Genomic DNA, 63,243 nt, shown 5'->3' on the forward strand with positions numbered 1-63,243 from the left:
CCAAAGACAGACTAAAGAAAACCAGCACTGCACCTACATTTTTAAAATGGGGAAACAAGGTTTAAAAAGATCTGGAGTAATCCTTCCAAGGTGAATGATTCCATACATCAAGACTGTGTTGAACTGAAACTATTTTCTAACCTCCAGTTCAGGTCTCCAGGTGATGTTGCCTCTAACATGCAAGAGAAAACTAAGTATCTTAACTCTTTATGATTTCTGTACCATGCAATAGCCTCTTTTGGATATGGTTCCTTGGGAGTATTCAGAATGGCTGCTTCTGAAAATAGCACTTCTCTACACAGGCTGGAGGCACCAAGGACATTTCCTTGCCTCCCACACCCTTTTGTCAAGCATACCAGGAAGAAGACTTCATAAGGATAAGAATGGAGTGGATTTATGTGGAAACAGCTGTGAATACAAGGATTTAAAGGCTGTCTTCACTCTCTCTTTTTGTGAAAAATGGGCACATTAACAACAGCAGCTGCAGTAGCACTTTCAGAGGGAAGGTGTGGGAATGAGGAAATGGCAGCAGCAGCTGCAGTTTGGCCATGCCTCCTGTCATGTGCTGCACCATATGTACAACTACATATGAAGTAAAGGATAAAGCCAATTTTTGTTCTGCAAAACGGTTGAAAACTCTAATGTCTCTGCTCACAGCTTGATTTTAACAGTAAGTGGAGTCCAGAAGATTTCCTACACTGTATGTAGGCAGAAACATGAAGTGTGAGATAAGACCTTGCAGTGTATGCAGCAACTTATTTCTGTTTTCTCACAACACTCAGGCTTGACTGAAATGTCCTTGATTAGCACTTGCTGATGAGTGGGTTGACCAAAATGGCCACCTGGATGCAGATTTTCATTCTCTGCTCTGCACTTGCTTCATCTTATGCACTTAATTTGGATTAAATACCTTGTTCTGATTGTTCCTATTGCAAATGAAGTAACCTGTCACCACAATGCCATCCTGTCTGGCAGCTTAGAAAAAGAGAATGTTCATGTATGAAAGACACAACTCCTAATGTCTGTTGCACAAACAATAGTGGTGTTTGGCTTCATTGCCATGCAGCAATTCCAGCAGCACTTAAGAATGAAACATTTAGAGACAGCCATCTCCCTCCAAAGACAACTGGTAGGAAGACAGGTATGTACTTCTGCCAAGCCTTCTGCCCAAATCAACAGAAAAATCTGTGCCTGTTCTGATCCTGCCTGGAGCTACCCTGTGAATAATCTGTCTTACCTTTATCAGCTGGGAGGGCAGCAGCAGGAACAGACAGCACTTCCAGCCATAAAGCCACTGGGGCCAGCTGGTGGCTCTCATGGGACAGGGAAACGCTGTTCTGAGACTAAAGGGAATAAAAAAGCACTGGAAAGTGTCACTGCTGGGCAGTTAGGATACCTGCTCTTACAGAAGGGCTATTTAAGGAAAAGGGCATCACAGCCTTCAGAGATCAGAACCTATCCTGACCTCAGCTGGGATAGAGTTAATGTTCTTCCTAGTAGCAGTTGCAAAACTGTATTTGGATTTGGTGTGAGAATAATGTTGATAACACACTCAGATTTTGGTTACTGCAATGTATGTTTTCATTAAATCAAGGAACTTTTCAGCTCCACATGCCCAGCTAGCAAGAAGGCTGTAGAGAAGCAAGAAACTGGGAGGTCAATAGCCAGGACAGATGATCCAAACTGGCCAAAGGAATGTTCCATACCATATGACATCATACTCAGTATATAATCAGGAGATCATTCAGTCATTTTTCAGTTGTTTTGTTTTTTTCCCCAGTACCTGTGCAAAAAAAGTATTATTTGTGTGATTTCTTTGGTTTCAGCCCTCAAACCACAGCTGGAGCACCCAGATGGCTGCAGAGCTGCATGTGAGGAGTCAAAAGACTTGCTTCATCCCACACCCTTTGTGTTTCTTCTGGTGGGAGGTTTATCTGGAACAAGATAGCTGTGAGTCAAACATGGTTCAATGCGAGTCAGTTCTCCTGGTTTTGTCTCACCAGTGCAATCTGCAGTTACATGACAATAATTTCCATTGGCTAGCAGGAGATATTAAAGATTGTTAATTAATAATTCAATAATAATATAAAACTGCCACCTGAATCTGCTCCCAGAGAGAGCAGTTCTAGCTGCTGCTTCAGCTTTACCCTCTGCTGGCCATAGCCACAGGACTTTAAGTAATTATTTCACCTTGGACAATTGAGTTTTCTGCAGTTTTTCCTCCAGCACATTTCACAGTAGACAAACTACTATGTTTTGTTTCTCTATGTAGAAGTCAACTGTATTTCAAAGAGGGGAGAGGGGGGATTAATTTTTTAATGAATAAGAGAGATGCACCTGTGATTTATTGTATGAAAAGTTATAAAGTAGAGGCTGAACTGATCTGCTGAGAGATGTTTTCACTGCCTTGTGAAGCAGGAAGACAGCAGGTACCCGTTGGTAAGGGGAGAGAGAGCAATGATGCCTTTCAAAATGAGAGAAATGTGTTCCCTGCATTCTCAGCTGGTCAGAGAGCCTGGACTCAGAGAAATTTAAGCTACCTAAGGCTAGCACAAGGTCTGTGAAGGATTAAGGGCTTTTTCCATGCATGACAAAGAGAGCCAAACCACCAAGAAGCAGTACAGTAAATGAACATCCCAAGAAAGCATTTCTGTGCCTCTGTAACCCTCTGACCACCCTCCTTGTTCGTACTGCACCAGCCAGGTATGGCTGAAAGCTCCTCTGGCTTGGTGATAGCATTGTACATGTGCTTGAGAAAATGTAAACCCAAACTCTGCCTTGGAAACCTGTCATCTGGCTGTAGTTCTGTGATGGCTTGGGTGTTCCCCAACCCCCCTCACTTTAGAAATCACCCAGACTAGACTCAGCTGGCTCTGGAAATTGAATGAAGCTTTATATTGACAGCTTAGCAGAATATACAAGCAGATATTTACAGTATATATACAGTTATATACAGAAATATACAAGGTAAAAGGTAATACAGAAACACAGCAGCCCTCCCAGAAACCTGAGTCCCCAGGAGGGGCTCCCAACCACCCTTCCACCTTCTCCCACCCCTCTCTACCTTACCCCAGACGTTGCCTTGTGCCCAAGGAAGATTGGAGGGTTGGCCAGGGGGGTTAGGAAGCAGGTGGATTAATCAGAGAGACGGCAGGTTAGGTTAGAGAGGAAAAATACAGCCCAAAGTCCAGACAGAGAGCAACTGCCTTATCTATGTTTGTGTTCTTGTTCTTATACATCTCAGCAAACCTATGAGTGAGGTAGACATCACCATTGTTTTCCTTTCACAGCCTGTAATCTAGTTCCTCTCACCAAAACACTCTAGCTAGCTTCATACTAGCACAAGTTCTGTTGCCTCACCACAGCCCAGGTGAGTGCTGGCAGCAGGTTCACTGTGCAAGCCTTGGCCTGGTCTCAACATTACTGTTACAGTTTCATCTGTAATCCTTCATAGACCAACAGTTTTCCACCAGCCCTCTGCTGAGGTCCTGTTGCTAACAGCAGTTGCCTGTAAAGCATCAGTAGATAATTCTGGGCAGGTTTGGTGAGAGAAATTACTCCAAGCCAGGTGTTTGGATTGAGGATGATGATCATAAGTGTTCATTCAACTCAGCTGGCACTCATAGGCAGCAACAGAACACTTCTTCATTTCCACCTCAGTGGTAGGAGGTGTTGTATGAGGTTTTTGGTTGCTCTTGCTTGTTTTGAAAGAGGATCTAAAGAGGGGAATAACCTTCAGATGGTTCTGGCCTGCATAGACAAGTTAGGAGGTGGAAGGAGAGGTGTCTGTGAAGAAAAGAGGTATGTGTGACAGGGCGAGGCTCAAGTAGAGGTAGAAGTGAGGTGAAAGGCTTTTGGAGTATCTGCTCCCAGTGTAGATGCTGTCACTGTCCTCTCCCTAGGCACTGGTCCAGCTGCCTGCTCCAGAGCACTCTTGAGTGAGATGCTTGTCCTGAGGCTTTGATACTGATTTAAAAACTAATCTCAACCAACAGTGCTTTCTGCATTGTGTAGGAGGATGCAAGAAAGCCAGATAGAAGGAAACAGTAATAATGAGAGGAGCTTCATCTGAAAATGTAAAAAGAGTTCCTCGTTTCCTTGTGAAAAGGAGAAGAAAGGGAACGGAGAGGTGGCCTTTAAAGGGTCAAATCAGATCTGCCTTTTTTGTGAAAAGTGGACCTAATTCATAACTCTCTGGTAAACCTGACAAAATATTCTTAGTATTTAAAAACAGCCAAATTGTTGTTTCTTTTCTCAGTCAGTGATGGCAAATAAGAGTGATGGTATTGGAGTCCTTCAAAGCACATTTTAAGTGATTAAGAGAGATGCTTAGAGAGCTTTGTGTGTCCAGTGCAGTTGTCCACCCAGCAGAGAGGTGATCATCTGCTACAGCAAATGGCCAGAGGAAACATCACTGAGTGCCTCTGGAGAGAAGAGAGATTTTCTCTTCCATCAATCTAAAGGTTATGTGAATGAACTGGGGGCTACAGAAAATGAGTCAGCAAGAGCAGAAGGGGAGCCTTCTCTGGCCACCAGGCCTTGCAAACTCAGCTGTAGATGTGTGGTTGTGTCTGCCTATGAATGTGCTTTATAGCAATAGATGTGCTTGGAGGAGTCCAACTGCCACGTTACTTTGTAAATGTTTGTGCTGTAAACCTCCACACAGTTGGCTCTGGGGAACACTCTGTGCAGAGCAGGGTGGAGCCTCTAGCAGTGGCACAAAGTGCTTTCAAAGAGGACTTTCACACCCCACACCCCCCCCCGCCTTTCTTTGTTCCCATGCTTTTCAAAAGAGTTAAGCCAGCAGGCTAAGGTAGTTGAGCAGGGCACGTGTGAGAGGTGCAAACAGGTGGAGCAGCTGGGGGGCCCAGCCTATAAAGCTGGAGGAGAGTGAAGGTGCTGCGAGCAGGATGGCTTCAGCTGAGAAGAGGCAGCTACGTGGGAAGAGACGTGGTGCTGGGCAGCACATGGAGGGTAAGGGAGGAAGGGAGTACCCAGTCACAGAGCTCTGTTGGAGGTGGGGATGAGTGTACAGTGACTTAACGAACACAGGGAGGGCTAGGGTAGAGGGCTGGCTCTCCCCACAGCTTTCTAGTCTGGTTTGATGTCTTGTGTACAAATACCTCTTTGAAAACTTTTGCTTTACAGAGTGTTGTTTTTGTTTTTAATGTTGCATGAAGGAGCAGTGAATCAAGTTATCGTTTTGGTAGAAGACAGTGGCTTCATCTTTGGTTTTGCACAGAAGCTGCCTTTGAGAGCTTAGCCCAGACTTTGTGAGGGATTGCCCAGCATTTCTAGCATAAAGGGAGTTGCCATGTCTGAGCTCTTTACCTGACAGAAGATTTTCTCTAATGTGTTCTTCTACCCTCTGCCTGTTGTAGTAGAAGCTCAGGAAATGAAGGATTCTGTTAAAAGCCCAGACTACACAGAAAGACTGGCACATAAATACATGGTAACTTTTAATTGCTGCTTCTCTATTTCCCTATTAAAGTATCCTTTAGAAAATGCTAGGTGCTTTGCCATTAGCCTGATAATGCTGCAAGTTATGCTGGAAAAAGAGCACATGAAGAACAGGTGTGAACAAATTAATTCAAGTGGTGCCACCTGCAGAGAAAGAAAAAGGGAGGGGGAAACTATTCCACTTCATTGCTACCATCTGGGGAATAAGAAGGGATGTTTGTTTGTCAGGGCTTTGCAGCAAAAGCCTCAGAAAAAATGAGAATGTAGTTTTAATAATTGGTCTGCAGTTATTTCTGAGAGGGGGACCCACCAAAACCAAAGGAACAAACAAAACCTTAGTGCAATGCAAACCCCATTTTGTACATCTATTTACAGAGCTGGGGTAACTGTTCCTAGCATAGGCAAGGCAGGTTCTAGATAGCTTTCCATGGTGTTTTTCTGGTGTGGGGGGGAGATCCCTATTTTTTTTCCCTTATATTTCACTGGCCCAACCTTAAGTAGTGCAACAAATACAAGATATCTGGAGGGACAAGCCAACTTTAGAAGTGAAAGCTCTGGAGAAATGCAGCATCAACAGTCTGTACTAGAACTTCATCTTCAAACTGAAGCTGTGGTAACTTTTATTTCCAGTAAGCATTTCTTTCCCTTCCTCCTCTGCAGTGGAAATGCACAGTAGAGTCAAGTACGGAGGAGTCTGAGTCTGAATCCAGCGTGGAGGTAAGAACTGACTCTTGTTGGTGAAGCACTTTGATAGTAATGGCTATCCTGATGGGTATCCAACTCTTCCTTCAGTCTCAGTAGGAAGAGTCTAAGAGTTGCTGCTGTTGTTGGTTTTGTGACTTTAAATGGAAAGAGGGGAAAAAATACCCAAACCCAACACTATTCTGTCCATCAGCTGTTTCTCAGAACTGTTATTAATTTTGTTAAAAAACTGATCCAGGGGAAATGAGGTAGGAAAGCCCTGCTGGTTTAGGTAGACAAATGCAGCCCTCCAGAGAAGGGCAACGAAGCTGGTGAGGGGCCTGGAGCACAAATCCTATGAGGAGAGGTTGAGGGAGCTGGGCCTGTTTAGCCTGGAGAAGAGGAGGCTCAGGGGTGATCTTATTACTGTCTACAACTACCTGAAGGGGCATTGTAGCCAGGTGGGGGGTGGCCTCTTCTCCCAGGCAACCAGCAATAGAACAAGGGGACACAGTCTCAAGTTGTGCCAGGGTAGGTATAGGCTGGATATTAGGAAGAAGTTCTTCACAGAGAGAGTGATTGGCATTGGAATGGGCTGCCCAGGGAGGTGGTGGAGGCACCGTCCCTGGAGGTGTTCAAGAAAAGCCTGGCTGAGGCACTTAGTGCCATGGTCTAGTTGACTGGCTAGGGCTGGGTGCTAGGTTGGAGTGGATGATCTTGGAGGTCTCTTCCAACCTGGCTGATTCTATGATTCTATAAGCACTTTCCTGCTAAGTGTTTAAGGCTGCACTGGCTTGTTTCCTGGTGGTTGCATTTCAGCCGCCCTAGTCCAGTGGGATTTTTGCAGCTCTGGGCAGAAAATCTCCACCTTCTGGCTGTCCATTTTGAATGAGATTGAGAGCAGCTCTGTTGTTGCAGCAATTATTTGTGAACATTTGGTAACTTCCTGAACACTGCTCTGTCAAACCAGTATGTTTAATGTTGATGAGGAAAGCCTTGATTCTACAGTGGGGAACTAAATACTTAATTTCTGGGTAAAACTCTTCAGAGTTGATGCTCGCTCTTGGTCCATGTGAATTGCTGTGCCCTGTGGCTTAGAGAAGTTGTCTAGCAGGAATCTGCCACCACCTTACCTTCCAGGGAGCACAGGGCAAAGTTGTGGTTTACTTCTAAAAGACAACCTCCCAAAAACTCCTTTGTTAGTTTTTTTTCCCACAGACTCAGACTATAAGCACTGCTTCAGGGTGATAAGGTTCTTAAATGTAAATTCATAAACAATGTTATCTAGATGTGGGCAAGTCCATGTGTTACAGTGTTACAGCACTGATACTGAGACTAGTTGAAAGAACTCAGTTTCACTGTGTTCATTAGAACACTCTCCAAGGCAGCAAATTCGTAATCCTGACCTGCATCAGGAACAGTGTGGCCAGCAGGGCAAGGGAGGTTACTCCTCCCCTGTACTCAGCACTGGTCAGGCCACACCTTGAGTGCTGTGTCCAGTTCTGGGCTCCTCAATTCAAGAGAGATGTTGAGATGCTGGAATGTGTCCAGAGACAGGCAATGAAGCTAGTGAAGGGCTTGGAACACAGCCCTATGAAGCGAGGCTGAGGGAGTTGGGGGTGTTTAGGCTGTAGAGGAGGCTCAGGGGTGACCTCACTGCTGTCTACAACTACCTGAAGGGACATTGTAGCCAGGTGGGGGGTGGCCTCTTCTCCCAGGCAACCAGCAACAGAACAAGGGGACACAGTCTCAAGTTGTGCTGGGGGAGATACAGGCTGGATGTTAGGAGGAAGTTCTTCACAGAGAGAGTGATTGGCATTGGAATGGGCTGCCAGGGGAGGTGGTGGAGGCACCGTCCCTAGTGGTATTAAAAAAAAAGCCTGGATGAGGCACTCAGTGCCATGGTCTAGTTGACTGGATAGGGCTGGGGGATAGGTTGGACTGGATGACCTTGCAAGTCTCTTCCAACCTGGTTGATTCTATGAATTTCAGGTCATCTTTGTGTAAAAGAACAAAAAGGACCAGAGTGGGAGGGAAGCTCTCTAAACTCTAGATTATACCTTGTCTTGGCTTAGTTGAATGCTGATTTGAGTGAGTTTGGTGTTAAGGTACTGATTTACTCGTTGTTCTCTTTATAAGCAGTGTTTGAACTGTAGTATGACTTGAACATATTTTACTTCAGTCCCTCTATTTTAGGCTAACTTTACCAGGCCTTTAAAAGTTAGACAGAGATACACTTTTTAATGTCTTAGCAAGAGGACTATCTGGCTTCCTTTTCTCTAGGAATTTTAGCTTCTCTGGTTTTACTTCAACCACTGATTCATATAAAGGTGCTTTATAAATTTAACTTCTTTTAAATAGGTCACGCCTAAATCACTTTCTGGTGGACTCAAGAATGCAAGGGGCTCTGGGCATCTGCAGGTAGGTTTGACTATTATGCAGCAGCCTTCTTCTCACTGTAGCACTCGAAAAATAAAAATACAGGTGGGCATGTGTAGGTATAATGTAGGAAAACTTCCATAAGATGTAAGTCTGTGGCTCATGCTCAGAGGGATTTAAAGCCTGCTGTATGATGCCTCTTACGTGTTTTTAATGGACAAATAAGCATCCACCATATTTAGAGGTACTTTTGTTTAAGTTTTTAGATCCCTATGATGGTGATTCAGAAGATGAATCCATTCACTCTGACTGTAGCTTGAATACTGTAAATAGGACCAAAGTTGCTCCACAGGCCAACAGTGTCCCAAAAGCCATGGCTTTGGAAGATGCTTATGCAGTAAATGACTGCAAAGTATCCCTGGAACCTCCTAGCCAACAAAAGGATTTCCCAAGAAGCCAGTTGCAATCATCTGAACTACTGAGAGCCACAGAAGCGTTTACCTCCATGTGGCCGAGACACGACCCCTCCTTATTTGTGAGCATTAACCCTTCATCCTCTGCAGATCTCCTTGCAAGCCCAGGTAACAGTGCTCTACAACCCATACTAACAGGTGACTGTAATGGCACAATGGCCAAACAGCCTCTAATTAAAAGAAAACAAGGGATTCCCATTCCAGAAAGTGCTAGTAAAAAACTGAAAGGCAAGAAATTCTGTGCAACTTAATCTGAGGGACAGACATTTGGACAAAGTGATTGTTCTGAAGAGTGAACCCGGCAAGAGATTCCTTTTGCAGATGGTACCTGAGCTGAGCAAGCTTTACATAAATTAGGTCAAGCCTGTTACAAATGCAGCTACCCTAGGTACTGGAAGCTTTGAAATTCACATACAAAGGTGGAATCAACTGAACAAGCTTGTGTGGCAATTTAAGTGAAAATTAGCTAAAGTGTGCCCGCAGAATCACAGCTGCGCTTCATGGGTGGGTGCTGCTTTGGTGTCTAGGGTCTCTTGAAGCACCAGGGTAATTCCTGTATCTAGTACCTGGAGGTACCTGCTCAGTTTCATTGTAATTTCAAAGGAGGGGGTTTCAAACGAGTGTGGAGGGAAGGACTGCATGTTTGCAATTACTTATAGCTACAGTTTACCTCCTGCCTGCTGCATGGTACTGTTTAGCCCTTCCTAAGTCTGACCTACCACATGAGAGGAAGGCACTAGCTGTGTGGTGCATGATCTTACCAGTTTGCCTACAGCCAACTGGACTGCAGAAAGTTGAATTGACTATAACTGAAGGCAATCTAGTTTTTGTCTTTTTTTTTTCCCCAAGAGGGAGACCTGTGCCTTTAACATATCTGTTCCTACCTGCTTCAGGCATAGTGTTAGTATACCTGCCAGTTAGAATTCACAATGTTATGTTGACCACATTAGCTGAAAAGACTCTTCTTTAGTGAGAACAACCACTTACAGTTTCAGACTAGATGTCAATTAGAGTCTGGGTAGCCCATGTGGAAGAGGACCTACTACCTACCAAAGTATGCTATGTTGGTACCAAGTACCTGTGAAAAGTGTTCATATTGTATGACTGGCAGAGATTTCTCATTTGCAATGTTTTTCATAAGGTGGAAAGCCACTCAAACTATTGTTTCACTCCCAGCTGTGGACATTTACTTTATGGAAGCAACTTTGCTCTCATCCTTACCCACAGCCTGGAGATGTGGAGGTGGCTTTTAGTGTTCTTATCAGGTTGATTTCCAAGGTGATTAAGATTTAGAGAATTTTGCCTTAAGCCACAAGCTACGTTGCTTGCTCTCTGACTTTACCCAGCAGCTAAGAATGCTACAGTGAACACTGTGATGTTAACTGCAGGAAAAAAACCTTATTCTAGCTACAGATTTGTGGGTACTGCAACCAGGCCTCTCCTCTAGTCTCTAGAACTAAGGCTTCTGAAAAGCTTGAAGAGGATACTGTGATTCAGCCCTGTATCATGCAAGGCATACACACCCTTTCAAATTCTAGTTGTCTGCTGAATGATCTTCAGCCACCCCATCTGAGGCTAAATAAAAACTCAACAACTGCCTTCTGAACTGCAGCCAAGAACCCTGAGGTAATCTAGTGAGGATTTTGCTTAAGTAGGTTATTTAACATGGAATACTGGAATAAACTGTAAGGGAACATTAGGGGAGAAATAAGCCACAGGAGCCAGTACATACTCAGACACTGTCTGCTTATTCAACACAAGGCTCTCAACAATGGACTGACCTCTGACTGGAAGACACAGGTTTGGGAAGCTCTAGCTAACTCCAAGCATATCTGAGACTCTCTTGACCTCATCATTGGTATGTGCTAATAGGTAGAACTGGTTTAACTGATGATTTTTATAGCTGCAGGCCCAGGTGCTGACCTATGCACAAAATGTAATGCCAAAAGAAACCTGCATGTTCACTTGCACTAGTGAACAGGCAGAGCCTGTACACAGCCAAGCTAATACTTCACACCTGCTGTTCAGAACAGATTGCTAGCAAGAGGTCTGCTTCCTTACTGTAGGTAGTATTTGCAATGAACCCAGAGGAGCCACAATATGAATTCCAGATACTAACAGCCTAGTGATGAAAGAAAAGTAAGTCATAGGAGCTGAAGCAGAACAAGAGCATTATGTTACAGTTGAGTGATCTTGGAGGGTGCATGTAGCTCCCATCTCTGTGCCTCACAACTTCCCTCAAGCACAGGCAGTAGACAGATTAAATGATGCACTGGTCTGGGATGCACTCTTTGTAGTGTAATAAAACTAGCCAAGATAGTTCAGCTTGCAGTGATTAAGTTTACAAACCAGTATGGAAGAGTTACACAGCAATTGTGTTTCAGTAGCTTATTTCAGCTGATGCCTGCTAGCATGTGAAGCAGGCTAAAAGAAGTTTTCCTACCAGCACAAGGCTGTGCTGTATCACTGCTTAACAGAGGAAAAATAGGAAAGCTGATGGAGAATTGAAGTCACTGCTATCAATGAAATCACTAAAAGGAAGCTCCCAAAAATGTGTGGTTTGAGAGTGAAAAGCTACACATTTGCATTTTTTTATGCATGTTTGAACACCTGACATCAGCCAGTTAAGAGGATGGTGAGAAGGGCAGAAATGCTTACCTGATAGAAATACACAAACCATTAAAGCAACTCAAGCACTAGCAGGAATTCTCATCTTCTCTAATGTGTTAACAGTTGGTCACATGTGAATCCCTGAAATAATACTGTAACTCCTTATTTAAGCCTGGGAGGAGAGTAACGAGACATGAACTCAAATGCAGCCTAAGAGGAAGGCCTGTGATCAGGACAAGAAAGCTTGTTTAGGATACTCTACCTTCTGAATGCTTCTCAGAAGATGTGTAAATGTACATTACTTCAAGCAAGGACAAGCTCACTGCAAATAATTCACACAATAGCATCAGATTATCACATCAGATAATGTTAAGCTTTGTGTCTTACTGCACTGAAGACTTCCATTCCAAGGTTCCTGTAACTGGCTGGTAGTTGAACCAGCTGCAGAGGGAGTATGTGACGGTCAGCAATATGCTTCAATACCAGTTTATTGTTATGCTCTGAAAAGATCACAGGTACAGGTTTTCCAGACCAAGACAAAACCAAAACCATTACAAAAATCACAAGAATTAGAATTCCAGAAATAAAGTCTTGCTATAGCTTTTATTTCATATATCATCATCCATCAAGTACCACATCCACCACTAACCACCTAAAAATTCTCATTCAATTTTCCTTCAAAGAAATCTAGCCTCTCAGCTTTCCAGTGCCCTACCCTCTCTTCCTAATCAACTTAGCATAAATCCACCTGACAAGCTAAGCAGGTTACAGAAGTACAAGTGAATGCTACATAGAAGTCTGACAATGACTACAGTGTGACTGAGTTGAAACAAAGTTTTTTCACTCAGTGCAGAGAACCGCAACGCCACGTTCATAGAAGCTACGGGGGTCTTCCTTGGTAGCGATTTCAAAGTCAACCGTGAAAATCAGATCAGCACGAGTAAAGTTCAGGTAAACTGGCAAAGTAACCTGGAAAAACGTGAGCATAAAAGAAGAGTTACATAAGGGTAGCTGAAGAGTGTAAGAAGTTTCTACAATACTATATGGTATTTATGAGATTGGAATTTAGTCTCAGATAGCATTTGAAATGCAAGGCAAAATCCAAAGCCTAATAAATGCACCTAACACACAGCCTTCATCATAGGTATAAAGTTCAGTTTGGCCTCAACATTTCTGGTTGCCTCTCCTTATTCAGCTACAAAGGCAAGACTTAGTTAATGCTAGGTCTGCTTGCTGCTAGCCTGGAATTTAGACCTTGACACTGCAAATAGTGGGAAAAGACAATTTGCTGTGTGGTGCTTGACAGAGGTACCCATGGAGATTCAGGGGAAAAAGTAAATTGCTTGTTACAAAAGCTTTTACAAGATATTTTTATCAATACTTACAACATTTGCTTTTTTATCAGCATTTGTCTGCTTGATCCAGCGAAGCTGTGTAATGGGCAGCACAGTTGAAATGGCATTGGAAAGTGACAGTTTGTTGTTACTGCAAGTAGCACCCTGAAGCTTCAAGCCTGTAAAGTGAAATGGACCTTAGGGTTCAAAGAGCTTTCATATACCCAGGCAATGATTATCATTTAAGGGTGGTCTATGTCCAGTAAATGAAGCAAGTATCTCTTACTGCAAAATAAAGAGGTTGTAGCAGATCCCTATCTAGTACTGCTGAAATATGTACTTGCCTGAGCCATGAGATTTATTAGTACTGTAAGTATTTCCCTACTAATATCAAACCTATCTTTAAACAACCACAGTAACTGTGGTTAAGTTAAACTTTTGCAATGACACCATCTTTTTCATTTAATATAGCTCATTTAATAGAAGCTTTCAGAGCAAGGACTCCTTTCTGACAGATTTACCTGTGACTCCAAAACTGCAGGCATCCAGTACTGCATTCTGTGTAGTTGTAACATTGACCTCAAGACAGAGCTCTTCAAGGGACCAACTGTTTGCTTGGGCAACATACTGTCTTGTAGCAGTAATATATGCCTCTGGTACAAACAGGCCACCAAGGCACACATGGATGTTCTATTGGAGGGGGGAAAAGATTGGAAAAAAAAAATTATCAGCTACAGTATTAATTAGCAATTCTCATAACTATTAGTTCAGCAATCTATTTAATTTCTTTCTGTTGTTACTGTAACACTGTGTAACTGCTTTTTTTGCTCTAAGGCTATATTTTCTGTCATTCTACGATACCTGTTTCCCTTTCATCAGTCTGAACAATTGGCCTGCTAAGCTAAGCCTCACCAGATGGAGATCAGGAGATACTCAACAAGCACCTTTCAAAGAACTGAAGTTTTATTTGCCTTTATATAAAGACTCCAAGAAGTAGTTATACCACTCCACCAATAACCTCTAGAAGAAAGCTAACACAAGATACCTTTAATTCCTTTGCTCCACCAGAAGCAGCCGCCTGGGAAATGTTCTGCAGCTGTTTAATGCGCTCACTGAAGTCAGACACCCACTGAATTACTGTCATCCCAGCTGGCACTGTGTAATGAGACCAGCTACGAGGCAAAATACCTGTGAAAAAATGTGATGAGAATTAAGTTCTGTTTGCATTAGCACGTTGGAATTACACACTATGTTGACACTTCACTTTCAAGGGCCATATAAAACTTGGAACCAGGACACCAGCCTCCATCTTAAAAGACTCCTCAGTACGTGAAAGCATTTTCAAAGATTACAAAGCAAATGGCCTCAGGCCTACTATGAATTTAAAATGCTACACAGCTACAGAAACCCTCCAACAGCAAATTGAATTACAGCTGTATGTGGTAGCAATCAATCTTCAAGTTAGCAGGAAGATTTCAGTTCTGTAGAAAAAACTGAAGAGGTCAAGTATCTGCAGTTCAGGAAATGGTTTTGTTTAAAGCAGACAGCAAATCTTAGTAGAAGCACAATGCCTGTGAGAGTTCCACATTTATATACAATCTTGAAACAGAAGTTTAGAGAAGGTGAATATTTTCCAGATTTTATGAGAGCAATATTACTTTGCAGTATAAGTTACTCTGCTCCACTGTAATTTAGACACTGAAAGAATTCACTAAGACTTCAGCTTAGGAATTAAACTGTCCAAAAAAGCCTAATATTAGCTACCTCAACTTGAAATCTCAAACAAAACCAATTGAAATTTTATCACAGAATGGTTTGGGTTGGAAGAGACATGAAAGATCATCTAGTTCCAACGCCCTAAAGGACATCTTTCCCTAGACCAGGTTGCTCAAAGCCCCTCCAATCTGGCCTTAAACACTTCCAGGGAGGGGTATCCACAACCTCTCTGGACGACTCAAAAGTATCGTCTGTGTCAAACAAAGTCAATCCCAATTTTCCTGTACTTTTTAAGCTGCTGAGCATGTCAGTCTGTAAGCTGGAGAGGGCAGGAGGCAAGGAGAGCAGCAGGAGGTGCTAATGTGAATTACCATACCTTTCACTAGCTCATTTATAAGCGTACGCAGGTAGTTGGTTTGCTTCTTTTTCCCTTCGCACACTTGAACCACATCTGCAAGGTCCTGGCGAACATCCTGAAGCAGCTTAGCTCCCATTTTCACCTCTCTCTCAAAGAATCGGAACAAGGGATCCTGATGGTCAAAACATTGAAAAGAAGTTGCAGATCAGAGTTCTTGCTGGAGAGCTGCTGAAAAAGCAGCCTCAAAATCCTTCATGGTCTGACACTGGGATTACAAGCACTAAACACGAAGATGCAGTCTTTGGTGTAGAAAGTCATTGCAGAGACTGTTCTACAACCAATCTGCTCTCCCTTGGAGAAGCAGCAAGGAAGCAGAACTCTCAGTTGAGCAGCTACTGCAGGCCACCTACAGCAGCTCTCTCCAATCAGCTCCAGATTTCTTTTAATCAGCAACAAAAGATTCTCACCCTACGATCCCAGAGTAAGTCTTCTGAAGCAGTTAAGTTAGGCAACCATGAGCACATTCAATTATGACACTTAGATTCCTGAGTGAGACTGTAAGGTACTGTTGTCCAGCACTCAAAAGTTTCCTCCAGTCCTTGCAATTTCTGTTTCCAGTTAGCAGAAGCAGCTGCTTTACCTCCCCTCATTGACTATCACTAAATTTTAGCAGTAATTAACATGCACTGGATGTATAGGCAGTCACTGCAGATCTGGAGGCACCTCAATAGTCTGAAATGCTCCCAGACAAACATTTCTTGAGGACAGGGCTGGCCTAGACAGCATGCTACAAGTACAAAAGGGAGCACTTATTTCTTGCTATCTGATTGTTAGAAGCTTCAGAATTCGCACCCTTGATAGACAGTTTGCCATTGTACTTCTTCAAATAATCTCCAGAAGATACATACTAACTTTTAATAGCATTTCAAGAACTTCAATGGGGCATTACAGATCTTATGGCAGTCAGAACTGGCATCCATACAGGTTCTGTTGTGTTTAATTGGTACTTGCAAATCACAGTGCACATGTTCCAATGCAGCAGGTGTGCACTTCCTATGCCCACGTGAAATACTTAGTTCCTACCTTAATGTTCTCCACAGTCCTCTTCAGATGGTTTAGAGTTTGTGGGATAAGGTGAAGCCAGTTAGAGGCTGTGGTATGTAGTGTTCTCATCCAGGCTGGGCGACCATCTGATGTAGAATCAGTTCTTGTCTTCTTCTCAGTTTCTGCATAAGCTAAATCATCCTCATCCTCTAGCATCTGCATTTTCAGCATTTTGCTGATCATATCAATACCTAAAGCAGAAATGTGCTGTTAATCAGCAAAGTGACGAAAACATCCTACTACATCCAGGAACTAGGACTTGCCTTTTTTTCCCCTTCTCTATACCTTAAGATTCAGAATTGCGTAGCTGTAGGTGGCTCCAGAGCTGACAATAAAGCTTTCCAGACTCAAGATGGAAGCCTAACATCTGGAAGGCTCAATGCAACTATTTTTTAATTCATAAATTGCTGGTCAGTGTTTGAACTACTCAAGTGTCTCAGCTAAACTGACTGTGTTGAGGGAGGAAGGAAATGCTGTTAGCTCTTCAACAATTTATATCTCTTTTGCTTTGGTTCAAATGGTGGCCTGGATAGCCTGTGCAAGACAGTTAAGATTTCTGGTTTTACCTTGTGTGGTGAGAAGAACTTTCTCTGCATTATTTGGTAGGCCCAGCCATGATGGTGTTTGTGTATCTGGTAGCATCTCAACCCACTGGACAAATTCTTCACGCCTGCAAGTCAGAGTTTTAGTATTCATTAGAAGGCTTCCTCAATTACCTTGCCATTCTAATACTCTTCCTGAGACAATTTTACACAGATAAAGTCCAGCACAGAGACAGAGGTTAGGGTTTTCTTTCATTGCTTTTTTTTTTTTTTTCCATTAAATAAGTTGTGCATAGAGCTCAGGATAATGAAAAAAAGGATACCTGATTCCATCTGGCATCTGAATATCTTTGTGTCCATCAACCTTGCAAGCCAGTTTGAATTCACTATCAAAACTTAGAGTAGTGAACAGACGTTCCAAGAAAGTGTTCAACAGGCGTTGATCAAATTCATTATCGATACGGCCTCCATAGATGGACTGGGCCATCAGTGTCTTTAGTGCAGACCATGGAATTTTGTCAGGTGAAATGTTTTGGCGACCCTATAAATCAAATGCAGTGTCATTAGCAGGGGACAATCCTTTCTCCATCTCCTTTGACCGAAGAGTCAAATTCAAGAACTAGTTTAAACTGTCTCACTTAAGTCGCCAAGTGTTTCCAGAACAGACTGGTTTACTGACAATATTAAGTAATCTATGTATTACATATACCTTAAGTACATGATACTACTTGCCTTTGCTGTATCATCCAACCATGTATCTACTGTGTCACAGGCAGACCTCAGATCAGATTCTCCAAATTCATACTTCTTGGACCAACCCAGGGGAGCATAGCGCAAGCGCTCTTGGATAATGGCATGGAACCAAGCAAGGAGGAAATACAAACGAGCACGCTCATTTGGTGACTGAGAAGTGGAGAGGAAAAAAAAACAAACCATAAATACAGCTGTTGATGAAGTGATAAAAATCAGAACCTGCTAAAAAAGCTAGAAAACAGCAGACTGAATGCTAGATTGCTAGCAAAACTGTATACATTCTACCAACAGAAGTAGCAACTATTCCTTCACTTCCATGAGGAAAAAAAACCAATGCTGTACACACATCTCAAAACACCTGAGGTTTCAGCATGCAAACTAACGTTTTAATGAACACATTCCTCCACCTGCATAAAGTGCAGCCTTACCTTGCACATTCTAGACACTGGAATGCTGCTGAAAGTCCTCAGCATGTTTGCCTTCACACCAGGAGGAGGTTCAAACACAAAGATTCGGCCAGCACGTAGCAAATTCACTGGCACCTGGAAAAAGCAATAAAAAAATCAATAAACTCAAAACCAGATCCTTTAGTCCTCACTAGATTTAATCCTTCTAACATCACAGGTTGCATTAGCTTCAAAACCTCACTGTAAGCACACACAGTAAAGTCCTACCTTTCTTTTGGAAGTTAGGGGAAGCAGCAAAAGAACAGTATAAAATGTTCAGCTACAATTAATTATCAGAAATCAAGGCTAGTAACTACACTGTTAGGCACACACTATCCTTTTTCCTTACTGCAAAAAGGAGGTAATGAGAAATTCTTCCCTGAGTAGCACTCTTGGCTCTGCAAGCCAGTAACTGTATCAGAGAATCAAATTAACATTACCTTTGGATTAATCTCCATAGTAAGGAAGAGTCTGAAGCAAGCATGAGGTTGTAGAGAGTGTAGCTTCTTTTCCAGTTGCATGAGCCAGCCAGGAGCCAGGTGAACATTCTTCAGCATTACCCACCTGTGAAAGTATTGAAACAGAACAAGAGCTTTTTAATGAACAGGTTATCCTGTTCATTAAAAATCCTGGCTATTACCACTACAGAGTAACAGAATATGATGCCGATGCTACAAGTGTTCCTCTGTCTTTTAAACCTGTCTTCTGCACAGAATCAGTTACTGTGCAGTGTAAGTGGGTTAACTTTCTTGTTTTGCAGATACATCCTGCTGCTCTTGAAAAATCCCTACATCGAGTTCAGAACAGCTGTGTTTAAATGATTACAAACTGCAGTTCAGAAGACAGTCTCTTTTTTTTTAACTCACAGATTTATCATATATTTAACCAATACATTACTTAACCCTTCCCCTCTATCTACATTTGTGCTAGGCAGTATTCTAGCTAAAAAGAAATCACATCTTACCTTCCAGATTTCACTGCTGTGTTTATTGCTTTATCTGCTTGGTTAAACCCTTCAGCAGAACCTAAAAGACAGAAGGGTTGCTAAAGCTCTTACTGCTAACAATTTCTATGTATGCCTAGATGATGAAATAAGGTATGTTCTTACCAATAGCAATGGAAGTAATCTGTGTATTTTGCTCAGCTGCAAGGTCTTCAACATGACCACTGGCATCGTAACCAGGCACTGAACACATCAGCACAGGAGTGTTTGGCTTCACCTGTTGTCCGAGAAGGTTAAAATGACATGAATCAGTCACTATACGGAGAGCACAGTAAGCTCAGTCTTTCTTACTTCAGGCCAGCAAAAGACATCATGCTGCTCTTACTTTCGCACTAACAAAGTGGAAAACAATCCACTCCTCAATACTACGGGGTTGGAAGAGACCTGCAAGGTCATCCAGTCCAACCTATCACCCAGCCCCAGCCACTCAACTAGACCATGGCACTAAGTGCCTCATCCAGTCTTTTCTTGAACACCTCCAGGGACAGTGCCTCCACCACCTCCCTGGGCAGCCCATTCCAATGCCAATCACTCTCTCTGGCAAGAACTTCCTCCTAACATCCAGCTTATACTTCCCCCTGCACAACTTGAGACTGTGCCCCTTGTTCTGTTGCTGGTTGCCTGGGAGAAGAGAACACCCCCACCTGGCTATAATGTCCCTTCAGGTAGTTGTAGAGAGCAATGAGGTCACCCCTGAGCCTCCTCCAGGCTAAACAAGCCCAGCTCCCTCAGCCTCTCCTCATAGGGTTTATGTTCCAGGCCTCTCACCAGCTTTGTCACCCTTCTCTGGACACGCTCCAGCACCTCAACATCTCTCTTGAGTTGAGGGGCCCAGGACTGGACATACAGAGTTTTTCATCCAGGGTTGGTAACTCAACCACCTCCCTAGGCAGCCTGTTCCAATGCCTGACCACTTCTGTGAATTTTTTTTCTAATGTCCAGCCTAAGTCTGAGCTTCACTCACTATGCACTCATGCAAACCTCAGATTTTAGCCTTTCAGAAACAAGAGGGTTACCTCTGTATCTACGATGTGTGTCAGATCTAAAGGCTGCTCCATAATGGACATGAAAGACTCTCCAAGATTTGTTGAAACAAAGGTATGTGCCATTGCCAACAAACGATCTGGACGGAAGGCTTGGATCAGAAGCAAGCGATGAATGGCCTGTCCAATAGGAGCTGAACAGAGGAGATGGGATTAGATGGACTGATGAAAAAAAACCCATCCTCAATGCCTTCCTCTCTTCAATTCTCCATTCAGTTTTTCCTATCTTGTTCTGAAGACTAGATACTAAAAGATTTATCCCCTCGAAAGACTCGTTGTAACATTTTAATTAATGTTTGTATTGCCTTCACTTTGACAGTCTAAAGAAACCATTTTCAGTTGGTTTGTCTTCTGTGAGAGTTATCTACTTAACTGCTTGTGTTGAGCCCTGTAAAAGCCTACCTTGACAAGATGCTTCCAGATGCTACTAAAATCCTATTGGTTTACAAAATCTATGGTCTAGGAGCATTCCCATCAAAGAATGGATTTGAACTTCCAGGACAACAGATTTCTTCACATCTTCTCATCCACTCAATAATCTGCCATGCTCCTAGTGTTTGAAGTATTATGCACTTGTCTAGCTTGGGTAGGATATATAACCTAGCGTTGCTTTAGTTCACAGTCAAGCAGCTTTACAGCAGCTAGTAAACACAAGCTTAGAATCCTTAATTTATAAAGTCATCTACTGGAATGAGCCCTGAGTGATCATGGAGTGCAAACACTTCCCAATATTACCTTTCAGACAGCAAAGGAACTGAACAGCAACTTACCTTCTAACTCCTAACAAATTAGTATTAACGACTAATGCAGCAACAACTAAGACTTCATGCTTAAATACAACTGCAAGAGGAAACATTCTAGTAGGTCAGGGCTGTCCTTAAGAAATCTGTCTCTTAGAGCTTTTTGAGGATATTGAGGTGCCTCCAGATTTGCAGTGACTAAGGTTAATCCAAACTATTATGCAATGTAAAGAGACTGTAGAAGCATGTTTCATCCTCAGTGGAAGACCAGCTCATTAAGTTAAGGTGCAGGAGCTGTTGCTTACAAAAAACAGGTTTATATATATTTTTTTTCCTAAAAATGAAACGCAACCAAAAGCTAAACCACCAGACTTGAGGTTCTTCCACAATCCAAATGTAATGACTTTACCAGGCATGAAGATGCAAATTAAAGTTCTACTTCAGAGTTGCTTTAAAATCATAGTAATTCTACTTAAATTAGTACAGTAGGATTGATGGGCACAACAGTGCAGCTTAACTTACTTGCAGGTTTTTCTTCAGTCCAAAGGTATGGTACAGTCTGTTCTGGTGAACTGCTATCCAGCCAGATACAGAATTGCTGTGTTAAAAGAAATGTGTATAAAAAACTTGCTGCAAGGTGCAGGTGCTGTTCATGGTGCAACAGAGATGTTCAAAGTCAGCCTTAAAAATCTAGATTTTGACATATTGCAGAAGCCTTCAGCTGCATACCAACTTTCAGTACGATGCAAATGGGTAGGATTGCCAGCCTTAGATGTGCAACAGAGATTCAAGTATGCTAAATGTAGCTAAATGTTTAAACAATGAAATGCATGAGTTTGTAAGATTTTTCCATTTAATGCTCCTATCATCTATCTTCAGAATAAAAACTTAAGACTGAATACCATTTGCATGGTATTCATACCACAAGCATTTGAGCTTCCATCTACAAGTCCTGAGAAATAAGACAGGGGTAACACTGTTAAATAGAAGCACTATTAATAAGTCAAACTCGGCTCCAAATATTGTCCAACACTTACCATTTGCTCTTTTCCAAGGTTTCTAGATATGGATGGTTTAAGTGTTTCATATATAAATGGTTTGTGTTTATTTCCCAAGCAAGACTGCAAGTTGACTATCACATCTACCAAGTTTTCAACTCATTTTTCTCTCATGAACTTCCCCAAGATCTGCTTGGTTTTAAAGCAAAAATCTACATGCGAACCACACAAATTATGCTTTGTCTACCTTTTTTGTGTGTGTGTCACATCATTACACTGACGTCCCCTAATTCTGCACTGCCTCCAGTACCCTTGGTTTTACAGACCACTATCAAGTTCCAGGCCAAGATCTATGTTATTTCATCGAAGAGGTTGGTAAATTTGAGGAAAACTGAGTAAAGAGAATTCAACTTCTAATACAAGAACTATGCAGGGCAACCAAACAGGTACTACTGAAGACATGGACATACTTTGGAGCATACAGTTTCACAGTCAGGACACAAATGTATTTGCATAAAAGTCAGATATTAAGAAGGAGTGAAGTGTTCAGCAGCTGATGACTATTCAAATTTACTCCAAATAGTAATGTGCAAGAGCTCACCATAATGATGTTATGTATGGCTAGGGCTGCTCCCCTCTACCACTAACTATCACACAATAAGGATACAGTAAAAGCTCACACTTCCTGCTATCACAGAAACCAAAGCTAACTTCAAAGTCAGACCAAATGGTAAAGGTGCTTCCATGGCTAGGTCACGAGAAGTGCTGGTATGTACAACCCAAAGCTTTATAGCTGGATTAAAGATTTTAAAAGAACATTCACTTCCACAGAAAGTGCAACTAGTTAATCTGGACGGCATCCCTTCTCATATTAAGAGAGCTTACTTGCAAGCATAAAGCTCTTAAAGCAGAGACTTTAAAAGCTGAACCAGACAGTTTACAGTAGAAACAAAGCCAAGCCAACACTTACCTCATCAGCTTGAACCTTTGAAACAAGATCTTTAAATGCAGGAAGGCAGCTCAGCCTCATCATTGCTTCTGTTTGCTCTACAGTCAAGCCATTGATTTTGGGGAGAGATGCAGTGTTCAGGACAATCTCCTTCCCTCTCAAGAAGTGCTGGAATTCTGCATCATATGTAGGCTCCCTAACGTTAAGAAAGAAGAAGATTTTAGTTAAGTGCCTTCAAGATATTCCTTTTTCAAGTACCATGAAGAGAGAAAACAAACGTTACCCAATAGTGCCTTTTAGTTTAATCCGTGCCAACAACATAGCAAACGTTATATGATCTTGATGCAGCATGCCACGTGCCACTCTGTTGAAAGCCACCTGTCAACAAAACAGTGACAATAGCAGTGTAAGAGGCCTTGGACTCTGACCCTTCCAAAATTACTAAAGAATTAAGTTTACTAATTAAAAAAAAATGAACCTGAAAGAGATCCTTTGTGATGATTGAGAGACGGTGCGTATGGTCTGTAATTCCCTTCAGATTTGGGTTCTCATACAAGACATTATGATAGATGTCCAAGAAAAACTGGAGAGAGTATTGGTACAGGAAATGTATCTGAAAGAGAAAATTGTTTTATCTTTTAAGAGCCCTGCCATTTGGTAGGCTTATGCCTAGCAAATTGCAACACAGCAGCCAAGGCTGGAATCAGGCAGTGCTATTTAACTTTGAACAGTAAATATGTGAAACTTCTGGGGAAGAATTCATCCTACCTGTTTCAGTGATTCCATTGTAAAGTAGATACTGCTGCATGCTGTAGAAAGAGGCAAGTACTGCTGAGAAACTGTCTCCACCTCTTGCATGACAATATCAGTCTCTTCTACTTTTCTAGTGACTTCTGCTGCTTCCTTCTTCAGGTTCTCAAGAGTAGTAATGATGGTATCATCATCTAGGATACGTCCCTTCACTTCATTAAGCGCCTGCAGCAGGGATTTTTCCAACTGACGCAAGCGCAGCTGGAATTCACCTTAATTAGAAGTAAAAATACGTGTGTAAGAGTTTTACCAACTGCACATACTTTGCCACTGGACATCCTGAAAAAAGCCAGAGTATCAGCTATAAAGGTATTTCTCTGTGTATAGCTACAGCAAAACCACTGTGCTGCTTTAGAAGCAGAGGAAGTTACTTTATTTTTGGTAAGCATACCCTGAAGCTTGAGGAGGTCAGAGCGCTTTTCATCAACATCTGGTCTTTCAGCTTTCAGGACTTCATTCAGACACTGGCTCTGTAAGCTGCTGCGAGTTACTGTAAAGTTCACAAATGTAACACGAGAGCAGAGGTCTGGTGGGAATTCAACCTATAAAAGGAAAGATGAAAAAAACCACTCAGCTCTCTGACATACCACTTCTACAAACAACAGCGAGGTTTATTTTACTCACTGTTGGATCTCTAGTGGAGAGGAAGATAACAAAAGATGGTGACAGATCAATATCTTGGTCTCCTAGAGTAATCAGAACTCTGCCTCCAGTTCTCCGGACTTCACGATTCAGAACAGGATTCAGAACTGGATCATAGCTCTCCACATCCTAGAAGCAGAGATGTGTTAAAAATGCACAAGTCCTATTCTAAGCAGCACAAGCAACAGGTTGATGTCATCTGTGACCTAATCCTTTGTTTTCCCATTTTCATACTAAGAAACTAAAAATACACTTATCTCAAATAAAAGTCAATTACTCCTACAAATGCCAATTTCTTTGTATCACTGAAATCCCTTCCTGCTACTCAGTAGATTTAATTCCAGATAACTACCTTTAGTAGGTGCTATATTATCTATGACTAGAGATAGCATAGAGACAAAGAAATAACAGATAGGTTGCAAGTAATTTTAAGTGTGATACTAAAGATAGATGATTTCAAAATAAAAGCATTTCATCTTGAAATAGTGGAAAAAGAAAAATACCTTTCTTTGAGTGTGTATTTCATCAATCATATTTTCCTCAGGACTAACACCTCATGTATTGCTCATGCTAAAGTATGGTTTGACAACAAAGCTGTTTGCATCTTGCTTGCTCTTTTCTAGTACAAAGGGCAAAATTCAAGATAGTTTCTATGTGATCATGCAACTAACCTGGACTAGAAGTGGGTTGCCAAATCTCAAGGCACTTTCCAAGTTCTTCCTGAAGGCATCATCCAAGAAACTAGTACGAGTTATCTTGCGGTCTTTATATTCATTCATGATAAACTCTGTAGCTTGCCCGGAGGGATCAATGATCAATGGATACCTAAGTTAGTAATAAAACACTTTTATTATTTGGGCATTGACTGAAGACAGCCTCTAAGTCATTTTACAAGTTCAGGTTGTATTAGTCTCAACTCCCAAAGCTTGCTTAGTGAAGGATTAAATTGGCTGGCGTAAATGACTTAATTTCAGAGTTTTGAAAGGTAAGTCTGTATTTGGGCAACAAAATAGCTTCAATCCAAGTCAACTTACTTTAGCAGCTAAGCATAACAACAAAAAGGCAAGCAAAGATAAATGATTTTTTGTTTAGATACGGTTGAGCAGCTTTCACAAACATAAGATTTCACAACAATAAAACTGTGCTTTGAAAGAGCTGCGATAGGTCCAAAACCCTGGCTGCTCCAAGAGTATCGCTTCAGCATTCCAAATCTCAGAATGAAATACCTGTTAAACCGCTTGAGCATGATAGCATTCTCAGTGCACAGGTCATCTGCAGGGAGAGAACTTGCTTGCCAGCGAAGCCGTTCATCTGCGTTGGAAAGGTACTCAGTCCTCGCAATGTCTGTGCGGAACTGCAAGAAGTATATCCAAGTTAGCATCTGCCTACAGCTTCTCCAACCAGCTATTAAAGACACTTTGAGTAAATGCAGCTCAGCAAGGTATTCTCTTCAGTATCTCCAGTCTTTACTCAACAATCTTTAAGGTAAATTGATTCATGGTCAGTTTATCACGACTGCATCTTTACCTGGATATTTGCTTGCTGCAAATGGTGAGACCATGTAGTGAACAGATTTTGACGCATCTGCTGATCAAAGTAGCCAGCGTAGGCAATAAAAGCTCCTGAAAGTAAGCAGTCTCCTGCAATAGTGGACATCTGGTTCTTGAAAGTTTCACTTGTCTTCTCCCATCTTTCACGTTCAGCAGAAAGACTCTTCAGTAGAGCTGTGCTACGGTTTACCTAGAAATAAGCAGTGAAGTAGACTCTACAGATAACAGGTTGCTATCTCTCAGGACACTTAAATATTGACTCAAGGCCCAACTTAAAAGCTGAGAATGAAATTAAAACATGTTTCTTGGCTTCAGTGCTAATTTATGTTGTTTTAAACTGTTATCTTGAAGAACTTCAAAATGACATACTAACGATTAGATCAAAGAGATATTCTTCCCCGCTCTCAAAAGTCCAGTTAAGACATGACAATTACACTACATCCCTGCACATTTCTGAAGTTTTCTACTTATAATAAGTCTGAAACTGCAGCCTGAACTGTTCTGTTAATCAACTAGAACATGAATTTATTCCAGCCAGGTTTCAGAAGTTTAAGTAGCTCTGTGACATCCAGAGATGAAACTGCTCAAATGCTCTGCACAGGAGAAGCAACCCAAGTACATAAAAAAGTTTGAATAATGGCTTCATTTCTGACTGTTAAAGACTAAAGAATGGGAATTTACTGATACGTGAAACTCTTACTTTTGCTTCTACAGCAGCCAAGTCTGCCTTAATAGCTTGAGCCTCTGAAATCAGTACTGCATATTCTTCTTTGTAGCGGGCAATACTGGCCTCAAGATCACGAATCATCTGCTCCACTTCATTTGCCTTCTGTTGGTTGTCTTTGGCATCATCTTCCAACTTCTGCAGTTCATTGCGTAGAGGTTCCACTCTTTTCAACATATCAGCATAGTTAAGCTGTAAACAGTAAATAGTCTCTTTATACTTTCTAAAATTACATGTCTTAAGAAGAACCACAGCATTCAGGTATATACCATCAACTACATCTTTTAAAACTTAGGTACTTGTGACTTGCACAAGAATTAATAGGCTACTTTAAGTAGTGCACCACACTGCAGAAATCTTTATTTGAGTGTCCATGGCAGTATTGTGCTAATATGCCTTCCTTAGTAAAGAACTGAGTATAGAGCTAAGCCACAGAACAATTGGGATAGGGCCTACCAGCAAGAGTCAAGCTCAACAGTCTCTCCACATCATGCAACTCATACAGGACAGGGTTTTAATACGAGAAGCATCCTGCTATATTGAATGTTAACATGCAAGTAAAGCCATTCTCACTTATTTCAGTCTGGGGCAAAAAAATTTCTTTAAAAAAACAAGTATACTTAAGTCTACCTAAAAGACTTGGACAGCTGTTTGTGAATATGCCCCACTCAGAGGCAGGACTAAATTTACAGTCTCTACTAAGAGAAGTGCATTGCATTTTCCAGCCGAGAACTGTGCTGTCCTGTAGAACAATGCCACATACAGAAAGCATCTGCTGTTGTTTTCTGCAAACCTAAACCTTCTTTGTGCAAAAACTATACTGCAACTGGCTATTAGTTCTCTGGCACAACACTACAGAGCTCATAAAGCATTCACCTAAGCTGTCTACCAACTGCTCAGAAGCAAAACAGCTTGAAACATATAGTTGAATAGAGCCTTTAGACGTTATTATACACCTTCAGGCTTACTCTTCTCACTTTGCACTTCCTTTCCCACAGTACTGACTTTACCTGTGCAATTGCCCATTTCACCATAGGTCCACAAGCCAGTGATGCTCTGTTTACAATCTCGTAGTTGTAACTTGGATTTGACAGGTAATTTTTCTTCATCTTTTCCCGGATGGCATCACTGCAAGGGTGAAGTTTTTAGAGATAGCTTGAGTACACTAAGTCAGCACCCCTTCATCTTGCCTGCCTTCCACTGCTGATATGGAATTCCTAATAGTTTTGCTGACTGGTAGCTGGAATGTTTTAATGAGTTCAAAATGTTGTTTCAGAAATTATTGCTGAGGAATAAAATGCATTTAACAATATTTTAAGATTAAATCACTCAGAAATTGCTTAATTCTGGTCAGAAAAAAAAAATCTAGAGTTGGAAGGGAATTCAGGTGTCTCTAGTCAGACCTGCTCAGATTTAGAGACAGATAAAGAGGTCATTATTGATAAAACTCTCAGCAACCTGGTTTATCATTGTTGCAAAAGCAGTTTCGACTAACAACATGGCTTTGGACAGCAACACACTGCATTGCAACCATGCCCTGAAGTTACTCAACAGCTGCCATTTTGGCCCAGTTTGCATGGTGCATCTTTTCTTCAGTAGTGTGTTCCCTGTACCACCTACACATTCATTGCATGCTGTGCTAGTTTGAGGCTAACTGGAATATTTTAGTGAGAAAAATTAGATTACAGGCTGTGAAAAGGAAACAATGGTGATGTCTACTTCACTCACAGGCTTGTTGAGATGTATAAAAACAAGAACACAAATACAGGTAAGCCAGTGTGTGTGTGTGTCTCTGCTGGAGCCTGTGCTTTCTCCCTGGGCTGCTCTCTGTGTAGCTAACCCTTCTGCTTTCTAACCCCCCTTGCCAATCCTTCAAACTCACCTTGCACATAAGGTATGCTCTGGGATAAGGTAGAAGGGTGGTTTGGAGTCCCTCCTGGGGACTGATTTCTGGGAGGGGTGTTGCATTTCTGTATTACTTTTAACCTGTATACTTCTGTATATAACTGTAAATATCTGCTTGTATTGTGCTAAGCTGTAAATATAAAGCTTCATTCCTTAACTTCCAGCTCAGCTGAGCCTAGTCTGGGTGATAAGAGTGGGGGGGTGGATAACTCCTAAACCATCACACATGCAGAAGGAAATTAGTCTCAAAAAAATTCAAGTGCTACCAAACCAATCACACATAGGAAAGTCAAGTAAAGACCTTCCATATCTTTGTAAATAGTCTACTCACAGAAGTAACTCATACTTGCACCTTACCTGATTTCCTCAGCAGAGAAGTTAACAATGGTTGGAATGAAGTTCTCTCTCATGATGATGGAACGTATTTGCTTCCAGTCCGTTGTACTTTCACCTAGTAGTAGGCAGATGGACTCCAGTGCTAGCTTAACTGCTGCAGGTGGATTAGCCATAGAACGGACCTCTACCAGGTGCTGTTTCTTTATCGACTTCACAGCTAACCAGTGCCAGAAAGACAATAAACATTAATTGGGAATAAAACAGTTAGCAAAGTCTGTTGAAGTACCTTGGATACGCAAAAAAGCTTAAAGCTTCAAACCAGTCAAACTACCATATCATTAGATAAATTTCTGTGAATGTCAGCTTGCCACCCATTCAAAGCCAACTTATTCTGCAGCCTAAAAACGATTCACTTCAAGCAGTGATCCTCATAGTTTAACGAATGGAGAGCTCGACTGTATGCTATCTGTGCAGCAGTAAGGCATCACTGGTCTTTCTGATTAGAAGCTTCCTTAAAAAATACATAGAATAACTAACTAGACCTGGTCTGCCAGAAACCAGGCCACAAGCCCTAAAGAGAGCATCAAACATCACAGCACAAACTTACAGCTCAAAGACAAGGAATTTCTTCAACACCTGGGGAAGGACTTTTCAGGGTATCAGGGAGTGACAGGACTAGGGGGAATGGAGCAAAGCTGAAGATGGGTAGGTTCAGGCTGGACACATGGAGGAAGTTCTTCACTTTGAGAGTGGTGAGAGCCTGGAATGGGTTGCCCAAGGAGGTGGTTGAGGCCCCATCCATGGAGATGGTTAAGGCCAGGCTGGATGAGACTCTGGCCAGCCTGATTTAGGGTAGGGTGTTCCTGGCCATGGCAGAGGGGTTGGAACTACATGATCCTTGTTATTCCTTCCAACCCTGACTGATTCTATGATTCTATGTTCAACCTCATGCTAAGAGCCTATGCTTTTGTTAGACAAGACCAGCTTAGATCACATCAAAACACAATCTCACAGACTTACGTTCTGAATTAAAGACCACAGTGTGATCTTTTCAGATGTTAACATACCATTCTGAGCTTCAATGACAGCAGGCTCCACCTTGTCAAGATCTTCTTTCACACTCATCTGCTTGTCTGCAATGACCTCCTGTTGCTTGTGCAGCTGTTCCTGAATCTCCTGGCTCATGACCTAGAAGGCAATTTCAGACAAAACACTGCTTTTTAGATGTTGTACCTCTTCCAGTATTTGCTCTGCAGGCTCTGTTTTGTAAAGAAAAAGATGTACTGTGCACAGAGATTTTACAGAGATTTTTACCTTTTTCTTCTCAGCTTCCTGTTGATCTTTTACCATCTTTTTCAACTTGTCATTGGCTGCTGCATTCTTCACTTCTAGTTCCTGACTCTTTATTCTTAGGTCACGCCGCAGTTCTTCCACCTGAGATTGATTGCGAGATGGGAGAGAGAATTCATATTAAGCATGGAGATCTACTTAATCACACCAACCTCAGAGGGCAAAGCTTTAAAGATACATACCTGATCAACTGTTTCCTTTATTTTTCGAAGGCCAACGTTCAAATGCATTTGCTGTTCCTCTAATTCACTTCGTTTCTCATTGAACAAGTTGGCATAATGGTTGATGAAGTCTAAATAGTGGCGTGGTGTGATTGCCATGGTTCTGCCTCCTCGTTTCGCCAGCCGAGCATTAGCCTTTAGGGAATAAAAAGTAAGTTATGCCTTAGTTTTAAATTTATTTGGATACCAAAGATCAAATTTCTTAGGAAATTGGTGTATGATGCTGTGACCTGGAGACCAATGTAAGTTAAGCAGTGTAATAACAACATACCTGATGAAGAGTCTGATGAACAAACACGCAACTGTTAACAATAGCTTCCCTGTGTGATGGTGGTTGTGGCAGCTTATCATACACAACTGGCATGTAATCAGGCACAATGTAATTTGGTTTCTCAAGATCCATTTTGCTTGTGAACTCTTTGCCAACTTGGTACAGTGCCTCAGTTGACCAGTCCCCAAACCAGTTTAAGACACACCTGAAATACAAAGCATTTGTGACAACTTCCCAAAAAACTTCCCCGGTACTCCTAACACATGCTGAACATACAGCAATTACCTGTTGAAGAGCGCAGGAGAGGTAGCTGCCCTGTCCTTCAAGCCCTCAGAAGATGGATTCATAGTGAACACAACATGGAGATTGCGAATAACTTGGCTGGTGAACCATTTGTAGAGTTCCTCATGTGAATCTAACATCAAACCTTCCTTCTGTGCTCCTTCTTTACACTGAGTCATGAGGGTGGCATATTCATCTCCTTCAAAGAGACCAGGAACCTAATCCAAAAGGCAACTTTGTTGTAGCTTGTAGTTGTAAGAAGGTGATTCAAAAGTATTTACATAAAACCCTCTTACCTCTCCATTGGCTAGGAGAGTGTTCATTCTCTCCAGGAATCCAGAATCCAACACATTTGACTCATCCATTATGAATGCTATCTTTTCATTTTTACAGCCAGAACGTCTCAATACTGTCCGAAGATCTTCATCAAAATCTTCACCTGTGTATTTTCTGTGAACCTAGTAGGATATAACATTATTTACTAGCATTTTGATTTAGCTTTTAATGGGATTTTTTAAAGGGCAGACATTTAAGTGGTGTTTTGACTAACAGTTATTAAGCTAAACTAGCAAGCCAACCTTAATTTGGTAGACACTCAAACCGTTCATCCAGGCAACAAATCTTGATAGGGTTGTTTTGCCTGCTCCACTGACTCCAATAAGCAGCAAGTGGCCCTGGGGCTGACGGAAGATTCTGAAAAAGAGTATCACCAAATATGCTTGATAATAGTCATCAATTTACCAAAGCTTTTCTCTGAACACCTAAGCTTCAAGTCAGTAACAAAACTGACACACCTTTCAAGAAGTGATTCTGCTATCTGAGGGCCAGCAGTGTATCCTCTATGGCCAACAGTGGGATCATGCTCCATTCTTACTCTGTACTCAGGCTTCTCTGGTTTAGAAAAACCCTCTAAATATTATCTATATGAGCAGCAACTAGTCTCAACTTACCGGTCAATTCTTAACACATGATCCAAGACTTCATTGAACAGAACAAGTGGTACATCAAGCTCCTCTTCATAAAAGACTTTAAGCCTAGCTTTCACATAGTCTCTTAACTCTTCTTGATCCACTGGAATATAATCCTAAAAGAACCAGTCAACACAGTATGAAATGAATCATAGAATCAACCAGGTTGGAAGAGACCTCCAACATCATCCAATGCAACCTAGCACCCAGCCCTAGCCAGTCAACTAGACCATGGCACTAAGGGCCTCATCCAGTCTTTTCTTCAACACCTCCAGGGATGGTGACTCCACCACATCCCTGGGCAGCCCATTCCAATGGCAAATCACTCTCTCTGGGAAGAACTTCGGATCAAATTTATGAATAGACAAAACCAGAACTATTAAAACACTTAATGGAGCAATCCTCTACAAAATCTTAAGAATGCCATAGTCATTTAACTTGCACAGGAACATGTCCACAGCCTAGACTGTCACATGGCAGCATAGAGTTTAAACACTGCATCTACTGAACCTACCATAGGCTGAGTCTGTGCTGCCAGTCACAAAAGACAGTGGGAGGCAGCATGACAGAGTTACTCCCTCAGTTTATTTTAAACAGTCTTTCCTAGACACTTGGTTCCTGGTCATGGAGATGGGCAGCAGGCTAGATGAACTTTTGCCTTGACACAGAAATTCTACTGATTTTTCAAGCTGGATCACTTCAGAATTCAAGAAACAGTCCCCGTAAAATTTATAGTATCAGTACTGTTTAAGGGTCACTGCCTTATGCAAGAGATTCCATAGGCAGTAATGGTTGGCAAATTTCTGGGAGCATTATACTGTTCTTGAGAAATATTACTTAATACTGCCTTTATATATTGTGGTAGGTCTTACAATAACATTGCAGGCATAACAGCTACTAACTTTGTGGTAGAGTACACTTCAAAGCACAGCAAGAACTTCTTGGAGGTCAGTTTAGTAAATTTTCACGTTAATATAGTCATAAGAGCTGCTGCTTAGTTGCTTATGGTTTAAGTTTACTTACCTTTGACAACCAGTTGCTGTACAAGATAGGCCTGCTCATAGCTTTTTCTTTGTCAATATTAGGGAAGTGTTTCAGAGCAACCATATCAATGTTCTCATCAGTCCAGCGTCTCTCCTCATCTTCTACAAGCCTGGATAAGGAAACAAGTCACTGAAATCCACACACAGCAGTGCTATAATAAGTATGTTTCTGATTTGTACAGACACTACTCCCAAGAGTATCAAAACATTCTTATTTGTATTCTGGCTACTTGACATGAAGCACACTTCAGTTTGGTCTTCTAATGAGAATTGGCAAGGAGTGGGGAAAATTAATTTTGCACCCTTTTCTTCCCCTCCCCATCCCACGTTGATTTTACCTGTCTTGGAAGAGACGTAAGGCTTCATGGGCCCAAATTCTGATGAGGCCTTCAACTGGTAAGGTTTCTAGTGGTCTCAATGCTTCGAATATACCTCTCACCCATCGAGTCATTTCACGAGGTGAATAGATGTAGTGTGGCTGTGTGTCTTGAGTGAATCTCTCCTAAAAATGTAAACTTAATTAGTCACTTCATCTGAAAGTTGCACCATATTCTTTTACAGGTCCTAGCACAGCAAGGCATTACTTTGCCAGTATCATTCAGTAGCTTTTTCCAGAACTCAAATAGTAAGTTGAGTTGCTGCACACATATTATCCCTATGAAAGGCAAACAATGCACATGAAACGATTCAGCATAAAAGAAAGACTTCTCATTAGTCTGGGGTTGTACTTAAAACATCACAGCTTCATATAAGTAAAGTTACCTGAGACATTGTGTAGAATTCTACCATAGCAGCAGTGAGAGGTTCTGCATATGTGCGAAGTGATGGAATCAGCCTTAGCATTGCACGATTGAATGTTCCATATATCTGAGTAAGTGAAGCTGGTCCAGGATAGTCCACATAAACCACAGGAACATGTCGTAAAAATCTGAAAGATTAGCATATTACACAGTCCAAAAAGTTAAATTGTAGCCTGCATTATTCGCTTTTGTCAAATATTAGTAACTGCTTGATTTAGTTACTGCTGATACTTTTGAAGCATCCTCAGCATTTCAGACAGGTTATTCAAGAATGTAACAGTGAGTCCACTGGCTGGTTGTCAGGGTAAGAACCAGGGAATAGCTAGTTCAAAGTCAAGGAGCAGAATTGTAGCACAGCTGCTGCAAAACAAGCGTATTAAGAGCTGATAATGCAGTCAGTGTTTCAGTTTTGACCCCCGTTCTGTGCTGTCTGGTGTTTACTGGATACATTACCTGTGTGAGAGAGGTTTTCTTCCAGGATCAGTAGGTGGATTACATGCACCAACAAACTGAATTCTCTCCAGTTTCACCCACGTTTGGTCTGATGTACGATAGAATCCTCCATGTTCCACCATCTGAAAAAAAAAGGAAAATAAAATCAGTGGGACATTGTATTTCCCTAAAAATAACTGTTACAATATAGCTGATAACAAAGGAGAATCAAACCTGTCTTATGAAGGATATGACTCTCTGAGTGCCATACTTGTCCATATCTGGCAAGTTGATTTCATCACAGAACAGCACCAGCCACTTTCCTAGCTGTACAGGAGCCAGCACTACTCCATTAGGTGTGCGCCTGTACTCACAGTAGTGATCAAAAGTTTTCAGTAGCAGCTCTGGAGTGGTAGCACTAGAGAAGTTGAGTCCTACGACCTGAAAAAAAAAGGGAACTGTGAAGAGGAATAGTTAAAATACCCCAAGGCTTGAAAGAGAACCTATCAAAGAGTCCTGCAAACAGGGATGTTTGGATTTCCACAGTGAAAGTACATGTACCAACTATGTCTAAGATTACTGCCTCTATACTGTTTACTTTCCACTGCAGATTCTCTATGTACCATGCAGCACTATCTCCTGCCCAAACTTGTACTTCAAACATCACAGCTTCATGTAAGTGAAGGATGAAAGCCATTTTAAACATTATCACAGGCCTTTAAAATATCACATGGAAGAATGTATTATTGAAGTGGCAAAGGAAGGAAGTAGCTTTCAGATTAAGGATCTTGAGACAAATGTAGATTCTGCTCAGCATAACTTTGGTTTTTTTGCTATGTACACACATGAGTGACTGAGGTGAAGGAACCATTGAATTCTGCCTAACAAATTTAATTTCCATGCTAAATTAAGACTGCTTTAATCCTTAAGATTAGAGACTTGTTGCTACTCTGTGTTTCACAGATATGCACACACACTCTCTTGTGTACCTCCATGTCAGGCAGAGCTCTGAGTGCGCTGAAGAGGGTCATGGTCTTTCCAGAACCTGGTGGGCCACAGAGTACTAGGGGCTTATGTTCTGCCAACCAGGTATACAGCAAGGCTTCATGGCGAACTGTATCTAGGGTTGGTACTACAACATCAGGAGCTGCAACTTTATGTGTTTCAACTTCAATCTGAGGAACCTTGGATTGCCATGGCACCCATTCACCTGTAATGGATACCTAGGAGGAAAAGAAACACACGATTGAGCTGAATACAGATCAACCTTCATTAAAGTTTCTTTTTTAAACCACAGAAGTTTATGGCACAAAATCTGATGTTTAAATAAACAGGCAGCTTGTTTGCTGAACTATCTGTAAAATTCAAGATAGTCTAGCATTTTGTTTTCCAGTTTAATCTCAACGATCTAAAGCAAGTTTCTTAGAACACAAAAGAGCACAAGAGGTTTACCTCATAGTCAATTATGGGTATATTGGGTGCAGTTGGCAACGGCACAGTGGTGATTCTCCTAATGTATTCTCCCAGCTCTGCTCTCATTTTCAAACGACTGTCTCCAGAAAGAGACCAGAGTATTGCATAGACCAGGTACCTCTGCAAGAAGCAACAAAAGCAGATATTGGTTCCTGAGTACCAGAACAAAACTTAGGAAACAAAAAAAATCAAATCTAGTCGCTATACTGCCAGGCCAAACACAGCAGTCACGTACCTGGATGTAACGCTCTAGCTGGTCTATCTGCATTGGGAAGTCTGGATGATTGGCATTGTACTGGGCTACATTGCGGCAAGCTTGATGCAACATGGAGAACAGAGAGCCGAGACAGCGCAGGCGGGTGAGATCCATGATATGCTCCAACTTGAAAGCATGCTCAAGTGCTTTAGTCACCAGGCCGTTAGAGGTGAAATATGGCTGCATTATTGTTGCAGCATCTCTCTGGATCTGTTGGGGGAGACAAACACTGATTTCTTTACCAGGCAGCAGGAAGTAATTTTGTTTAAAGTTCAAAATATTTCCTATCTTAATGTTATTTTAAAAAGAAGAAAACAGCTGTAAAGAGGAAGTAATCTCTTCTATGACAGGCTGTCATAAATTCCAAGTACACTGTGATATATGCATTCCTATGATATAACCTGAGTTATACCTGCAACATCGGGGATGCTGCTTCTTCTCCTTCATCTTCTTTGCCCTTTCGCCTTCGCTGAGCTTCCTCTTCACCTTCATCCAGAGGAATGCTTCTTAGTCTGGCCAGGAAGTTATTGAATATCATGTCGGTGCTGAGAACGTCCTCACTGAACCAGACCATGCCACATCGTGACACAGTAGCCAAAGTGGCGTATTTCAGATCCTGTACCTCGAACATGATACGCACCTGAAATGTAGAAATTTAAAACAAGAGTTGGAAGTAGAAACAGATGAGCACTCTGTGCTAGTTAGAAGCAAGCTGGAATGTTTTGGTAAAAGAACTTGATAACAGGCAGTGGAATGAAAAACATGGTGTCTCCTTCTCTCACAGTTACGCTGAGAATTCTGGGAAGAAGAAGTAAACTTTCTCCATTTTGTTTTTTTCTTCTGCCTTTGCCTTAGACCTGGTCACATCTCATTAACCTTGCTCCCACTAACCTTGCTCCCTAACCTCTTGGCCGCACCTCTCTTCTTCCTGAGAACTGGGGTAAGGTTGAGAGGGCCGGGGGAGGTGTTGGGGTGGTTTGAAAGCCCCTCCTGGGGACTCAGGTTTCTGGGAGGGGAGTTGTGCTTTTGTATTGTTTATCCTTTGTATATTTCTGTATATAATTGTATATAACTGTATATATTGTAAATAGCTGCTTGTAAATTCTGCTAGCTGTAAATAAATTGCTTCATCTATATTCCCAGGGTCCGTCTGAGTTAGCTGGGGCAAATACAAAGTGGGGGGGGGTGGGCAAGAGCCCAAACCATCACACACTCAAAATCAAACCCAAACATCCCCCCCCCAGACTTCTTAAAGTAAGTTAATACATATTCAGTCTCTGAATAATCAAAAGCAGCACTTTACATAGTTTATCTTACAGGGTCAGAGTAAAGAGAATATCAAATGTTCCCACAACAGCTTCTAACCCTTGCAGGCCACCACCTGAGACCGTCATTACTCTGCTTGTAGTAAGAAAGTGGGACAGCACTAGTATGGATTGAGGTAAAGCAAGAAGTTTATAGAACAGTGCAAAACTATCACGTAAAGAAAGTGATGTTACATTTGGCGGAAGGCTAAGACGTTCTCCATTTGGCAGAGTCAGTAGTTTGTTGTCATCCAAAACAGAGTTCAAGTTCTCAACCCATTCAGGGTCTACATCTCCATCAAAGATAATCCACTGACGTTTCTGTAGTTCACCTCTCACATTGTCTATGATTCTACATGAAAAGAAAATATTTATTGCAGCGAAGAACAGACTCAGGCCAGAATATCCCCAGCAAAAGTGTACTGGGAATTTTTTATCTGTGCTATTAAAGACTCACTTTCTCAGGACATGTGTAAACAGGCCATCTGTCCATTCTCTGGTGTTTGGATCCAAAGTACCATAGAGGTGATCTTTGCTGATTGCTTTTGGATCTATAATATGAGCAACACCTTCCACACCCTCCAGTCGTTCCAGGGCTTTCAGAAGTACTCTCCAGGCCATGCTCTTTCCACTTCCAGAAGGACCGACCATCATCAATCCATGATTTATCTGTGTAATCTGATAGAGCTGAAGTACCTGTGACAGAAGAAATGATGTACCAAGTAAGTCTCAAATTCAGTTGACCTAAGTGTATGTGTTGCTTAAGAAGCTTTCTGCCTTTCATAATAAAAAGGGAAGCTCAATTCTGCATCTTCAGTTTTATAGTTTACCTTTTCAACCCACATGCCACCAACTTCTTCTCCATCCCCATAGGTAAGGTACATTTCCTGACACACTTTCTTAAGCTCCTCTCGCAAGGCTGTCATCTCCCCACGATGATATTGTACTCCAGGAAATACATCAGAAAGGAGACTGAACAGCAATGGAATGTCCTCTGCAACCAGTTTTGGTACCATAGTTTCACACACACTTTGGATCAAGATCTGAAGAGAAAGATTTTGGTTTAAGGTTTTTTGCTTAAGTTTGCTTCACCAAATGTGTTTGACAAGGAACATTTCACTAAATACTTTGGTGATAAAGCACCAGATGACAGTGGTCTTGGTAAAACAAACCACTGACGGAGTTTCAGCTTTGAAACCACACAATAAATTCCTGTGGATTTTCAGTTTATACAACTACAGTTTCTTATGTCTATTCTTCTGGTATTAACTGCTGAGGAACTAAGCATTATGAACACACTATCCCATAAACAAATCTTCCCCTATGATTCACAGACTCCTAAGTTGTGTAACTTGGCACTTCCAAGCTACCAGACGAGTATATTTTGTAACTAACATTACTTTGCTTGTATGACTTAGCATTAAATGGTAAACACTGGAGGGTTATTTCCTTGGATTTGCTGTCCACCCTGTACTTTATCGCAGAAGCAGAGTTCATACACACACATTACCTCTTGCTCTGGTAAATTCTCAGCAATTTCTCCCTCATCAACAACTTCACCACGCTCTTCTTTCTCCCGCTTTATCTTCTGAATCCTCTCCCTCTTCACGTTACCTGCACTAACCAGCACACTCTTCAGTGCTCTCAAGCCAAAATCATAATGACTCTGGGAGGACAGCTGTTCATCACAAAGCCTAAGAGGCAAAAGAGACAAAATACAATTTGCTTATCAGTAGGAACCAACACAACATTCAGGAAATGTCATTATTCATCAGAAATGATTGCTGCACAATGTGCATAGTGAGTTGCAAAAAGTGTTACAGCTCTGAACAGTAAGCTCTATTTTTACTTACTGGAGCCAAATTTGTTACTCACTTGAAGAATGGCACTATCTTATTGGCAAGCACTTCAGCTGTACGGAAACCTTGGGAGTACAGCATGACCTGGGCAATCAACTGACGGTCTGGCTTTGTCATTGCCAAGCTACGGAACAGCTTCTTCAAATTGTCAGGCAGATTTGATCTGCCTGCATATCCAGGATTCATGGTGATGAAGATAGCCATGTCAGGGCTCACTTTGACTTGTTTGTTCAGCAGCTCACAAGTAATAGGTGTTGCAGCTGAAAAAAAGAGTGCATTTAGTTACACCTGAGTCAATGACCAACCACTCTGAAAACAGAAGACATAGTTTATTCTATTTCAGTTTCCTACAGTAATGGACAGCAAGTCCTCTAGTGCTGCAACTCATAAATTACTTTCTACCAGCTGAAAGTTACTCCAAGTTCTTAATTTTTAAAGTGGCTTCACTTTTGGACCGTTTGCAAGGAACTCAACTGTGCAACGAAGCATTATGACAGGAAGGAACATAGAGAGATATTGTACAACACTGTTAGGAATGAACTACTACATACTCTTGTCATAGTTGGGGTTGGAGTGCTCTCTCAAGGCTTCCTGGATGCACTGAACTTGCTGTGAAACAGCAGAGAGCATGCGCTCCTCCAATCGGTTGAACTCATCAAAGCAGCCCCACGCACCCACTTGGCAAAGTCCCACAAAGATGCGTCCCATTGCCTGCACGTAGAGAGGAAGACTCACTTGAAGCTGTGCCATTGTTCTTGCCTTTGTATAGGCATAGGGAGCAGAGAAGAGCATTTTATACAATATACCCAAGGCAGGAAGAAGCTGTACTTATATATAGGTCACCATCTTTGTAGTGCCCTTCTAAAAGGGTTCCAACTGACTTTCAGATGTTCACTGCTCAACAGAATTATAGAATATGGTCATAGCTTTACTACATACTGTACACCACTGTATTGACAAATCAGTCAAGATGAGTCAACTGCATAATGTTTTCTTTGGTGATGCCATTAATGCCAGGTGCAGTTCTAGTCCTTTATCATAAGGATACCAGAATTAGAAAACATTTCAGAGAAGCAAACTGGATAACCAGAATATAAGGCAGGATTCAATAAAAGGCAATATGAGGTACTATGACAGAGGTCTAAAAAGCCACTAGTTTAGGATGAAAAGGAATTAACTGTTTACTGTCTTTCTCATTACAAGACCTAAAGAATCATTAGAAAAGACAAATGAAGGTGGTCCTTCATAAAGTGCATAGTAATGCAGTCAAACATTTTGTTAGAGAATGCTATAGAAGCAAGCATGCATGTGGATTTAAGGAGAGAAATGAGTCCCTGGTGAAAGGTCCACTGGAGCATGAAGAGGGTAACCCATTTCCTGATCCTCTCAAGTGTCAGAGGTAGGAAAGGGACAGAGGGCAAGGAAGGATTACCAAGCACTATGATCTTACTAGTCCCTAGGTATCTTCTTACCTAGGGAGTGGTCACCACTACAGGCAAAATACTGCCTAAATGGACCCCTACTATGATCAAAAAAATACTGCCTAAATGGGCCCTTACTATGATCAAAACACAGTTGTACAGAAGGAAAAAGAGATGGGCAACCAGGTAGAGTTCATGAAGTATTGTGATTTCTTCTCCATGTTTTCGGGTTTTTTTAATGTATATACACAATTGAATTAAGTTTTTATGTGGAGACATTGGCCGTGTTACACATTTCACAGAGGCCTTTCATGTTTCTGAGGCTGACCATGCAATTGATTTTGAACTATCAGAGTAAATTTGCTTAGTTTTGAAGAATCTTTCATATGCTGAGAAAAACTCCAGAGTTACACGCTGCAAAAAATAATCTGGTAGTAGTCCAGCTGCTTTGGCAGTCTTACACTCATCCATTCTCCATTAAAACAGTAATACCCACATAAGCTAAACAGTTTAAGCTACTTCCCTGAAGTCACTCTTAAGCCCCTGCCCCATACTCTCTCTTCCTTTCCCTCTATTTGCTGCTACTATTGCTTCTAAAAAAAATTAACCACTCCCCTAGCAACATTCTGCCCCATTTTTCCTTTAGACATTGTTTGTTAGAGAGCATCTGTAGGACCCACAGACACCAGTACAGCTAAGACTTGCAGATAATCATCTTGAAAATAAACACTGCTGGTTGCTGAAGCATTCTGAAGGGCCCTACTGCTTGTTAGTAAAGAATCTGTTTTTTTTTAATCAAACAGCTTACCTGGAAGTCAAACGTTTCATCGCAGTTGAAAACCAGCACAAAGCGCCCAAGCTGATGTCCAAGAGCCTTAACAGATTCTGTTTTACCAGTACCAGCAGGACCTAGTTTCAAAGTGGGACAGATATAAGTTTGTTATCTAAGATACCACTACCTACTCATGTAATCTGGTAGTACACTGATTCTGATGGTCTCTGGCAAGCAGTTTCAATTGAAACATAAAACTTGCTACTTTTCCCAAAAGATTCCTTGCCTCTTCAGTATCTTAGTTATAAAGGTTCTGCAAGTTCCTGATAAAGTTCTAAGTAAGAGTCTACGCACTTGTCTCAAGTTTTTGTTGTACTTCAGTACAAACTTACCAAATGGTGATCCTCCAAGTCTTGCCTCCAGGGCTTGTGTCATTGTCAGGTAACAGCGGTCAGTAAGAGGAGTCTGCACTAGCTTATCCTGAACACCAAGGTACTCAAAACCATAGTTGAATTTGGCGTTTGCCATCTGAATGGACAGCTGTTGCAACACATCTGTCTGTTTCGGGTCAAAGTAGAACCGCATTTGGCTGAGCCACTCAAAGGATTTGGAGTTGTCGATCTTGCTTTTGATCAATGATCTTGTAACATCTCTCTGATGCACCAGCTCAGTGATCTGGAGAAGAAATTAACTCCTTAGACCACAGCAACACAAGTCATAGCTAATAAAGGTATGAACCCACAGCTTCTCGGACTACCACAGTAAACCGCCATCACCTAGAAATCATGACCTACCAACAGCCTCTGCCCATGAAATCTGTTGCTACAAACCCAGTAATGTCAGCTGCTCTTGTTAAGGCCATCTCTAGCTTTCAGCACACCACTCTGTTAATCCAGTGAACTAGGTATTTTACTTGCCAGAAACTATAAACACAAGTATCTTAAACCAGAAAAGGTATTTCCCCTCCATAAGCCTAAGTAGTCTAAGCAATCACAGTGTAAATCTAGTTTAGCTTCTAATGTAAATGTTCTAAGAGGTAAAAATTGCTCTCCCCTCGGTCCTCACCTACATAAACCATAAAATAGTTACAACAATAAGCAGTTTAATGAGATATTTTACATATGAATAAGGAAATCAGTAGCATACACTTGCTACATAAACTCGTAAGAGCTAGTGTGAAGATCAATTCTTGAGTGAAAAACTCCCACCACCCATGGGATCACAGTTTGATTTAGTTGCTTAAATTGCATGAAACCAACTTCTAGAGGAAAAAACAAGTCTTACATTTACTAATCTTTTAATTAAACTTAAAAAAAATTCCTCATCTGCAAACCCAGAAGAGGAAAGGTTGTTTTACTTACCAAATGCTCCAGTTTCCTCCTGCGAAGAGGTGGCTGCTCCATCAGCACAGAGTCTGCCAGGACATTGAGTGTGACCTCAACATTAGCTAGCACAGACTGGAGAGGACTGTTGTCTCCACCTCCACCCATACCATTGAGGGCTGACTCGACATTCTCAGACCATGCAATCTGGGCTGAGAGGACAACAAGCTGAGCCTGTGTAACAAAAAACCTCGTTAGAGAGTTTTCCTCACTGAAGTATCTAACCCATAGTACACTTAAGTGTTCCGTAGCGATACCTGGTATTTGTCAATCCAAGAGATATAGACTGCTGGATCAATTGAAGTTGCTTTTCCAAAGATTTCAACTTCAGTAACAGATTCTGCAAGCAACTTAGCAAGGGTCACTCTCATCTCTTTTTCAACAAGAGTAAGCCACTCATTGATCTTGGGATGTTCTGTGATGGAGACAGGTGTTTTGAACAGCACCTGCAAGAATTAGGTTTAAGTTAGCCCACATTCACTTTTTTCAGACTTCTGCTTAAAAAGAAAATTTGTAGCTATACCTCCTCTCCTTCTCGTGATGAAATCCCAAGAACTACAGAATTATCTTCATTGAGAATAATGCTAGAAACGCCAGCAAACATCTTCTTGAAGTGTTTCTGCAGCTTGGCAACATTTTTGCTGTTTCCAATGATTTCAAGCAGGTCTTCATCGCCAACAAAATAAAACCTAAAGATTGCATAAAATAAAATCTATGTAAGAACTCCAGCTGCCATTACTCATTTATTTATGCTTCATAGATAGCCACTACATAGGAGTAGTTGACACTCATTTCCCCAACACTGCACGAGTGCATAAACTTGCTACAAGTTACACTTCAGATCTCAGTTTATATGATCCACACCATAACAGAAGTGTGCACATGCTTCATACTGCAGATAGTTTTCTCTAACTACCCTTGAAATAGTCACAGTAGAGCAGGGGTCCTCAAACTATGGCCCACAGGCAAGATATGGCCCCCCATGGTCCTTAATTCGGCCCACTGGTATTTACAGAACCCCTCCAGTGGGGCTTGAGGGGGGAAACCAAGCAGCCACTTCCTGCCACTTAATCTGCTTGCCAGCCTCCACAGCCCCCAAGCACCTGCTGGGACTGGGCTGGAACCAAACTATAGTTTGGCCCCCCAACAGTGTCTGAGGGACAGTGAACCGGCCCCCTCGTTTAAAAAGTTTGAGGACCCCTGCAGTAGAGCTTAATTGACTCTGTTTGGCAGGGAGAACTCTTGTTCCCTCACCCCTACTCTTAATGGTAGATGATGAACCAGTTGTCAACTACAGGCAAGTCAGAACCAGTAAATCAAATACTTGGTTATAAGAGTTGGGACTTTGATCCTTCACTCAAAGACCAGAATTTTGCAGTTCGATATAGAACTCGTAAGTTTACAGAAATAAGGTGCAATGGCTCCTTAAGCAATATCTGAATCTTACAGTCAGCCACAAATGAGACAAATGAGCAACTAAGGAAAGCTTTAGTTCCAGTTCCTGAGTAGTGGCTGTAACTGTATTCTGTAAATCAGCACAGACGTACATGGTTGTGACATCTTATATATGTGCAATGCATAGAAACTGGCAGAGGCTTTACACAACAGTACATCAATTCCTGCACAGAAACATTCCCTTACTTCATGAGTCAAAGATAACTTCTTACCGAGGGAAAGAGGACCTCTCCCTTTCCAAGTATTCTCCCAGCGCCTTCTGTATCTTCCCAAGCAAGTCTGCCAACCTCTCCAATGACCTCTGCACACCCTGAATGTTAAGGACATCCATCACAAGTGGAGATTTGGACACCTTCTTCATGAGTGCCAAAAATTCAGTGCTGATGCTGCAAGTAAAATAACACAGAACATTAGTGAAAATTCAGTAACTGCAGGCTTGCAGAACACAGGAAGTTATTTGCCTCAAAATTACTACTATCCCACTACCTGTTGCAGCTGCCCTATGGAACACCCAAGCCTGAATTCCCAAAACAGCTCTTCAGCTATCTCAAGTCCACAACAATGAAATCTAAATTCTTTGCAATGTTTCACTGCTGGAGGTCTACTTTATTTCTTGATGAGATACATAAACTGAGTCTTTGATTTGAATGCAACTGTGTGGAATGAGGATGACCAGAGCAACTTAAAATAGAGAAGGCAATAGTATTTTACGGGTGAGACTAAAGGTTGTGGCAACAGAAATCAGCTGTTTGTTGCAGTCACAGTGCTTGAAACAATCCTTGAACCAGCTAACTGAGCCTAACAAGAAAACTCAAACGAATCCAAATCATCTTCTGAAAATTGTCTATCAGCTTGTTATAATAAACCTCTCTTCCCCTGTAGCTGTCGACATGAACCTTTTTCCATATTTGCTTGCTTGATGACCTACAGCATGTATGTAGTTTAGCCAGATCAGGTAAGAATAGTTAACATTTCAACTTAAGAGAGCGCTGCACTGAAGTAATAAACTTGCCCACACAGTACCCCATGGGAGGCAGGAAAACAACAAAGCAATGAAAAAGTTACCTCTGGAACCGCTGGGTCTCCACAGGCAGCAAGTGCTTGATGTCTGCACTACCAGTGAAGATACCCTCCAGGTAAACCCATCGCCTTTGGACATCTATCCAGACATCAAAGAGTGCCATGATACGGTTCAGCTTATCTTCCCAGCTAAGGGCATCTTCCTCAAACACCTGTAGTTTAACACTGCATTAATATTCATGCCAATAACACCAGGAGCTTGCTCATAATTATTCATTGTTTGAGAGTTACAAAGTCACTCGTGTGTCAAAACAATGAATAAAGCAAGTTCTTGTTGACAAACACATAAACTAAACAAGAGGGGGAGGCAGAATATCTTAGGATTCTTTAGCTTTGTCCTCTGTTTTACCTTGTAGTACGGTGACAGCTTCATAGCAGACACACTGTTAATGTGTTCCTTGACTTTGTTAAAAAGGTCATCCCATCCACGAATCAAACGACACTTGTTCTGGTAATTGACCAAATCCAGTTCATAAGTGTTCCACACTTCTCTTATCTGTAGAAAAAGTTAGAGGTATACATCAGCCATTTCTGCTGAAACAGTTGCAAAGTAGATCTGTATTACAGTAACCAGATTTTACATTTATTTACACAAGAATTCTGCATTTATGCTCAAAGCCTTTGTTAAAAAGGTTAGGTCTTTGCAGCCATTAGCAAGGGCTGCTTTTCCCAAATAATGCAAGTTTCATCATAGGAAGCTTTCACAGCTTTAAGCTGTTCCTCAAATCAGTGTTCCATGGAGTCTGAGCAACTGAATTAAAAGTTTACTATACCCTATATGCCACCTGACAGCAAGCCTCTGATTTGCTATTAAATGTACACATACAAGAGCTGATACTAGCCTGTTTCAAGAACTCTTCCAAAGCCATCTCTCCCTGAGCCACAAGCAGTACATCTTTGACAATAGCTTCATTTCTCTGTAAATCGACATCCCAGATCTGGCCCAGGGTCAACTCTGAGACAACCCAGTTAACGTGAAGCCTCTTCATCAGTTGCTTCCAGTGACGATCTTTAAGTGCCTCAGATTTCAGTTCAATGACCAACATGTTTATCTACAGAAAACAAGAAAGCAAGTCACATCCTTGAACTTGAACTAGAAAGTACATGCATTTTAGAAATCAGCTTGATTTACCTTCATGTAGCCTTTCAAGAGTCTCTGAACATACTCATAGGACGCATACTGTCGCAAGCGGGCAGGGAAGTTTTTCAGCTGGTTTAGCAGACCATCCAAGTTTTGTCGAAGCTGTCAGTAACACAAAAGCAATTAAATCTTACTCTGCAAGTGCTGTGCACACAGCTGCACAAGTTTAAAGCTGTCCATGCATTCTGAGAGAGAAACCTCTCCCTATGATTGACAGTTACAGCTCTTTTAGTGTTCCAGGTGTTTGCAGAAGATGTGGTTACTCCACAGTTGGAAATCTAAATTCTATGAGTCTGGTTAAGACTGTACTGTCACAAGCAGTTTATGTCTTAGTGTTCCTATTGATCTCCACCTCTTGAACACTGAACTAAAACTGATGCTGCTCATTCAAACACAACATGAAATTTCTCTGAGGAGGTCAAACAGCCTACTCAAAAAACAGCACAGACTCTTCTCTGTAGGTGCAGTCCAATCTCAGTTCTAAAATTGGAATTGCATAAATCCTCTACAAAAATTACTTAAGTTGTGTATCTAAAAAAGGTAGCACCTAAACACTGAAAATTTATCTGGAAAGTGACAACTGAGCAAAGCTATCTCAAAGTCGAATTCCTGACTTGCATATACTTGTTCAGTGACATTGTTTATGTACACAGAAATGAAGTACCTTTCGAGGCTGTACTGAAACCCAGGGTTGTTCTTTCATTTGATCAATCTGTTCCCAGACTTTAGAGAGTTCAGACCAGACACCTTTGAGATCCTGCAGCTCTTCAAGGGCTACCTACAGTAAACAATGCACCAAACATCAGCAGTTGCTCCTAATATTTTCAAAGTCATTAGCATGGGGGAATTACAGACAACTTTTAACACGCCAAAGACCTTCAGACAGCTTGCCAATTCAATAACAAGCAACACAGGTAAAATTTTTGTATCTCAGGTCACAGAATAGCTTCACGAGAATAGAACAGTCAAGAAAGAAATCAGACAATGCCCTAAAACTACAACTGAATGAGTGTGGAGACTGTATCCTTATACTAGCGTATCACAGGCTACTAGTTGATCTCTTAAGGGAGAGAGAAATGCTATTGAAATATTTTTATTTCAAACTGAGAGGAAGTTGTGTGAGCAGATTGTACCTGGACACGCTCTTCACTGCCACTGAGAAGTCCTGTATCTGTTAGCTCCAGAGCCTCCTTGGCCTTTGCACATTTCTCACGGTCATCTTTCAGCCTACCAAATTTTCCCTCGTAAATGGTAAGAGCTTGAAGAGCCTCTTCTGGACGCAGGTTTCCCTAAAAGTTATAAGGGATACATTAATCAAAAAATCCTACAATGAAGATAGAGTCAAGTTAAAAGCAAGGCCTAATACTGAGTGTTGGTTTACTTCGTCTTTATCTTTCCAGTTTGCTTACACTAAGGTTTGTGGGTTTACTAAATAACGCTTCAGAGAAAAACAAAACAACCTAACTAAAACCAAAATACTAAAAAGCAACTTGCTTCTGAATCCTTCTACATGCATCACTCCGACATATCCCAACATGCATCCCTTGTTCCACACTAAGCTTTGTTAGTAACTGAAGTCATCTTTTTTCCTATATCCACGACATGCATGTTTTAAGGCTGTATTTCTCTGCCAGACAGCCCCAAAAAAAACAGTAGTAAGAAAAAACAACCAACCCAAACCATACACAGTCAAGTTATTACTGAACCCTCAAAAATACTTTTACAGACATCTAGAATGAAAATCTGAAGGAAAAACCCCAAAACATAAGGCTGAACTAATTCTAAATGCAGAGAATCTAACCCATTTGCTGAATGAGTGTTAATGATGACTACTTACTGTTACAGGTTTTGTTTTCTCCCAGTCTGTTAGCAAGTCAGTTGTTCGACTCTCCACTGCACGATCCTCTTGAACTATCTTCATCTGCAAATTTGCTACTTGTTGCTGAATGGCAGAATCCTTCCTACGCATGATGTCATTAAAGGCACCCCATTCTCCTTCAATGTTGTCAATGTACAGCCAAGAGGATGGGAACTGGAACCTTTGTTTCTCAAGCAAGCGCTGACCATTACGGTAAAGCTACAAGAGAGTGGTTGCAAGTAGGTGATAAAATTGACTGGAGTTGCAAAGCTAAATACTGAATGTATCTTAACAAGTGCTTGCTACAGTTCACAAGATTCCTCAGAACGTGAAGTTCGAGCCTGTTCTCAAGAGGACTTCAATAATATGAAAAGATATACCAATAGCTAAGCCTGACATTTGCAGAAGTAAGAATCATTAGCAAGACAACCCACCTCAACTTGCTTTTCAAATTGCTTGATTTTACGTTTCAAGGACTGCACGTATGTGATGAATGTCACTGCATCTGATGTGCTAGCAGTGTCCACTGAATGCTGCTCCAGTTCCTGACGGGACTGTTTGGGGGACAAATTAGTGGTTTAGAAGTCTAGAGCAATTGATTTGGAAGTGAAAAACTTCTAATTTGAACTTGTCCTACCTTAGAAATCTGTGTATGAAACTCTGTCATATTCTGACCGAGCATTTGGCCAAACTTGCTGAGCACCTCCTTGTGCCAGGAATCATACTTCAAGTTCACCTTTGACTGCACCTACAATTGAGTAAAGTTACATAATAGTAGTTTGTTTGCATTGCTATTTTCTGTTATAAAGCTGCTCTGAAATAATTATCACAAACAATAATTACTCTTTCTTACCTTGCCATAGTCTATGACAACAGGTCCAAATTCCTTTCTGGTTTCTGCATTGTCAAAAGTTCCTCTTGCCTTTCTTATCTGAACTAGAAGGGCTTGCCATTTATTCAAGTCTTCTCCAAGACGGTTGTATATGTTCTCAGCTTGCATATCCCACAGACACTGGTACTGCAGCCAAACCTAATTAAGGTATTGTACAAACAATGTTCAGAATTTTTCCAGTGTATTCCAAAAGACTTGTGTCACCCAATCCCCAGGGAACCTGAGAGGAAAGCCCACATAGATTCTAGCTGTAGCATTATGCGGCGTCAGCCTCCTACCTTGACATACTGCTCCACTTCAGTCACAATTCCCATAACAGCAGAGTACGACTCCTCCAGAGCAGCAGGACCATCAGGCATCCTTGTCAAAGCATTACGATAGAATTTCTCCTCTTCAGACAACTCATAATGCACTCCAACCTAAAAGTCACAATTACAGGTGTGATACACACGCATTGCTAAGACACTCATAGGACTGAACAGTTCTAGAGCAACAAGCTAAGCTATTGAGAGAAATGAACTGTGCAGTGAAAATAACTGCTCATACTTAGATACAGCTTCGCTATACTTACCTGGTACCTCTGACTCTGAATTCTTGGTAGTGACAGGATTACCATCTTCCAAGAAAACATTTCTTGATAAAGTTTGTATCTACACTCTTCAATTGGTGGATTCAAGTATATCACCTGGTTGGTTATCCGTAGTTCATGTACAATGTTCTGCAGACACAGTAAATGCTCAGCTTTACTTGCAGATGCTACTACATGTAGAAAAGAATTTCAGACTTCAAGAAGTAGCATACACATTTTTTGAACAGTCAACATGCATTTAAATGGAAGGAAGCAATTATTTCTCCAAAAGCAGATGCAGAAGAAAAATTACATCTGAGTTTTTTTAGGAGATAAATAATCTCATTAGTAATTGGAAAAAGAAACAAGGAATAAGAAAAAATGTAGAAAATAAGGAAAACAACAACAAAAAATCACAACTGAACTTACTTTGATCTTGGGTTCACCACCTGGCTTATGGCTCACTTGAGGAGCATCTGTATCCATGTCAACTTCTGCTTTGTCATCTGCTTGTCCAAGAAGAACTTGGGTCCAGGCCCTCAGCCCTGCTTGCAAACGAACACCCAGGATTCTTTCAATCTAAAGAAAATAAGCCACACTGAAGGAAAAAGTTGCACATTTCCCACTATCAACATATTCTGACACCAGGCACACTACAGTGCCTCAAAGAACCAAGTGCTCATTTACCAAGTCATTAAAAAGATTAAGAGTTTTGGTAAATTTTCACTGAATATCAACTCAAACTGTCCCTTGTTCCCCTTAATTTTAATGAAATGAAATAATTTTAACTGCTCTAAATTTGCCCCAGTGTCCAGCAATCTGAAATTTAACCCAACAGGCAGAAACAAACAACAAAGGCAATGAGTTTTTGCTATCAGCATGGCAAATTCTCACCACCCTTTCTCTACCTTGCTCCCCAGCACTATATATGCAGCCAAACTGTACCAATTTTTTCTCTTTATGGGACAAAACTCCCCCTGAATTAATTAATCCCCAAAGTCAATGCTAAAACCAAAGAGGCCTTGAATCTTCCACACAGTGAAACTGTACTGAAATTTTCAGAGAGTGGGGAATCAAAACCCACTTTGCACCCAACTAAACCACTTCCTCTAAATACATATTACTCCTTAATCTCAAACCTACCTCCATATCCAACTTATTGACCCAGATTGGCAAATTTGAATATGAATGAAGATTTAAGTCATCCACAGCTTTCTGAACCCTGTTCAGGATTTCAGAGAAAGTCTTGTGATCATACATGCATGTTTCCAATGATCTCACTTCCAGGTCTATTTTCTCTTCAATAATGAGCAGATCATCCACCTAAAATGGTTTAGGAAAAATGTGATGGTTAGTTTGTGTGCTAGTTTGAAGCTAGCTAGAATGTTTTGGTGAGAAGAACTAGATCATAGGCTGTGAAAGGAAAACAATGGTGACTCCCCTCAGAGTCTTGCTGAAGAAGAAATGAAAACATTAGATAACACTCTCACCATTTTAGCTCACTCTGCTTTGGGCTTCTGACTGAACTGCATCTCCCTAACCTCACCTTCCATTTGGATTAACCCACCTTTGCTTCTTAACCTCTTGGCCGAAGCTCTATTCTTCCTTGGGACTGGGGTAAGATTGAGAGGGGCAGGGGGAAGATGCAGGGGTGGGTGAGAACCCCTCCTGGGGACTCAGGTTTCTGGGAGGGGAGTGGTGTTCCTGTATTACCTTTTACCTTATATATTTATGTATATAATTATATACACTGTAAATATCAGCTTGTATATTGTGCTAGTTGTAAATAAATAGCTTCATTTATATTCCCAGAGCCAGCTGAGACTAGTCTGGGTAATTTTTAAAGTGTAGGGGGGCAGGGAAAACCCAAACCATCACATTTTGATAGGTTAAGACAGGGGCAACAGTAACTATGTTTGTCAGTTCTATTTAACTGGATGCCAGAAGTCTATCAGATTTCGTAGTATTGAAACGTTCATTCAGCTGGCCAATTTGTGCCAACTCACTCAGCTACTTGACCAGAGAGCTACAGAAGATGTTAATAACTATCCAATTCCTGGTTGGGTTAACCACCCGTAACTGAAGTACAAATGCAAAGATTTTGCAGAATTTGAAAGACAGAACAAACCTTTTCCTGGAAACTGAAGACTGTCTCGGCTAAGCGTTGTACATATGGATCGAGTTTGTACGATTCCCACACAAGTGCAATTCCTTCTGCAATCAAAGCCTGCACCTCTTTCTTCAAGCCAGCAACAAGAAGTGAGATGGTGTTACGCTCTTCTACTTTCTCACACGTCCGCTCATAGGTACGGACGCTTTCGATGAGGGAAATAGCAAATGGATAGAGCTGGTTTGCTTGGTGGGCTTTGTTGACAATTGCTAGTGGAACACGGAAACCGAGCCATTTCAGGTTTCGGACTTCTTTTGACAGTGTAATTATTTCTGGGAGAAAGTTGACTTTCAGTTTCAGGACATTTCCAGTTCGGCCTCTAACACGAGTGCTTTCAATGGTGAAAATGCGACCAGACACACCGAGATTGCGCTGCTGAACTTTTCTTGCCCAGTCATCAAAGATCTCTTGAGTGTTGAGCTTCATGCGAAAGCTATCTCCATCTTGCTTTAGCTTCTGACCTTCTACATGGTTCTCCCAGCCTTTGCCAAGGACATCCTCAACACGCTTCATATAAGCGGTGAGCTGTCTGTCAATTTGTTTCGCCCAAATTATAGACCCAGAGACAGGAGGCAAGTCACGAACATGACTCATTTTACAAGCCTGACTCTGTGGGTACTGTACTTTAAATTTGTCATGAAGAGACTCGATATCATCTTTTACACGCTGGATGAGCTGCGTCTGATATTCACGAATGGCACCACGAATGTGAGGTCTGACAAACAAGGCATTAAACCGAGAGAAGATTCTGAACATTTCATTGGCATTCTTTGCTGTGCCTAGCTGGTCTCTCAAACGGGCAGTTATTCTTGTTTCAACTCTATCAATTCTTTCGTCGTATCGTTTCATTGCTGCCTCCCAGGCTTCTGTGCCTTCTTTGGAAACATCTAGTCCATCTACTTCCTTAACATTCTCATAAGCAAGATTGACTTCTTCAATTGCGTTAGCATCTGCAGCATCAAAAAGGACTTCTGCCACTTTCATATCCTGCGGTTCAGGTACCTCTCCTTGATTTTGCTGGGCAACAGCAGTTACCTGCATTAGAACCACAGTTTAGTAGGTTGGAAGCTTCAGAATTTGCTTGCAAACAGCTAAACACAGTCTGTTCTAACAAGCACTGCAAAAATCCTTCACAAATTAGCATCAAATCCGTAAACTTTCAGATGTTTCAAGATTTAAGCAGGAATAGGAAAATGCTGTTACTTTACAAACTTCCTGTAGCATAATCTTATTTTCCAGTGTGGTTTAGCCAAGATCAAGTATTTACAGGCTTATTAATCTCTTTGTTATGTCTGGACTTAACGTAACTATTAACAAGAGCATGGTCATGTAATATGCAATGTACATCAGAATTAAAGCTAAGCCTATCAACAAAGGTTCAAAGCTAGACCATTTTGGAAGCAAGGCTGCATGTTGTTAGTTTCATACAGGTAACTTTTTAAAATATAGGTGAACACTCTTGGAGCTGAACTCTTTGAGAAGCCACAGAGATTTTCAGCCAAGAATATTACCTGAGGTCTCAGGACTCTCACAATTACTGCCCTCAGCTGCTCATGCTGACGCCTGAATTTCCTCATCTGATCGAGACGACCCTGGAGTTTTCTATGAGCAGGGTTGATACGCCACACCATCTTCAGGTTTTCTTCCCGTTTTCTTTTCACAATATCTCTCAGCAGAACCTGCAGCTTCTCATACTCATCATCCCAGGTTTGGAATACTTCAAAACACGCAACCATTACCTGAAGAGAATTTAAGAATAGGGACTTTAGCTCCCAAACAAAATGCCTCCTGATAGTAACTATTCGATATGAAAATGCAGCTGCCAGTATCACAAAAGCATGAACATACCTTTTCAAATTCTTCATAGGCAACATGCATCAGTTTTCTGGTTCCCAACACTTTAAGTAGTTGAGAGCTCAGATCTCTTGAAATAGCCTCCACTAGCCGCAATGCCCTTTGGATTGGGTATTTTGTGTTTCTGATTTTTCTCAAATGGGTAAATATCGCAACAAGGGCCTGCCTTATTTTGTCCAGCTCAGTAGCAGAGAGCAAGTCATTCAGTGGAAAGTCTTTCATCAGTGGATTATAGTCATTCACGGTTTCCAGAGCCTGCTTTAGACCTAAATGTAACAAAGAAGACTTTTAGCAGTTTTCCATCTCATTAATCAAATCTATAGCTTTAGCTAGATTCAGGTTAGTCTAAATAGCATTGTTCCTTGTACAACTACAATCAAGTTTTCTAACAGCTGAAGTTCCAGTATGACATTTGTGAAAAATTTTATTGAACAGATGTTTTACCTGTGTCTGTGTCAAAGCTGACTGTTGCATGGAAACGTTTCCCATGTTTTAAAATATCCAGAGTCAGAAGAACTTCTGGGCTTTCACGTTTTTCCTGGATGCGATACAAAGCCCGTTCCAGATTTAACCAGAAGCTTATCTCTTGTAAAGCAGTGCCTGATGCAGGATCTCGATCTAATTTGGTCACCTTATAAATAATAAAGGCAAGAGAAAGGGAGGGAGAAATGCATTAATTGCCATTTTCAACTGTAAAATCTTGTTCTATAACTAAATGCAATTGAAACACATAACATCCAATAGCTTTTACCAATCCAATCTCAGACACTTTTGGCACTCATTCAGTAAGAAGTTAGTAACTGCGGTTCATTAAGAGTCAAAGTTTAATTCCAGTGGTCCTGAAGGTCAGGTTCTAGGACCCTCACATACTATCTTCAGCATAGCCTACAAAAGGTCACCTGTCCACTTTCCTGATCAGCAAATATCTGTGTTTTGGTTAATAACAGATAAGACAGGCAAGAAAACAACCATATTATACTCTGAAGTAAGGAAAGGCACCACTGTTCCGTAAACAATAGGTGTTTACTGTGCCCACAGGAGTAAAAAGCCATAGCACTATCTGAGATGTTACTTCAAACAGCAGAATTCTTTTGGAAGTAATTGACAAGAGATAACAAGATAGGAATAAAACAACTGTTCTGAAATGGTGGTGGATGCACTCAAGGAAGTAATAAACCAAACAACCAAGACCTGTTTCCCTCAATCTCCTGTAAAGGTTTGAAGAACAGACAGAAGGTTACAGTCCCTTACTTGAGAATATTTCTTTTACGATAGGGATAGAATAGTCATGCTCTCAGCTACTTGCAGAACAATTTACACTAGACTCTAAATTTAGACTACACTTAGTCTAGACTAGAACTACTTTGTCTAATTTACACTAGTGTCTTTGGTGACTCGGAAAACTGGCATCAGATCACAGGATCACAAGATGCTAGGGGTTGGAAGGGACCCAAGGAGATCATTGAGTCCAACTCCCATCTCAGGTCTGCAGAGTATCCTGCATGGAGCAACATTTCACCAGTTCAACTGTGAAAAAGATGCAGAGTACTACAAGGAAGTTCTTTTCAGTCTAATACAGGGATTTTTTTTTACCTTTTGTATCTCTCTAATCCAGCGGTTGACTCCAGATTGTAGCTGATTGAGGAACAATGGATCCTCAGCCTTCTCACCAAAATCTGTAACCTTTGGTTTTTCTCCACGTTCATAGCACTGCTTGGCAACATTAGTAATAGTTGCATGAATTGGCAGACTGATCTCTGGAATTTCAATATTCTGCTGCAGATGCAAGAGGCCCATTTCAAGTTCTGCAATCTTTTTCTCAACTGAAGGAGCCATCTTATCTCCATCCCTAGAAAACATACAGATGTTTCCAAATAAGAAGTCGAAATAAAACCCACACATGACAAATTTAAGCCATTCAAACTGCCTCCTAGGGTCAGCCACAGCATCACATGCAAATGTGTACGTAAACATTTTCTTATCACTTGCTTTAAACAGTCACTGTTACTTTTTTCTCTAAACACTCACTTTAATTCACTAGTAGAGAAGTGCAGCATTTATACTGGATTACCTGTCTGCTTTGCCAGATTCTCTGATATAGGACTTGAAATAGGGAGCAACAGCATTGCTAATGAAAGAGTGTAGTGTTTCATATGGAGAATCCTCACTGAGAGTGAGCACTCTCAGCTGGGAAGACACTGGTTTGTCAGCATCAATCACTGGTGTACGCTTAATGAACGCCAGGCTGCAGAAAAAAGAAAAGAGTTACCAACTCAACCTGCGAAACTTAAGTGACAGAACAGCTTCAACCTAACTGCAAGTTTAGGTCACAGGAATCAAATGATAACCTGCACCACCATACTTAATAATCTGAACTCTGAGAGACTTGAACACACGTCTTCCAATAAATACATAGAATCATAGAATCAACCAGGTTGGAAGAGACCTCCAAGATCATCCAGTCCAACCTATTACCCTGCCCTATCCAATCAACTAGACCATGGCACTAAGTGCCTCATCCAGTCTCAGTCAAACATGGCTACCAATAAGGACTCTGCAGCATGGGCACACTAAAGAGGCACACATTTTACAAAGCTTCAGAGACCAGTATTTACTACATACTATTTACTATTTAATATATTAGTATTTGTCATACTAAGTGACAGATAATTAAGAAACAGACAGAATTAGAGATTATTGAACCCAAGTTATGTATGTTACACATATGCCAAATTAGTAAGACTTTGCTTCTTTAGTATCAGCTGGAAGTCCTAAGTACATTCCTTTCACCCTCCTGACACACCCTTGTTGTATCAGAGCCTCCACCTTGAAAAGCTATTGGCTCAGGTAAACTGGAGGTGAATTTGTAAGTAAATACACTTTTGTAGGTTTTGCACTCATAGGACAGAAACGTCAAAATCTATTTTGATAGCTCACCTGTTTGACTTTATTCCATAATGAATGTCAGTGCTGATACTGTAGGAAATGAACTCTTTTTCCTCTTCTCCTTCATCTCCCACATCCTCTGCAAAAAATATGCTATGTAAGGAATATTTTATTTCTAAGACATCTGCCACTCACTCTCAACTACCATTTGCTATCATCAGACTATTTCCTAACCTTTAATTTCTACACCAACTCAACTACGTTAAGTTAAACTTAGCTTTGCATCATCCCTCAGATGCAGAGCAGGTTCACTGTTTTCTAATCAAAACCTTCCTTAGGTTGTTGAAAAGATAAAACACTACAACAAGCAAATTATAGCTCATATTCTGGGAGGGAACTCTTCTGCAGTACAGAATGTACACGTATTTGTAGAGATATGCTGCCAAGATAACTACACCTCAGGGAGAACATTAAGCAGCTGTGTTTTTTCTTATAAAGGCTGCTTTGTATTTTCAGACCTTTTCTTTGAAAGGGATTTGGAAACTAAGTCTCTGAACAACAAAATCTTCTAACAAAACAAAAACCTAAGCTGTGGGAAGTATTCAAGCATTACCACAGCCAAAGTATCACAGATGATGTAATGGCTCGGGATGCAGACAGTTGTGCTGCATTGCAGTGATTTCCTTGCAGAAGGTTACTCCCTCTCAGAGGACACGAATTCTGACTGGACACATGACAATGGAGTCTCATCCTGCTCTTAATTCATTTAGCACTTCACGAGATACAACCTTAGGTGTCATATTTGTGATCCCAAGTACCAGAAGCCTGGTCACAGAAGACTGCACTAAACACCACAGGAACACATATGAAAGCTGCTGGCAGGCCGTGTGTTTAGTCATACCACATAGCTTTCGTTAGTCAGAAACATGGCTTCTGTTTTATTGCAGCTGTAATCAGTAATTTACTTCATGCTATCTAGCCCATGCAAGTTTCAATAACATCATTTTCACCAGAGACAGAGAAATCAGTATCTTTAGGTGCTGCTGGAGGTTGTGAATTTGTTTGAAGACTGTCAAGCAGAAAAGTCACTCTTGCCAAGTAGCTGCTATTAAACCAGAAGACATCAATGGAAATGTATTCTGCCCATAGTAAATTAACATTTAGCTCCTAAAATGCACAAATGTCTCTATTTTAAAGTACATATAAATATATATAAGAGCATCTATGCAGCAAGCCTGGAATTAACTGGTCATCACTGGTTTTCATTACTTCCAACCCAAGCTAAGGCTGACCTCATAAGCCAAAGAGAAATTTAGAAATCATCTGCACAGCCTATTAACATCCAACGGACTTCCTTTAAATCTTGTTAAACACTGTATCATGAATTCAGAATGACTGTTCTCTCACTAGAAAATTCTGTTATCCCTGAAGTCTCCAACTTCGGAAGGGGAAGTTTGATAACAGCAAAAACAGGTATAAAATAGACAAAGATGGGATATTTAAGGAACACCTTAAGTACATAGTGAATGGACAGCAACTGGAAGAACCTTCTTTATGCTTCTCTCTGAGGGCAGCAACTGCAGAGCATATATCCAGTGTTTTACAGCAGCTGCTGACATGTTAAAGAATGCAATATCAAGTATGACTACATCAAAATTTGGTTTACGCCTACAGAGACTCAACCAATAGCACACAAATAGCAGAGATCAGGAAGTTCAATATTAAAATTTTGCAAGCTCAGATTGGCAAGCACATACAGGCTCCAGGTTTTGTTCAATAGTAAAGTAGAGTATATAGTAAACAGAAGTAGAGCAATACTCTGTGTTGTTAATGAAGCCAAGTTATGTTTTGTTATTGTCCATTAGGTTGGATTCTGTGACAGTGAATGCCCACACAGCTATCGATTTTCAGACAACAGCCATTTAAAAAATGTCAGTAACAGTAGCATATAAAAAAAAAGGATGTTTGTTAAGTCTGCGTGTCAATTTATCCATAATATTTAACGCAGCACTTGAGGCTTCCGAGAATCTGAAGCAACATGGCCACCGGGCTTTGCTAGACAAAGACAATGCAAGGTCTGCATCTTCATTTGTTAACTGTGGAGTCTTGCTAATTAACCACAAAATCATGATTTTTACAGGCAGGCTCAAGATTTGGGCTTTTTTTCCCCTATTCTCCAGGGACTACGGGTTCGTTTTGTTTCTGTTTCAGACCAGTTATCCAGCTTGCAGGGAGGGTCATTTCCCAGCAGAGAGGAGGCCGCAGTGGGAAACGCCTGCAGCCTGCTGACAAAGCGCTTTCGGTACCTTTCCATGCAGGACCGGCTACAGTCTCAGCATACAAAGCGCCCACTCCCAGCTCGCGGCCACCCCCATGCATCAGTCCCGAAATCTTCCAGCGCCACCAATTCAGACCCCAGACCCAGTGAATAAATAACGGGGCAGGCTGGACCAGGCGGTGGTAGCCAGCGCGGAGGCCGCCCGCTGTGCCGGCTCTTGCGGCCCCGGCCACCGCCCATGCATCGCACCCTGCCCCGCAGGACGGCGCCGAGGAAGGGCGCCTGTCCCCAGCTCTCCATCCCACAGCCGGGACCGTGAAGCCGGAGCGCCCGAAGCCCCGCGGCGGGCGGGGGAGCGCGGAAGCGAGCCCCTCCCACCCGGCGGCAGGGCGGCGGCTCGGAGCGGGCAGCGGCGGACACCGCCGCCATTTTGACAGCGCGGCACTCGCCCGGCTCTCGCCTCACCTTTGAGGGTGGAGCGCTCCACCAGGACTGTGTGGACCTGAGGATCGGAGAGGAATTTGCGCATATGCTCCACGGAGCCCTTCTCCTCCAGTGCTGCCTCCAGCACAGCCGGAGCTTCCCCACCATCCTCCAGCAGCAGTGGCACCAGCTTACGCAGGTGTTTCTGCAGCACCGACACGTCGGCCACGTTCTGCACCGCCGAGCCCGACACCTCCATGCCGCCTTCCTCGCTGCCGGGGCCGCCGCCCCCACCTCCGCCGGAGTCGGACATGCCGAGGCAGAGACACGGGCAGGCGCAGCTCGCTCCGCCCGCTCAGCCACCGCCCCGGCACTGACTCGCCCGCTCCTCTCCGCGGGGAGCCTGGGAAAGGCAGTCCGCCACGCCCCCCGCCGCCGGGCCGAGGGGCGGGCTCCGGCGCTGGCGAGGCTTTGCCTCCCTCTGCGGAACCCTGGCCAGTGCCGTAGGTATCAGTCCGCCGGGCCGAGGGGCGGGCTCCGGCCCTGGCGAGCCTTTGCCTCCCTCTGGGGAACCTTGGCCAGTGCTATAGGTGTCAGTCCGCCGGGCCGAGGGGCGGGCTCCGGCGCTGGCGAGGCTTTACCTCCCTTGTGGGACGCCCTAGCCAGTGCGATGGGTGTCAATCCGCTGGGCCGAGCCGAGGGGGCCGGCTCCGGCCTTGGCGAGGCTTTTACCTCCCTTCTGGGGAGCCTTGGCCAGTGCCGTAGGTGTCAATCCGCGGGGCCTGGGGCGTAGGGGAGTGTCTGCGCGGCACTGCGATTGCACTGCAGCCTCACTCAGGCAGCAGCCGCTTCCCAGCCTCCGTAACAACTGCTTTAGTCGAGAAGTTTCTTCGGGAAGAGGAAAAGACGGGAGCCGAGCGTCAAGGGGAAAGGGAGCAGGAAGCCGGCTCCGCCTTCGGCCCCGAGGCTGGACGAGCCCTGTTCTGAAACTGCTGTCTCATTAGCCGGAAGACAAAGCTGGCTCTGAGAGACCGTTTCTCCAAAGCATAGGACGTGAAAAAGAGAGGAGGGACTGAAAGCGCAGCAGAATCGCAGTTGATTTAAAAAAAAGAGTCTTTAAAACTCTTTTATGCCTGCCACAGCCCAGTGCCTACGTTTCACTGACCTGACGTACGAGTTGAGCTCACCGCTGCAAAGATGGGCAATGCTGGTCCTCCTTGCCCAAACCACTCCCGCTCCCAGTCCTAGTCGCTGTTGGAATGTGCCTGATAAGGAGGAAGTGCAAGTCAAAGTTCAGACCAACTCCACTGACCCCCAAAAAGCACTCCGGGACTAGTGGGTATGCCAAAGGATTGAAAAGGGGGATCTCATCCAAACCCGAGAAAGAAGCAGCAATTGCAGTTGAGTTTCAGAGGTACTTTTGTGCATGTCCTCGGATGGATACACAGGCAAACAGAGACACTCAGGCCCAGGGTCTGATCTACTGCAGGAAGAGGAAACAGGGGTAGGATATCCTGCCTGACAAAGGAGGGCCTGACCTGTAAGCCACTACACAAGTGCAACTCAGCATTAAAGCACCTATGTCCAACTAGGACACCAAGAATCCAGAAGGCCCAGCTTGTTCAGTCCTTCATTTCTACTGGAAAAAAAATGTACCTCTGCTCAGGAGGTTTAGGACTCAAATTTAACACTGAAGAAACCATTGATTTCTTAAGTAACTTAAAATCTCAAACCTTCTTGTCTGGAGAGAAAATGATCTGTTCAGGAGCTGAGTTCCCACCAGAAGCACCAGAACTAATAGGGATGGTTCACTAAAATCCAGTCAAAAATGTTTTGTTCACTTACCCCAAACCTTCTTAGAAAGGTAGGCTTTCTTTTTGCTGATTAAAAAAGTGGTACTCATCTGAATATTCTATGTACAGAATAGTTACTGAAATACTAATACAATATTCACCTGTTTCCAATTCCCAAAGTCTCATTTGCTCACACGATCGTTCTTCTACATGCGGATTATGTTTTAGGATTATATTTCATATGAAAAAACAAACCTAACTTTGCTAGGCTGTCTGAACTCCTAGACTGCCCAATATCTGGTCCTGCCTGCCTGATTACCAGTGGGGAAAATTAATGGAATTTGGATTTAGGTTAGAAGGAACTTCCAAAAGCCCTACAGTGACAGCAGAGACATCCTCTACTAGATCAGGTTGCTCAGAGCCTTGTTGAGCCTGACCTCGATTATCTCCAAGGGTGGAACCTCAGCTGCCTCCCTGGGCAAGCTGTGGCAGTGTTACACCACCCTCATGGCAAAGAACTTGTTTCTAACGTACTATCTAAATCTACCCTTCTCTAATTTCAAACCATTATAAACCTCATCTTGTCACTACAGGGCTTTGTAAATAGTTCCTCTCCAGCCTTCTCGTAAGCCTCCTTCAGGTACTGGAAGTCTGCTGTTAGGTCTCCCCCAAGCCTTTTCTTCTCCAGGCTGAACAACCCCAGCTCCATCAGCCTGTTCTCACAAGAGAGGTGTTTCAGCCCCCTGATCATTTTGGTGGTCCTCCTGTGGACCCGCTCCATCAGATCCATGTCCTTCCTGTGCTGAGGACTCTAGAACTGGATGCAGTACTCCAAGTGAGGTCTTACCGAAACATGTCCTACTTACATCCATGCATTTAAGTGTCACTGCAGACTAAGCACACAAAAACTACCAGACCAGTTAGAATCCTGGTCTTCAGGATTTCCATGAAAAGAGTGTTGATAATATTCTTGAGCAATCTAGATATGTCTCAGATGTAATCTGACATGTCTTAGCTCAAGCTATGGTTCCAAGTGCTAGCATGCTCATCCTTCTAATACAGTCATGATCTGCTGCACCAGAATGTCAGAAAATGTTTGTATCTTACAAAGCAAAGTAGAGTATTTCACTACTCTAAAATTGCTGCTAGGATAAAAAAAAGTAAAATGTGGAAGGAGAAGCAGGACAGAGTAGGAAATAAGAATTCAAGTAATTATATGCTGCTCTGCTGAACTGCAGAGGAAGTAGGGTCAAAGAACCCCAACAAATATAGTTTTACTTGCAGGTTTTAAAATCAGAAATACTCCATATGCAACAGATCTTTACGATGTAAAGAACAAATCTAGTATCTGATATTTAAATGGTAGGCTACTTGCAACTAGAAGCCACTGGATAAGGTACTTCGCATTCCTTTCATCAGTTCATCTTTACTGTGCCAAAGTGAGGAGTAAGATCTTGTAAATTAAGTTAAAAGAAATTGAAGCAATGACAAGATAAAGTAGCTTTTTGCAAAAGTTCTCATGTTTGGTTAAAGCCTACAGAGAGAAAAGGCTTTAGCTTGCTCAGTCAAGGCAAAAGCAGAAAGCAGTTTGCCTTGATCTAGCTCTAGCTGATCCTGCCCTTCTGCCAGGTACATGAAAAGCCCTTGAAATCAACCATCCAAAAGGCAAGATTGCCAATATGACTTTTAATTAAATTAAAAAGGGAAATGTTTAAGTATTCCAGAGAATCAGAATGAGGACTAGGACTTTCTCCTGACAAATGCCATACAACATACGAAGGAAGAAAAACCTTACACACAAGTTATAAAAGAAACAACTTCAGGGGAAAACTTAAGGTGTCTTTCTCCTGTATTTGGTAGCATTCACGATCAAAACCACAGCAAAACCCCCAAACCAGTAACAATCAGAGCAAATGACTTGCTTTCTTGTCTTTAATCCTCCTGCATCTCAATCTCCAGAATACTAAAAAAAAGTATTACGGCAAGGCCTTCATGCTAGCGTGAACTTTGTTCTTATGGTCTCCTGGATCACAAAACCACACAAAACAGCCTGAAGCAACGATGTGAACAACCCTTCCTCCCTTGTAGCAAGAGGGAAAGCCCTCTCCTCTCAACATCACAGGGCTGTTGCTTATCAAACTTCGTGTTCTGTGTGTGCAGTCCCCAAGTTGTGTGGGAGTGAATGCACATCCAGTATGACTTGGTTCAGAAAAAACAGCTGCGGTCATGTTGCTCTTCAGTTATGTGAGGAAGGAATAGTGTGTTCTCTTCGAAAATTTTTAACTACATCCCTTCTGCTTTATAAGGTAAAGACAGCTCAAGCCAAGTCTCATCACGTAATAAACTCACCATAATCCAGGGAGACAATGATATGGCAATTAGAATGGTATTTTGTAATTAGCTATTTGCAGTCAGTCTCCACAGACATCAAAGACAGTTAAGGACAAGACCCAAG

General features: G+C 41.9%; 2 protein-coding genes across 4 annotated transcripts; one reads left to right on the forward strand and one right to left on the reverse strand.

The window, feature by feature from the left end:
* Positions 1-3,632: 3,632 nt before the first annotated feature.
* On the forward strand, positions 3,633-11,960 carry LOC135190246 (uncharacterized). Of its 3 annotated transcripts, none has more exons than XM_064171422.1 (6): positions 3,633-3,801; positions 4,794-4,974; positions 5,382-5,452; positions 6,121-6,177; positions 8,503-8,562; positions 8,780-11,960. In XM_064171422.1, the coding sequence occupies exons 2-6, from the start codon at positions 4,911-4,913 to the stop codon at positions 9,242-9,244; spliced, it is 717 nt and encodes a 238-aa protein (XP_064027492.1). In that variant the 5' UTR covers positions 3,633-3,801; positions 4,794-4,910; the 3' UTR covers positions 9,245-11,960. The 3 variants fall into 3 exon arrangements, with proteins under 3 accessions (XP_064027492.1, XP_064027673.1, XP_064027579.1); XM_064171603.1 differs by having other exon boundaries at positions 8,787-11,960; XM_064171509.1 differs by lacking the exon at positions 4,794-4,974.
* A 227-nt stretch (positions 11,961-12,187) lies between these two features.
* DYNC1H1 (dynein cytoplasmic 1 heavy chain 1) lies at positions 12,188-59,372 on the reverse strand. The gene is made up of 78 exons (XM_064171284.1): positions 59,038-59,372; positions 56,346-56,433; positions 55,480-55,653; positions 55,002-55,257; positions 53,853-54,039; positions 53,403-53,674; positions 53,066-53,293; positions 51,513-52,589; positions 50,528-50,707; positions 49,814-49,963; positions 49,388-49,534; positions 49,095-49,235; positions 48,778-48,954; positions 48,562-48,672; positions 48,359-48,478; positions 47,904-48,143; positions 47,200-47,355; positions 46,731-46,844; positions 46,058-46,168; positions 45,768-45,977; positions 45,275-45,421; positions 44,911-45,077; positions 44,058-44,231; positions 42,914-43,079; positions 42,648-42,836; positions 42,370-42,564; positions 41,401-41,683; positions 41,045-41,145; positions 39,367-39,526; positions 38,832-39,075; positions 38,467-38,650; positions 37,787-37,999; positions 37,414-37,652; positions 37,152-37,308; positions 36,065-36,292; positions 35,632-35,862; positions 35,376-35,516; positions 34,913-35,146; positions 34,158-34,364; positions 33,945-34,066; positions 33,454-33,619; positions 33,030-33,193; positions 32,672-32,801; positions 31,631-31,764; positions 31,259-31,373; positions 30,977-31,138; positions 30,684-30,898; positions 30,399-30,603; positions 30,089-30,262; positions 29,871-29,990; positions 29,624-29,744; positions 28,578-28,773; positions 27,326-27,443; positions 26,292-26,507; positions 25,569-25,781; positions 25,268-25,395; positions 24,713-24,866; positions 24,024-24,170; positions 23,791-23,941; positions 23,358-23,611; positions 23,068-23,202; positions 22,873-22,967; positions 22,611-22,785; positions 21,165-21,240; positions 19,876-20,036; positions 18,965-19,076; positions 18,821-18,881; positions 18,297-18,420; positions 17,839-17,952; positions 17,390-17,560; positions 16,981-17,198; positions 16,682-16,785; positions 16,095-16,306; positions 15,030-15,183; positions 13,983-14,125; positions 13,459-13,627; positions 12,989-13,116; positions 12,188-12,572 (listed from the first exon to the last, which is right to left on the reverse strand). The coding sequence occupies exons 1-78, from the start codon at positions 59,306-59,308 to the stop codon at positions 12,444-12,446; spliced, it is 13,956 nt and encodes a 4,651-aa protein (XP_064027354.1). The 5' UTR covers positions 59,309-59,372; the 3' UTR covers positions 12,188-12,443.
* Positions 59,373-63,243: the final 3,871 nt, after the last annotated feature.

This window comes from Pogoniulus pusillus, chromosome 1 (genome assembly GCF_015220805.1).
Source record: "Pogoniulus pusillus isolate bPogPus1 chromosome 1, bPogPus1.pri, whole genome shotgun sequence".
NCBI classification, from domain to species: Eukaryota; Metazoa; Chordata; class Aves; order Piciformes; family Lybiidae; genus Pogoniulus; species Pogoniulus pusillus.

Coding starts and splice junctions, on each gene's coding strand:
- LOC135190246 (XM_064171422.1), top strand. CDS start 4,911: ATGGCTTCAGCTGAGAAGAGGCAGCTACGTGGGAAGAGACGTGGTGCT. Junction 4,975..5,381: donor TGCTGGGCAGCACATGGAGG/GTAAGGGAGGAA, acceptor TGCCTGTTGTAG/TAGAAGCTCAGGAAATGAAG. Junction 6,178..8,502: donor AGTCTGAATCCAGCGTGGAG/GTAAGAACTGAC, acceptor TCTTTTAAATAG/GTCACGCCTAAATCACTTTC.
- DYNC1H1 (XM_064171284.1), bottom strand. CDS start 59,308: ATGTCCGACTCCGGCGGAGGTGGGGGCGGCGGCCCCGGCAGCGAGGAA. Junction 45,422..45,767: donor TGGAAGAGTTCTTGAAACAG/GCTAGTATCAGC, acceptor CTTTTTCTACAG/ATAAGAGAAGTGTGGAACAC. Junction 41,146..41,400: donor ACTTGGAGGATCACCATTTG/GTAAGTTTGTAC, acceptor CTTTGAAACTAG/GTCCTGCTGGTACTGGTAAA.